The following is a 70,737-nucleotide window of genomic DNA, read 5'->3' on the forward strand; positions in this document are numbered from 1 at the left end:
TCTGTGGGTGGCTCATTTGAATCCTGCTTGGGATTCAGCCCCTGGAGCTGGGGGGGGCAACAGGGGAGGGTGAGCAGGTTGGTGGGGGGATGATGATTAAAAGCTGGAAAAGATGACAAGCAGCCATCACCTTTGAATGTGGTGAGCAGGTCAGTGCTATCCAGGCCCATCAGGAGGAGGAAAGAAAGCATCTGGTGGGACACTCCTCTGCAAAGACTTGACACATGGAGGCCTTCCCACAGCATGTTTGCAACATTCCACCTTCCCTCCCCAGCTTTAGCAGAGGGAAAAAGCACAAGAGGGAAGGGATGGCATATTGCACCGGTGCAGAGAACATCTCAGCAGCTGCTAGCTGGAGGAGGAAAATGTTACCAGAGGCCAGCAGCCCCATCAGCACCCTGCTGTGAATGTTGCAGAGCTGTCTCATTACCTCTCTGCCTCCATTTAGTGTAGCTCCTGGGTGATCACTCTGACCTGGCTTAGACCAACCTGCCCCTGCTCTGCACAGCAAAGGGAACACAACATCAACCTCACTGCACACTACCTATATGGAAGAAAGCTTGGCCATGGCTCCATTAACTCAGGGTGAATCGGGGTGGGGAAGAGGCCTTTATCGAAGAGTCAGTGACACATTTTCTACTTCATAGCCGTGCCAACACTTCCCATTCGGTTCACTAGGAGAAAAGAGTGGGTGTTGGATCCATTTCACCACGGGATAACCAGTGAGATGGAACTGTTCTTCATTTCCTCAGTGCCTTCTTAAAAAGGAGAATACTTTGGGAGTGGGAATTGGCTCCATGTTGCAGGCTGTGGAGTGGCGAGGGGTGGAGGAGGGGGAACAACGACGAAGCAGAAGAAACAAGGAGCAGATCCTCACAGTGCAATCCCATGTGCGGAAGGACCAGCGCCTCAGTCCTGACTGTCAGCGAGCCAGGGCCATGATGAGGCTGGCACACATCTCAAAGAAGTCCATGGTGTGGCTGCCGAGGCGTGGTGGCACCGAGGGGATGCTGCCAACGAAGGAGCCGCTCAGGGAGCCCATCAGAGACTGGCACTCGGCAGCCGCGGCGCCGTCGATGCTCAGCCGCGGCCGGTGCAAGCCAGCGGCGGAGCAGGAGCGCTGAGGAGTGGATGAGCCGGACCTCTGCTCCATCACATCATCTTGGGGATGGAAAAGAAGAGGGGAAAAAACACCCCAAGAAGTAGCATTAGCTTGGCATCTGCAATAGGAGTGCCTTGCTAAACATGCGACATAAATGGAGACAAATGGGTCAAAAGGGAAATCACAGAGTGCTAGTGGTGGGAAGGGACCTCCAGAGATCATCCTGTCCAATCCCCCCGCCAGAGGAGCATCACCCAGGGTAGTCTGCACAGGAATGCATCCAGGTGGGTTGAGTGTCCAGAGAAAAAGATTCCACAACCTCTCTGGGCAGCCTGCTCCAGGGTTCTGTCACCTTCACCATACAGAAGTGTCTCCTCCTGTTGATGTGGCTCTATCTTGTATCCATTGCTCCTTGTCTTATCCCTGGGCACCACCAAAAAGAGCCTGGGACCTTCATCTTGACACCCACCCCTCAGATATTTATAGACATTGATCGGATCCCCTCTCAGCCTTCTCACCAGACTGAACAGCCCCAGGGCTCTCAGTCTCTCTTCAAAGCAGAGATAGTCAAGTCCTACAGTCATCCTCCTAGCTCTCCACTGGACTCTCTCCAGCAGATCCCTGTCTCTCTTGAACTGGGGAGCCCAAAACTGGACACAGTATTCCAGGTATGGTCTCACCAGGGCAGAGCAGAGGGACAGGAGAACCTCCCTAGACCTGCTGGTCTCTTTTCTTGCTGCACCCCAGAACACCATTTGTCTTTCCTGGCCACAAGGGCACGTTGCTCTCCCATGGAGAACTTGCTGTCCACAGGGACCCCCCAGCAGCTGACTTCAAAGCACTTCAAAACACAAAGTATTATTTAAATACCATTTTTAAACTTCCAAAGTCATGACCTTCTGTGGTTTGCATCTCCTTGCAGCCCCATTCCCCACTCACCATCGATGCTTTTGAAGTCCAGGAGATAGCTGCGGTTGTCCACCTGGTAGAGCTGCAGGCTCATCTTGACGTAGTTGCCTGTCACCGGGTTCTTGCGGCGCACTCTCAGGTGGTAGGAGTTCACCACCTACAATGGGAAGCTTGCTTTCAGGAGTAAGACCCAAAGCAGCAAGAAGAACATTTCTTTCCCAACTTCTGAGGAGAACTGTGGCAGTTTCAGGCTGAGGCATAGGAAATTTTCCACAGATCTTGACCGTAAAGCGGTAGAATGTAGAATCATAGAATTGTGAGGGCTGGAAGGGACCTCAAGGATCAGCCAGTTCCAACCCCCCTGCCATGGGCAGGGACACCTCACACTACAGCAGGTTGCTCAGAGCTACATCCAGCCTGGCCTCAAAAACCTCCAGGGATGAGGCTTCCACCACCTCCCTGGGCAACCTGTGCCAGTGTCTCACCACCCTCATGGGGAAGAACTTCCTCCTAACATCCAATCTCAATCTACCCATTTCTATTTCTTTCCATTCCCCCTAGTCCTATCATTAACTGATACTCTATAAAGACCCTCACCAGCTGCATCCCTTACCATAGCATGCAAAAGAAAAATAAAGTCCAACTAATCCCATTGGTCTGATAACTAACATAAAGCTAGTTGTATAAAATAACTCTCAAAGGATCTGGAGGAGCTGGAAGGTGTCCAGAGAAGGGCCCTGAGGATGATCAGAGGGCTAGAGCTCCTCTCCCATGGAGACAGACTGAGAGAGTTGGGGCTGTTCAGTCTGGGAAAGGGAAGGCTCCAAGGAGACCTTCTTGTAGCCTTCCAGTATCTGAAGGGGGCTACAAGGAAGCTGGGGAGGGACTTTGTAGGGAGTCAGGGAGTGATGGGACTTGGGGGAGATGGAGCAATACTAGAAATGGGTAGATTCAGAGTGGATGTAAGGAAGAAGTTCTTCCCCATGAAGGTGGTGAGACACTGGAACAAGTTACCCAGGGAGGTGGTGGAAGGCTCATCCCTGGAGGTTTTTCAGGCCAGGCTGGATGTTGCTGTGAGCAACCTGCTGTAGTGTGAGGTGTCCCTGCCCATGGCAGGAAGGTTGGAACTCCCTGATCCTTGAGGTCTCTTCCAACCCTAATAATTCTATGATTCTGTGGTTGCTTCTGCTGGCTTGCTGACCTTGGCTGTGTTCCTGTTGTGGCTAAGTACTAACAAGCCACTCTCTCCTTTTCTCCTCTCTTCTCTTGTCTCTTGTACAGGGAGGAAGAGGGGGGAAGCTATTGGTAGCCCCCTGGTTTTGTCCAGGCAGTTTCTTGTGTTGTTTATAAATTGTCAATAGATGTAAATATTGTATAGTTTGTACATATTTATTGCATTTCCTATTTCTAGATTGTAGCTCTGCTTGTAAATATAGCTTCATTTGCTTCCAGCTGAGCTGGTCTGCCAATTCTATGTTGGGGGGTAGTTCTCTCAAATTAGCTTGGGAGTAATTTGAACCCACCACAAGATAACAGCTTCTAGGAAGAACACTGCCTATGAGGTTGAGCAAATGGTTTCCCATCCTGTGTCCTCCTAGCTTTAAAAATGCTTCTTAGGGCTTTGATGCACCATATGCCAGCAGAAGCTGCTGCAACCCATCTGCCAGGCACCAAACTGATCTTTGCTCCTCCCTCACCAGCCAAAATCCCTACTCATGGACCCACATATGAGGACCATGAAACCAGGGCAGGCTGGGCAGAGTAACCTCTTCCATCAGCAGGAGCTGAATTCAGTGTCTGTGAGTCAGCCTTGAGCTGTGGATTTTCTCTTGCTGCTTCCCACCCCACAATCTCTCCGCTGCATCTCATTTGCAGCAAGATCTTTTCTCCCTGCTATATTTAGAATCATAGAATTGTTAGGTTTGAAGGCCCAACCTGAAGGATCATCTAGTTCCAACCCCCCTGCCATGGGCAGGGACACCTCACACTGCATTAGGTTGCTCACAGCCACATCCAGCCTGGCCTGAAAAACCTCCAGGGATGAGGCTTCCACCACCACCCTGGGCAGCCTGTTCCAGTGTCTCACCACCCTCACGGGGAAGAACTTCTTCCTAAGATGAAGGACTTCTACCTATGAAGCAACTGGATGGACAGGGAAGTTATTTTGATGAGGAGTCACATCTCAAGTTATTCTTAGGGTGGGAAAGACTATTGTGAAGCCTCCTGGTACAATATAAGCTTCACTGCCTACATGAAGGCATTGGGCTGACTTGGTGTGTGAAGTTGTACCAGAAATACAGCAAGTTTGTTCTCTCTCTGGGAAACCAATGCAGCTAACATATGTCTGGCTGGTGTAGGAGGCAGCCTGCAGACAGCACATCTCCTGGCTGCTGCAATGAAGTCAGGTTTCTGTGTGCTACCTGGCTGGAAACACATACTATCATAAAAAAGAAGGAGGAGCTGGGACACTCTGGAGAAGCAGCACAGTTAAGCTCACCCTGGACAGCCTGCAACAAGGAGGGTTATCTCCTGTGGTGATGAAGATCTGGGCTGAAACTCTCCTTACCTTGCTGCTGCTGCTCCCATGAGGCTGCTGTGAAAGACCATGAGTCAGGAGAGCTCAAGTCAGTGACTGCACCAAGGCTTGGCAGGAAATATTAAAGGGTAACTCGGGGATTTATTACTCTGATGTTGAGAGAGACTGTGACCAAATGCTGCATAGCTCTGAGGAAACAGCTGAGGTGAGCACTGCCAACTGAAATGTCATTTGGGTTTAAATCAAGCTTCAAGAAGCTGGGGCCTAGAACAGGGAAGTGGTGACTGAAAGCACCTCTGATCCACAAGCATCATCTCCATCAAGGAAAGTGCCACCACATCAATCACAGAATCATCATAGAACAGTGGAAGGGACCACAGAGATCATCTGCTCCAAGCTCCCCACCATGGGCAGGGACGCCTCTTGACTAGATTCAAGTGCTCAAGGCCTCATCCAACCTGGCCTTCAACACCCCAGGCAGGAGGCATCCACAAACTCCCTGGGCAGCTTATTCCAGAGTCTCACCACCCTCCTACTGAAGAACTTCTTCCTTCAAACCATTCCCCCTTGTCCTGTCTCTAGAAACCCCCAAGAAAAGTCCCTCTGCAGCCTTCCTGTAGGATCCCTTCAGCTATTGGAAGGCAGCTCTAAGGTTCTCCAGGCTGAACAACCTCAGTTCCCTCAGCCTATCCTAGCAGAGGTGCTCCAGCCCATGAATCATCTTTGTGGCCCTCCTCTGGACTCAATTCAACAGCTCTGTCCTTCTTAAGCTGGGGACACCAGAACTGGAGGCAGTATTGGAGGTGGGGTCTCAGCAGAGCAGAGTCAAGGGGCAGAATCCCCTCTCTAGCCCTGCTGGCCACACTCCCACTTGCTGCAGCCCAGCACACAGCTGCCTTCTGGGCTGCAGGAGGGCACTGCTGGCTCCACACTCCTGCCCATAACACCTCCTACACCTCACTTGTCCATCTTTCAGCATCACCTCAGCACACTGCACTGCTAGGACCTGAGTAGAAAAGAGGAGATCCTTTGCTCAGGAGCACTCTAGATGACCTCTCAAGGAATTAGCCACTAAAATTAGAAATGTGACTGGCCCCTCTTATCCTCACAGCTGAAGGAGGCAGAATCATCTTCCCAGGCAGAGGCTTAGAGCATTTAGAAGGAAAACTCTCATTTCATGCCATAAATAAACACCACAGATACTGAACCCTGGCTAGCATCTTAATTCCCCTGTTTGCACTAGTGAGACATCACAGGGATGCTCACAAGGTGGAGCAATGTATTTGGAAGCAGGTGAGGCTACAACTATAGTTATTAAGCTCCCTGAGCAATTCAGTTCCTAGGACCATAGGATGTTAGGGGTTGGAAGGGACCTCCAAAGATCATCCAGTCCAACCCCCCTGCCTGAGCAGGACCATAGAATCTAGCACAGGTTGCACAGGAACACAACCAGATGGGTCTTGAAAGTCTCCAGAGAAGGAGACTCCACAACCTCTCTGGGCAGTCTGTTCCAGTGCTCTGTGACCCTCCCAGTAAAGAAGTTCCTCCTCATGTTGAGGTGGAACCTCCTATGCTGCAGTTTATATCCATTACCCCTTGTCCTATCACAGGGTGCAACTGAGCAGAGCCTGCCCCTCCCACTTGACCCCCAGCCCTCAGATATTTATAGACATTTATCAAATTCCCCTTCAGTCTTCTCCAGACTAAACATCCGTAGGCCTCTCAGCCTCTCCTCCTAGGGCACATGCTCCAGTCCCATCATAGAATTCTCAGGGCTGGAAGGGACCTCAAGGATCATCTAGTTCCAAACCCCCTGCCATGGGCAGAGGACGCCTCACACTACATCAGGTTGCTCAGAACCACTCATCCTGGTACCCCTCTGCTGGACTCTCTCCAGCAGAGCCCTGTCCTTCTTGAACCGAGAATTCGACCCTTGAAGCACCAGCGCTGCCTACCTTCCACTCAAAGTCCAGCTGCTTCATGGCACGGTACACCTCGGCCATAATGTCATAGGGCTTGCTCTGGCTGCGGATTCCCAGGTGCCACTTGGCCTTTTTGACCGTCAGGGGTTTCGGCTTGGTGGTGTTGAGGGCATCCAGAGGGCACCGCGCCTTGGGGCTGTCCGCCACCAAGGGCGGCATCCTCTCGGGGTGCGGCTTGACCCCGGGCGGGATGTGCAGGGCGCTGTCGTCCATGAAGGAGCCGGTGGGGGGGCTGGAGGCCAGGTAGAACTCGCTGGCCTGGTTCATGATGCGGCGGTTGTCGATGACGAGGTGGTAAGCCACGGCCAGCTGGTCCTGGGGGTCGCCGCTGTACAGGCTGTTCAGCACCTCCGACTCCGTGCACTCGAACTTCTCGCACACCTCCCGCACCGCCTCGTCGTCAACGACTGTGGCGTCATAGGAAGGGTCCTCCGGGAACAGGTAGCTGGGCAGCTCCTCCTTAAACCACTCGTGTTCCCTTGGGGAAGGAAAAGCAGCTCTGAGCAAAGCCATCACCGCCACCAGCCCCTCACTTGGGCGAGCTAAGACTGCTCACAGAATCACACAGGATGTTAGGGGTTGGAAGGGACCTGGAAAGATCATCCAGTCCAACCCACCTGCCAGAGCAGGGGCACCCAGGGCAAAGCACACAGCAATGCAGCCAGGTGGGTTTGGAATGTCTTCAGAGAAGGAGACTCCACAACCTCTCTGGGCAGTCTGTTCCAGGGCTCTGGCACTCTCACAGAGAAAAAGTCTTCCCTTCCGTTTCTGTGTCACCTCCTCTGCTCCAGCTTGCACCCATTGCCCCTTGTCCTATCACTGAACATCCCAGAGCCTCGCTCTGTCCTGACACTGCCCTGCACATCGTCATAAACATGAATGAGGTCACCCCTCAGGCTCCTCTGCTCCAAGTTAAAGAGCCCCAGCTCCCTCAGCCTTTCCTCAGCAGGGAGATGTTCCTCTGCCTTCATCTCCGGGGCTCTGCCCTGGACTCCCCTAAGCAGCTCCCTGAGGTCCCTCCTGAGCTGAGGAGCCCAGAACAGGACACAACACTCCAGATGCAGCCCCACTGGGCCTGCAGACTGGGGAGCTGAACCCAGCCCTGCATGGTCTGCCAGTATTGTAACAGCAATGACAGTTTGTTCAGTGGGCTCTGAAGTAAGACCTCAGCACTCAGAAGATGCTCAAGCTCTTTGATTACTACAGGTCTGGCAGAGGTACAGAGCACCAAAGCTATCCAAGTACCTAATTCCCACAGAATCACAGAATGGTGAGGTCATCTAGTCCAATCCCCTGCAGTTAGCAGGGACATCCTCCACTAGGTCAGGTTGCTCAGAGCCTTGTCAAGCCTGACCTTTAATATATATATTCAGGGATGGGGCCTTGACTGCTTCCCAGGGCAGTATGTTCCAGTGTTTCACCACCCTCGTAGTAAAAAAACTTCTTCCTAGCACCCAATCTGAATCTACCCTGCTCTAGTTTAAAACCACTGCCTCTCATCCTAGTGCTCCAAGCCCTGGTAAACAGTCCCTCCTCAGCTTTCTTGTAGGTTCACTTCAGCTACTGGAAAGCTGCTCTAAGGTCTCCCTGGAGCTTTTTTTTCTCCAGGCTAAAAACTCCAACTCTCTCAGCCTGTTTTCACAGGAGAGGTGCTCCAGCCCTCTGATCATTTTTGTGGCTTCCTCTGGACATGCTCCAACAGGTCCATGTCCTTCTTGCGTTGAGGGCCCCAGAGCTGGACACGGTACTCCAGGTGAAGTCTTACCAGAGGAGAGGGGCAGAATCACCTCTCTTGATCTGCTGGCCATGCTTCTTTTCATGCATATCACTGGTTTTGCCAAACACCATGAAGAGCCTTCAGAGGCTATTTTATAATGCACTTAAATAGCATTTTATATATATATATATATTTAATATGTATATAAAATCATCACCCTGTTCATCATCACCCACTGCCAGCCAGCAGCCCCTCTCCACCCCTCCATCAGCACAGACGGGCTGCAGTAGTGCTCCTTGAATCATCTGGGACAAAATCCAGCTGCAGCAGCTGACTGCTCTTGTGAACCACCCAGCCCAGCTGCCAGCAACTGACCCTCAGGACAGCCACTGATAGGCTGGAACCCCCCACATGCAGCCAGCCAGCCCAGCACATCCCCCTGAGCCTCACCTGATGTCCTTGATAGTGGCTCGCTTGAGGGGGTCGACCTGCAGCATGTGCATGAGGAGAGTGGCAACAGAGCGGTTGAGGTATTCAGGGATGTAGAAGACACCTCCTCGGATCTTCTTGAAGAGGGTGGGCACGTGCTCGTCATCAAAAGGCAGAGTGCCGCACAGAAGGGCATAGAGGATGACACCACAGCTCCAGATGTCCACCTCTGGGCCAGCGTAGAGCCTGTAGGAAGGCAAGAGCAGCAGCAAGGTGTCAGCCCTCCTCGTCTTCCCCCCAGCTCCGTAGCTAGGGTGCAGGTCTCACTGAGCAAGCTGGGGACCACTGGGCTCCACCAGGGCAGGAAGCTGGAGGGCTGCTCACATGAAGGTCCCCAGCCAAACGTGCCTAAGCCAGGATCACTCAGGAGCAAGGAGAATCACAGAATCACAGAAACATTCAGGTTGGAAAAGACCCTCAGGATCACTAAGTCTAACTCAGAACCCTACTCTACAAGGTTTGCCCCTAACCACAGCCCCAAGCACCACATCCAACCCACCTTTAAACACATCCAGGCTTGGGGACTCAACCACCTCCCTGGGCAGCACATTCCCATGCCTGACCACTCTTGCTGGGAAAATTTTTTTCCTAATGTCCAGTCTAAACTTCCCCAGTCACAGCTTGAGGCCATTGCCTCTTGTTCTGTCACTAATTGCCTGTGAGAAGAGACCAGCACCAACCTCTCTACAATGTGCTTCCAGGTAGTTGTGAAGAGCCATGAGGTCTCCCCTCAGCCTCCTCTTTTCCAAACTAAACAGCCCCCAGCTCCTTCAGTCACTCTTCATTAGACTTATTTTCAGGCACTTCCCCAGCTTGGCTGCCCTCCTCTGCACTGGCTCCAGCATGACAGAAATGACATGGCAGAGCTGGCACTGGTTGCCCATGCTCCCCTGGTCAGCCACGTGCATTCCCGCCTCTGCCAGACCCTCCAAGAAGCCAGACCCCACATTTCCAAGAGGTCTACCCCCAAGGTCTCAGCAGCCAGCAATTTCTGTTCATTCAGAGCAGCAGGCTGAACAGCAGCAGACGTCTCTATCTCCAAGTGTTTATTTTTGGTGGAAGTTGGTGTGCTGGCAGTGCCAGCACTCCTGCTTCCGACAAGCTGCTAATGTGCTCCCTGGCATCACCAAGTGGGGACACCCCAAATATACAGGGTTTGCTGATGCTGCTTGCTCCATTTATCTCTTTTTCACAGAATCAAAGAATGTTAGGGGCTGGAAAGGACCTTGAGAGATAGAATAGAATAGAATAGAATAGAATAGAATAGAATAGAATAGAATAGAATAGAATAGAATAGAATAGAATAGAATAGAATAGAATAGAATAGAATAGAATAGAACAGAATAGAATAGAACAGAATAGAACAGAACAGAATAGAACAGAACAGAACAGAACAGACAAAACCCAGCTGCAGTAGCTGACTGCTCTTGTGAACCACCCACCTCTTGTCCTGTCACTCGTTACTTGGGAGAAGAGACCAACCCCTACCTTGCTACAAGCTCCTCTCAGGTAGTTGTACACAGCAGTAAGGTCTCCCCTCAGCCTCCTTTCCTCCAGGCTAAACCATCCCAGTTCCCTCAGCTGCACCTTGTATGACCTGTTCTCTAGCCCCTTCACCAGCATCACTGCTCTACCATGGTCATGCTCCAGCACAAGCCTTCAGCTTCCTGCACGTGCTTCTCCTGAAAAACCATCACCACAGACACACCAGTGTTCAAAAAACACCAGTCAGGCATTCTCTAAACACCAGCAAAACACTCTCTGTGTTTGTCCAAGGGTGAGACCTCCCTTGCAGAGGCCAGGGACAGCACCACAGTAATTTGGGAAATGTAGAGGATTACAGAATCACAGAGTGTTAGGGGCTGGAAGGGTCCTTGAAAGAGCATCCAGTCCAACCCCCCTGACAGAGCAGGATCACCTAGAGCAGGTCACACATGAAGGTATCCAGGCAGGTTCTGAATGTCTCCAGAGAAGGAGACTCCACAACCCTCCATGGCAGCCTGCTCCAGGGCTCTGGCACCCTCACGGTGAAAAAATGTTTCCTCCTGTTTCCATGGAACTTCCTATGCCTCAACTTCCACCATTGCCCCTTGTGCTGTCATTGGGCATCACCCAGCAGAGCCTGGCTCCATCCTCTTGGCACTCACCCTGCACATCTTTATAAACATGAATGAGGTCACCTCTCAGTCTCCTCCCCTCCTACCCAAAGAGCCCTCAGCTGCTTCACTCTCTCATAAGGGAGCTGTTCCACGCCCTTAATCATTTTTGTGGCTAGATTAGCTAGATGTGATCCTGCCTCCATGCCCAATTCCAACAGACAGGAATCATGACTCCTCTGCTGATAACTGCATTGCCTGAGCAGCTGATTGGACTTCTAAGGCCAAATGAGATGCACTTTTATGACTCTGAAACCTGAGCTGTCACAGTCCACTGCTTTCCTGCTCTAGCCAGCAAAGGCAGGAGGAGCTGGGCACCAGCTCAGCCTTGCAGGAACAACAGATCCCCTGCAAATGCAGCTCTGCTACAGCCCTGAGAAGAGGGCAGCTTGCTGTGTTCACTGTGTCCTGTACTACAAAAGTCAAGCATCACTGACACTGTAAGCAGCACTGCTGCAGTGACAGCCAGTGAAAATGGACAACATGTAGGCTTGGGTTTGCTTTCCTCCCTTACTTGTACCCTTGAAACAATCAGACCCTGCATGCAGTGACAAAACAACAGAACCATTTTGGCTGGAAAAGGCCTTTAAGATCACCAGGTCCAAAAACTGCCAAGTCCGCCACTAAACCCTGTCCCTCTGCACCACATCTACACAGCTGACATCCCTCCAGGAATGGAGACTCCACCATTGCCCTGGGCATAGAATCATACAATTGTTAGGGTTGGAAGGGACCTCAAGGATCAGCCAGTTCCAACCCTCCAGGCCATGGGCAGGGTCACCTCACACTACAGCAGGTTGCTCACAGCCACATCCAGCCTGGCTGCAAAAACCTCCAGGGATGAGGCTTCCACCACCTCCCTGGACAGCCTGTGCCAGTGTCTCACCACCCTCATGGGGAAGAACTTCTTCCTGACATCCCATCTCAATCTACCCATATCTAGTTTTGCTCCATCTTCCCCAGTCCTATCACTCCCTGACACCCTACAAAGTCCCTCCCCAGCTTTCTTGTAGCCCCCTTCAGATACTGGAAGGCCACAAGGTCTCCTCGGAGTCTTCTCTTTGGAGTTTTCTCTTCTCCAGACTGAACAGCCCCAACTCTCTCAGTCTGTCTCCATAGGAGAGGATCTCCAGCCCTCTGATCATCCTTATGGCCCCTCTCTGGACACCTTTCAGCACCTCCAGATCCTTCCTGTATTTGGAGCTCCAGAACTGGACACAGTACTCCAGGTGAGGTCTCAGCAGAGCAGAGTAGAGAGAGAGAGAGAATCACGTCCCTTGACCTGCTGGCCACGCTTCTCTTGATGCAGCCCAGAATGTGATTGGCCCAGAATGTTTCTGGGCTGCAAGTGCACACTGTTGTCTCATCCTGAGCTTCTCATCTCCCAGCACCCCCAGGCCCTTTTCTTCAGGGCTGCTCTCAAGCCAGTCCCTGCCCAGCCTATATCCCAGCTGCAGGACCTTGCACTTAGTCTTGCTGAGCCTCATGAGGTTGTCATGGGCTCAGCTCTCCACCTGTCAAGGTCCCTCTGGATGGATCCCTTCCCTCCAGTGTGTCAGCAGCACCACACAGCTTGGTGGTGTCGGCAGACTCGCTGAGGGTGCCTCAATGCCACTGTCCAGGTCACCAACAAAGATGTTAAACAAGACTGGTCCCAGTACTGATCCCTGAGGGACTCCACTTGTGTAGCAGCCTGTTCCAAGGCTTGACAACACTTACAGTGAAGAAATTTTTCCTAATGTCCAACCTAAACCTCCCCTGGTGCAACCTGAGGTCACTTCCTCTCATCCTATCACTTGTTAAGCTGCCATGTGCCTTGTCCCCTATAGGAACTGAAAAAAATGTGGGTCTGGCCTTTACTGGAAAGGATGTGGAAATAACATTACTGGGTTTGGGGGGGATGATGGTAGTGTTTGTGGCTTTGTCCCCCTCTTGCCAATGAGAGCTTACTTGCTTTCACATGTACTGTAGTCACAACAGGGCTCTTGGATGCTGGTCTGATTCCTAGGCTATTCTGCCAATTCTTGCACTGGTGTAAACAGGGATAAACTAATCAGAATGACAGGAAGCACAGACTTTGAACAAAATGCTGCATTCAAAAGCTATAGTTAGAGGCACAAATATGCTGGACTAGAAGAACTGATGCTTGTGCAAAGGAGTCGTCAAAAACACAGGGCAAATAATCATAGAATGGTTTGGGTCCAGAAGGGACCTCCAAAGGTCCTCTAGTCCAACCCCCCCTGCAGACATCCTCCACTAGATCAGGTTGCTCAGAGCACTGTTGAGCCTCACCTTGAGTATCTCCAGGGATGGGGCCTCAACCACCTCCCTGGGCAACCTGTTTCAGTGTTCCACCACCCTCATGGTGCAGAACTTGCTCCTAACATCCAATCTAAATCTGCTCTTCTCTCATTTCAGACCAGTGCCCCTCGTCCTATCCCTGCAGGCCTTTGGAAACAGTCCCTCTGCAGCCTTCTTGTAGCCTCCTTCAGGTACTGGAAGTCTCCTACTAGGGTCTCCCTGGAGCCTTCTCTTCTCTAGGCTGAACAACCCCAGCTCCCTCAGCCTGTCCTCACAGGAGAGGCTATTAAGAAAGACTATTTGAAGGACCATGCAGAGGACTGAAGATCTGGAAGTCTCTCTTTGCAGTCCTTGCTGTGCTAGGGAAAAAAACAAACAACAAAAACCCCCAAACCAAACAAAAAACCCCCAACCAAAAAAAACCAACCCCAAACAACCAAACAAAAAAATTCACAACCAAAAAAACTCCATTCTATGTAACTTAGGCTCATGACATAAAATACAGAAGGTAGCACTTGTGTGCCAACAGGGTTCAGCCTTGCACAGTGCATTCAACAGGCCATGTGTTGTACAGATGCTGCATGCTGAGGGAGGTAACCCCACTGGAGGTTTGTCAATCCAATTTATCCATCCAAAAGCAAATTATGCTGGTTGATCCCACTGTCATGAACAAAACCCCTGCCTGAAGACAAGCAAGCAGCAGACAAACGTTTTCACTACAAGAGTTCAACAGTGTCGGGAAGTGATTGAAGATCTTCCTGGTTCGATGGTTAGTGAAGGGCTCTCCTCATCAACACTGTGTGTTAGGAGAGAAGGGGGTGAGCTGGAAAAGCCCTTCCACCTGAAACTTCCCTATTTGCACCCTCTTTAATTAGCAACATAAACAGGTAACATCTTTTTCTCTTCTTTTCTCCCAGGCAACCAGCACCAGAACAAGAGGACACAGTTTCAGGCTGCACCAGGGGAAGTTTAGGCTGGAGGCTAGGAGGAAGTTTTACACAGAGAGAGTGATTGCCCACTGGAACGGGCTGCCTGAGGAGGTGGTGGAGTCACCATCACTGGAGGTGTTTAGGAAGAGACTGTATGGGGTGCTTGGTTGCATGGTTTAGTTGATTAGGTGGTGTTGGATGATGGGTTAGACACGATGATCTTGAAGGTCTCTTCCAACCTGGTCTGGTCTGGTCTATTCTATTCTATTCCATTCCATCTGCAATTAACAATTCCTCCAAAATAAACATCTGCAGTGAAACACAGTTTGCTACTACAGCTACTGAGAAAGGTCAGAACCAAGTAAAATTCCACATTTTCCCCAGCAGATTCACAGGTCAGGAGGATTCAGCTGCTTCTAACAGATGTGCAGTGTTGCTTCATAGAAGGACAGAATGGCTCAGGTAAGAAGGGACTTCAGAGATTGTCTCCTCCAACCTCCCCACCATGGGCAGGGACACCTCTCAGCTAGACTCAGCTGCACAAGGCCTCATCCAGCTTGGCCTTCAACTCCCCAGGGAGGCTTCCTGTCCCGAGGAGAAATTTAAAGATCACCTGCTCACACAGGCTCTGATCAGAATTGGAATGTCCTACCTTCCAGAGATGACTTCAGGAGCTGCATAATTTGGGGAACCACAGCTGGTGCGCAGAAATTCGCCATCTGACATCATGTTGGACAACCCTAAAAACAAGATGCTTACTGCAGATCATAGCATCACAGAATGGCTCAGGGTGGACGGGACCTCAAAGATCATCTACTCCAACCTCCCCACCATGGGCAGGGACACCTCTCAGCTAGACTCAGCTGCTCAAGCCCCCATCTAACCTGGCCTTGAGCATCCCCAGGCAGGAGGCATCCACAACCTCCCTGGGAAGCCTATCCCAGAGTCTCACCACCCTCATACCCAAGAGCTTCTTCCTAAGATCCAGTCTAACCATGCTCCCCCTCAGCTTCAAGCCAATCCCCCTTGTCCGGTCTCTAGAAACCCTCATGAAAAGTCCCTCTGCAGCCTGCCTGGAGGATCCCTTCAGCTGTTGGAAGGCAGCTCTAAGGTGCCCTGGAGTCTTCTGTTCTCCAGGCTGAACAACCTCAGCTCCCTCAGCCTATCCTCCTAGTAGAGGTACTACAGCCCTTGGATCATCTTTGTGGCCCTCCTCTGGAACTTGCTCCAACAGCTCTGTGTCCTTCTTATGATGGAGAGAGGATATGAAGGTCCAGTCACAGAGGACAGGTCTAAGAAGTGGAGGGAGGAATTTGGAGTGGAATTGTTGACAAAATTTAGACAGATTCCATTGAGCTGATTTACAAATTATTGTTGCTGTCATTTTCACATCCAAACACAGAATATTTACTCCAGGTTAATTTTCCTTCTGTAAATTGCAAATCCCAGAGCACAGAGGAAGAGAGACATAATTCAGCACAGAGCATGCACTTCCTGTGTGAATCCTGTGGGGTTGTTAAATCAGTAAATGTTCCAGTGCTAGAAAGAACTCACCAGGACTGAGCTGGTCTTCCAGAAGTTAGAAAGGAGTGACAGAATCACAGAATTTTAGGGGCTGGAAGGCACCTCAAAAGATCGTCCAGTCCAACCCCCCTGCCAGAGCAGCATCACGCAGGGCAGGTCACACAGGAACACATCTAGGTGGGTCTTGAGTATCTCCAGAGAGGGAGACTCCACAACCCCCCTGGGCAGCCTGTTCCAGGGTTCTGTCACCCTCACAGGGAAAACATTTTACCTCCTGTTTCCATGGAACTTCCTATGCCTCACCTTCCACCATTGCTCCTTGTGCTGTCATTGGGCATCACCCAGCAGAGCCTGGCTCCAGCCTCTTGGCACTCACCCTGCACATCTTTACAAACATGAATGAGGTCACCCCTCGAGCTTCTCTTCTCCAAGCTAAAGAGCCCACAGCTCCCCCAGCCTGTCCTCGTAAGGAAGATGTTCCACTCCTTTAATCATCTTTGTGGCTCTGTGCTGGACTCTTTCAAGCAGTTTCCTGAGGCCCTTCTTGAATTGAGGGCCCAGAACTGGACACAATACTCCAGATGCCACCTCACCAGTCACTGGGACTGAGGTGGCAGCTGAGCCATTTCAATGCATTCCAGTTGGAATCTCCTTTTACTGCTCATTTGTCCAATAAAGTGAGGCCAAGAGCACAAGGCCAGCCACGCAAAGAACATACCAACACAGGCAGCCAGCTCCCTCTGAACTAACTGCACCCTCTCTGTCCTAAACATCAATCGGCTCAACCTTTCTCTCACCTGCTTATTACTAAAAACACAGCAAAGACTTGCAAAGCACTTTGCTGCTCCAGCCTTAATGCCAGCACAGGAGCTGCCTGCAAGGAGTAATCCCTGGCTTTTGCAGGAGGGCTGGTGTTTACAGCTGGGGGGCTTTGCAGGCAAAGCCGCTGCTGGTGGCTAGGAAAAGAGGCTCTGGGTTGCGTACGGCGCTGCCGTACGGCCACGCTCCAGCGAGCGCCCGGGAGCTGGCTGCATGTCTGGAATGCTGCTGGGGTCACATACCAAAATCAGCTATCTTTGCATTCATGTGAGCATCCAGCAGCACGTTCTCTGGTTTCAGGTCTCTGTGGACAACCATGTGCCTGTGGCAGTAATCCACCGCCGAGAGGATCTGCTGGAAAAGGCGGCGAGCTTCTGCCTCTTCGACCTAGGGACATGGAAGGGAAACAGTCCTGAAGGTTGGGTCTGCCTGCAGGGCTGGCAACAAAAGGTTTGACTTAGCAAGGAGCCAGCGTGTTCCAGGGTGCAGAGAGAATCTCACAGTGTGCCTGTGACCAGAAGCAGCAAATAAAGGAAGTTTCCCACCTTGCCTTCTATGACAGAATCATAGAATCAACCAGGTGCGAAAGACCTCAGAGATCATCAAGTCCAACCTATTACCTGACACCTCATGACAACTAAACCATGGCACCAATCCTTTTTTGAACACCTCCAGGGACAGAGACTCTACCACCTCCCTGGGCAGCACATTCCAATGGCCACTTACTCCTTCTGTGAAGAACTCTCTCCTCACCTTGAGCCTAAACCTCCCGTGGCACAGCTTGAGACTGTGTCCTCTTGTTCTGCCACTGGTTGCCTGGCAGAAGAGACCAACACCCACCTGTCTACAACCTCCTTTTGGGAAGCTGTAGAGAGCAATAAGGTCTCTCCTGAGCCTCCTCTTCTCCAGGCTAAACAACCCCAGCTCCCTCAGCCTCTCCTCACAAAGCTTGTGCTCCAGACCCCTCCCCGGCCTCGCTGTCCTTCCATGGACACGTTCAAGTATCTCAATGTCCTTCTTAAATCGAGGAGCCCAGAACTGGACACAGGACTCAAGGTGTGGCCTAACCAGTGCTGAGTCCACGGGCAGCATGACTTCCCTGCTCCTGCTGGCCACACTATTGCTGATGCAGATCAGGATACCATGCCGTGATGCGTTTGCAAATGATGTAGCTCAGTTAGAAGCCTACATTGAGTTGAGCTATCAAGGACAACTCAGTGATGGCACCTATGAGGCATCCCAATGGAACCAGCTTTGCTGTACAACACATGCAGACTGAGGCTGGACAAAGCACTGCAGAGGATGCTGCAGGGAGCAGTTCCTCAGACAGAAAGTTTGGGAAAAGAAAAGCTAAAGAATCATAGGATCACAGAATGGCTCAGGGTGGACGGGACCTCAAAGATCATCTACTCCAACCTCCCCACCATGGGCAGGGACACCTCTCAGCTAGACTCAGCTGCTCAAGCCCCCATCTAACCTGGCCTTGAGCATCCCCAGGCAGGAGGCATCCACAGACTCCCAGGGCAGCCTATGCCAGAGTCTCACCACCCTCCTACTGAAGAACTTCTTCCTAAGATCCAGTCTGAAGCTGCTCTCCCTCAGCTTCAAACCATTCCCCCTTGCCCTGTCTCTAGACACCCTTATGAAATGTCCCTCTTCAGCCTTCCTGTAGGATCCCTTCAGCTATTGGAATGAAGCTCTAAGGTCCCCCTGGAGTCTTCTCTTCTCTGGCTGAACCACCCCAGCTCCCTCAGCCTGTCCTCCTAGCAGAGGTGCTCTAGCCCTTGGATCATCTTTGTGGCCTCCTCTGGATTCAGTTCAACAGCTCTGTGTCCTTATGGTGGGGACACCAGAACTGGAGGCAGTATTGGAGGTGAGGTCTCAGCAGAGCAGAGTCAAGGGGCAGAATCCTCTCTCTTGCCCTGCTGGCCGCACTCCTCTTGCTGCAGCCCAGCACACAGCTGCCTTCTGGGCTGCCTGAGGGCACTGCTGGCTCATAGGGAGCTTCTCAGCAACCAACACCCCCAAGTCTCTTTCTTCACCCAAAAAAAAGGTGGCATATTGTGATAATTTTAATTAGCTATATATATTACTTATAAAATTGTGGAAGCTCTATTTAGAGAAATTACATTTAAAATGATGAAGAAAGTGAGTGTTTTTAGTCATTTCACTCATCCCTCTTCAGGAAAAATCTAATTTCTGAATGCAAAAAGTTGAGAAAGGATCCAAATTAATCATTGAAGAGATCCAGATGGGCAAAAAATGCTGGAAATCAGAACTGCAGGCAGACAAGCAAATGGAATCAGCTCCATTGATCAGTGCACTATTCTAAATAAATCTATTATAAATTGTATTGATGTTTGGAGCACAGACAGGAAACATAAGATGGGCTGATCCTTCACCTGAAGCCCCAGCCTGGATGCCCACCTCAGGCCAGTTTTACTTCCGTGCCCTCCCATTGCCCCCTACCTACGAGAAGGTCCATGGGGGGCACACTGCTGATTTACTTTGTAACCATGGTATCACATTTCATGGGCTCAACCTGTGCCTCAGGTGATTTCACAAAAAACACAAGTGTTAGAGGTTGGAAGGGACCTCCAGAGATCATCCAGTCCAACCCCACTGCCAGAGCAGGATCACCTAGGGCAGGTCGCACACGAACACATCCATGTGGGTTTTGAAAGTCTCCAGAGAAGGAGACTCTGCAACCTCTCTGGGCAGCCTGTTCCAGGGCTCTGGTGCCTTCACCATACAAGAGTGTCTCCTCATATTGAGGTGGCACCTCTTGTGCTCTAGCTTGTTCCCATCATTCCTTGTCTTATCCTTGGGCACCAAAAACAACAACCTGGGACCTTCATCTTGACACCCACCCCTCAGACACTTATAGACATGGGTCAGATCCCCTCTCAGCCTTCTCTGCTCAGGAATACTGGTGTTTGAAAATGTTCTTCAGATAAGCCACATCCTTGAAAAGGTCTTCAAAAAAAACCCCAGCTGGAGCCAAGGGGGAGTCTGGGGAAGGTGACTGGACTACTGGACTGGAATGGAGACCACACCGAGCGGCCTCCCCCTGCAGAACCGTAAATCTGCTGCCGAATCGTGGGGGTTTTGACAGGCAAACCACAGCTAAAAAAAAAAATTATAAAACCAGCTAGTTTTCCAAATATTTGCACTGAGCAAGATGTTAACCATGGATATTTTGGTCTGGGTATCAAAATACATCAAAGAACGCTGCCAAAATAAAAGAAACAACAAACCCAAACTGCGCACGACTTTTGGTGCAAGCCAGGTACGAGACGCTCCAGATGGGATTGCTGGGAAGCAACTTCTATTTTGGGGCCTTAACCCTAACCAACACTGCCTTTAGCAGTCCTTTTCACAGAATAATTGTTGAGACTGGAAAAGACCTCTGAGATCATCAAGTCCAGCCTACGACCAAACACCACCACATCAGCTAAACCAGGCCACCAAGTGCCACATCCGAGCTGGTCTTAAAGACCTCCAGGGATGGCGAGTCCACCACCTCCCTGGGCAGTCCATCCCAGTGCCTACTCAGCTTTTCTGTGAGGAAGTGCTTCTTAATATCTAACCTAAACCTCCCCTGGCTCAGCTTCATACCATGGCCTCTTGTCCTGTCACAAGTTGCCTGGGAGAAGAGCCTGACCCACACCTGACTACGACTTCCCTCAGGTAGTTGTAGAGAGTGATAAGGTCCCCTCCAAGTCTCCTCTTCTCCAGGCTGAACAGCCCCAGCTCTCTCAACCTTTCCTCATAAGACTTTCCCTCCAGTCCCTTCCCCAGTCTGGTTGCTCTCCTCTGGACCTGCTCCAGCACCTCAATATCCTTCCAGAGCTGCACACAGTGCCCAAGATGAGGCCTCACCAGTGCCAAGCACAGGGCAGAATTCCATCCCTAGTCCTCCTGGCCACCCTATTCCTGATCCAGGTCAAGATGCCATTGGCCTTCCATGCCCCCTGGGCACACTGCTGGCTCATGTCCAGCTGCTGTCACCCAGCACTGCCAGATCCCTCTCTGCCAGGCTGCTCTCCAGCCACTCACCCCCCCAGTCTGTAGCACTGCATGGGGTTATTGCGGCCAAAGTGCAGGACCTTGCACTCGGCCTTGTTGAACCTCATACCATTGGCCTCAGCCCATTGACCCAGCCTGTCCAGGTCCCTCTGCAGCATCCGCCTACCCTCCAGGAGATCCACACTCCCTCCCAACTTGGTGTCATCTGCAAATTTTGCCTCTAAACACTGTCCTCCCCCCACACAAGCACTGGGGCTGACAGATGGGGGTAGTGGCACTTACACGTCCGTGCTTGCAGATGTAATCGAACAGTTCACCACCGGACACGTATTCCATGACCATGAAGAAGTCCGTTGGAGTGCTGATGACCTGGTACCTTCAAAAGTGGGTTTGGAAAGGAAAAACAAAAAAAGGAAAGGAAAAAAGTAATTAAGAATGAGGAAAGGCTTTTAAACAGATTGTTTTAGCTTCAAGTCAAGCCTTCAAAGAAGCATCTGTAATTGCTTTCCACTCCTGAAAAGCCGTCTCTTATTTCGAGTATCATCTCTCCCTTGTCTATGAAAGGATCTCTTTGACAGACCTACAGTTTTCCTTCAAGCTTTTAAATAATCCTCTGAAATCTCTGCCAGACAGTTCCACCACATTTCAGGTTGTCCTGCCTTTCAAATTTCCAGCTTGGCTAAGAACTGCAACAACAGTTTTAGAAATGAGGCTTCGATAGCTGGGGGGAAAGCAGTCCTCCAGTACTTGAAGGGGGCTGCAAGAAGGCTGCAGAGGGACTGTTTCCAAAGGTCTGCAGGGATAGGATGAGGGACAATGGCTTGAAATGAGAGGAGATTTCGACTGGATGTTAGGAACAAGTTCTGCAGCATGAGGGTGGTAGAACACTGGAACAGGTACCCCAGGGAGGTAGTTAAGGTCCTGGAGATAATTCAAGGTCCCATCTCTGGAGATAGTTAAGGTGAGGCTTGACAAGGCTCTGAGCAACCTGATCTAGGGGAAGATGTCTCTGCATGGTCCTTCAAACTGCCTACCTCAATAGCCCTCTCCTACAAGGACAGGCTGAGGGAGCTGGGGTTGTTCAGCCTGGAGAAGAGAAGGCTCCAGGGAGACCTAATAGCAACGTTTCAGTACCTGAGGGACTGTTTGCAAAGACCTGCAGTGATAGCATGAGGGGCAATGGTTTGAAATTAGAGCAGAGCAGATTTACATTGGATGTTAGGAACAAGTTCTGCACCATGAGGGTGGTGAAACACTGGAATAGATTGTCCAGGGAGGTAGTTCAGGCCCCATCCCTAGGGATATTCAAGGTCAGGCTTGACATGGCTCTGAGCAACCTGATCTAGTGGAGGATGTCCCTGCTGACTGCAGGGGGTTTGGACTAGAGGACCTTTGGAGGTCCCTTCCAACCCAAACTATTCTATAATTCTCACTGCTTTCCAAGGACAAAGATAAAGAAGTACTCTAGATACTAGAGTGAGCTTCTCTTGGAAAAGTACAGAAACAAAAGCACTCCAAGAAGCTGATGTTCAAATATTTAATCCCTCTATACTTGAGAACAGGCCAAAAAAAGGAAAAAAAGAAAGAAGTATCATCCTTGACTAGAAAATTTATTCTCCATTGTCATTCAAAACCCTCCCTGAATGCTGCAGAGGGATTTCAGTGTCCCAGCTGGTGCAAACCGCCAGTGATCTGCTGAGGTCAATGAAGCTACAAGAGTCCCCAGCAGCACCAGCTGAGCCCCCCTCTCTGTTTTATTTCAGATACATTGGTGTTTGCTCTGGGGTTTTTCACAGCTGAATTCCCAGGGGTTATAATTTGAAACAAACAGATTTCAAACAGCTTTCGGCGATCAGCCAAGTGGAGAGGGGACAGTCCCCACAAAGGTCAAGAGGATCAGCCTCATTCCTCTGAAGTGCTTTGAACCCAGACACATAAGTTATTGCTAATTACTGTGAAATACCCACGACTGCTTTTAGATACATGTAAAAAGCCACTGAGAGAAGAGGTTTGTGTCCCATGCTCTTCCTCCTCACCTCCTTTTTCATCACTGTATTTCATGACTGCAGCGTGCACCAGAGGACACCGACACAGTTAAAGGGGGCAAGTAGTGGCCCTCAGGGGCCCCTACTGGGACCTGTGCTGTTTAATATTGTCATCAATGACACAGACAGTGAGATTGAATGCACCATCAGCAAGTCTGCAGATGACACCAAGCTGATTGGTGTTGACCATACACCAGAGGGACAGGATGGCATCCAGAGGGACCTGGACAAGCTGGAGAGCTGGGCCCAGGTGAACCTCATCAAGTTCAACAAGAGCAAGTGCAGGGCTCTGCACCTGGGCTGGAACAATCCTCACTATCAATACAGCCTGGGGGAGGAGGTGATAGAAAGCAGCCCTCAGGAAAAGGACTTGGGGGTGCTGATGGATGAGAAGCTGGACATGAGCAGGCAGTGTGAGCTTGCAGCACAGAAGGCAAATCACAGCCTGGGCTGCATCAAAAGCAGCATTGCCAGCAGATCCAGAGAGGTGATTCTGACACTTTGCTCTGCTCTGGGGAGACCTCACCTGGAGTACTGTGTGCAGGTCTGGAGCCCTCAACATAGGAAGGACATGGACCTGATGGAGCAGGTCCAGGGGAGGGCCATGAAAATGATCAGGGGGTTGGAGCACCTCTGCTATGAGGACAGGCTGAGGAGGCTGGGGGTATTCAGCCTGGAGAATAAGAGGCTCCAGGAAGACCTAATAGCAGCCTCCCAGTACCCGAAAGGGGCAACAGAAAGGATGGAGAGAGACTGTTTACAAAAGCCTGCAGTGACAGGATAAGGGGCAATGGCGTCAAATGAGAGAAGAAAAGGTTTAGATTGGATGTTAGGAGCAAGTTCTTTACTATGAGGGTGGTGGAACACTGGAACAGGTTGCCCAGGGAGGCGATTGAGGCCCCATCCCTGGAGAGGTGAGGCTCAACAGGGCTCTGGGCAATCTGATCTAGTGGAGGATGTCCCTGCTGACTGCAGAGGAGGTCAGACTGGATGACCTTTGGAGGTCCCTTCCAGCCTGGACCATTCTATGATTCATTTTTAGGCTTTAATACTTTGACAAATGTGTGAACAGGACTTAACTTGCAGGATGCTGGGTACACAGCTGAGGACTCTTGCTGCCTTTTCCATGGAATAATACCAATCTGTTCTCCAATAAATCCAGGGAGCTGCACAGTTACTCTAAAGTCAACAGTTGCTGCATGGTTAGTTATTTAACTGGAGAGAGAATTTGTTTTCTCTTGCCTCTAAGTCCCAGGTATTTGCTGTATCCCCTGCCAGTTTTAAGGCTGACCTAAATGTCAACTTCTCCTTGCAGTTACCATTCAACAGCTTTCTTTTATAGAAATGCCAAAGATATTATCGAGTGCCTCATTAACGTGGACTGCCTGCACAAACTGGGGATTGAGAAGGAATCCCAGAGGCTGGAGTGCAGGTGCTGATTTACAACTCTCAATTCAGCTTCATCTGAGTGGCAACTTTGAAAACTTCTGTCTGAATAATAAATTAAAAATAACGTCCCTTTAAGCTCTGGATAATCACGGCCATTAAAACATAAATCCTGTTGACTTCAGGCCAAGGCTTTGCTCTATGAGCCTGACTGAGCTGCAGCTCCTCAGGCATAACTCTCAGTAGCTTCTGCAGACAGGAAGTTTAAAAAGGGTCATCATAAAAACAAACAAAAAAACAACACACCACCAACCCCAAACTCCTAACAGCAGAAAAGGCCAGACCCTCTCTCCACACCTTTCCAGTGGCCCCTCCATGGAAGAGAGCAAAACTTGCTGCAGGGCTATTGGCCTCTTACAGTAACTTCTACTCTCCATGGAAGAAACACAGAATCATAGAATGGCAGGGGTTGGAAGGGACCTCTGGAGAACATCTTTCATCTTCAACTGTGCTGGAGCAGCTCTCCTATGAGAGCAGACTGAGAGAGCTGGGGCTGTTCAGTCTGAAGAAGAGAAGGCTCTGAGGAGACCTTTTTGTGGCCTTCCAGTATCTGAAGGGGACTACAAGAAAGCTGGGGAGGGACTTTTGAGGGTGTCAGGGAGTGACAGGACTAGGGGGAATGGAAACAAATAGAAATGGGTAGATTCAGATTGGATGTTAGGAAGAAGTTCTTCCCCATGAGGGTGATGAGACACTGGAGCAGGTTGCCCAGGGAGGTGGTGGAAGCCTCATCCCTGGAGGTTTTTCAGGCCAGGCTGGATGTGGCTGTGAGCAACCTGCTGTAGTGTGAGGTGTCCCTGCCCATGGCAGTGGGGTTGGAACTGGATGATCTTTGATGTCCCTTCCAACCCTAACAACTCTATGATTCTGTGTCCTCCCATAAGTTAGTGGGAGACTCTCAAAAAGCAACATTTGCCTCTAACATGCAGGAACTTGACCACATACCTACCACATACAGCCATCTCCTGAAACCAAGTCAACTTCAGTATATGAAGCCTTTGCAAAGGGAGGATTAAGCTGAGCACAAGTATGTGAAGCCACCTCCAGAAGCCAAGACAGTATCAGTATGTGAAGCCTCTGCAAAGGCAGGAGCAAGCTGAGGCCAAGGCAGAAGAGGTACTTACAGTTTGATGATATGAGGGTGCCGGAAGAGTTTAAGGTTTTGAATTTCTCGTTTGATCTTCCCCACCACATCCAGGCTCCTTATTTTCTGTCTGTTGAGGATTTTAACGGCCACTTTGTGCCCTGTCAGCTGGTGTTCCCCAACTATTAGGAAGAGAGAGCATTGCAAAGTCACTAAACACTGTAGCAAGCCTCCCACACCCAATTCAGGCCGCTGTGATTTATCAGCAAAAAGGCAACCTTGAAGCGACGGGGTGGGGGGACAACAATCAGAAGATGAGGGGGTGAAATCTTTGCACTTTATTGTGGAGTCATGGAAGAGAGGGGACTGCAAAAACCACTCAAGTAAATAAACCAGAGGGGTGAGTTATTGGAGGAGCTAATTTGCAAGGATTCATAGCATGTAAAACCGAGACCAATCAGAAACAGACATATGGAAACGGCAGAGGAGAATCTCCACTGGAGCAGGCTGGCTGCTAAAATCCCTAATAAAACTGAAGCCTTAAAACTAAACCATCACACTTCTTCTTCAAAAACACGATACAGGGATTTTCCCCTGCCCAAAAATAGGCCTGCAGGATTTGCATGACTAAAATGAATTTCTATTTATACTCTGCTGAGCGTGCGCTGCTTGGTCGGACGACAAGCTGGCTTCAGGCTCTGGCTTTGGAAAAGATACAAAGTCCAACAGGAGGGTTTTTAGAACATGCACTCAGCTCAGTGCACTGAGATGCTGTTGCTTATCTCCTGTGCACGGTGGGGGGACAAACTAACTAGGAGCAGCACCACTGTCTCTGGGGAGATTGCACTAAATCATGTGGAAGGCGGCGAACAAATTCACAACTTGAGCTGTTTGTTATCATTAAACGGAGTACACAAAGCTCCCAGGAAGCAAGATTTATGCTGAAATTAACAGCAGGAACTGCTTGAAACCTTGTCAGTTAGATGCTGCTGTCTGAAAAGGTTCTCTGGCCTTGAGCTACCCCTTATCAGCATTTTCTAAGGTGATATTTAAAACCGGTGACAGACGGAGATGGGTTTCCTACAGACTGCAGGGAAAACCTGCTTACAGTCAATATTTGTGCTCTCTAATTAGGAGCCTTACCCTGCCAGTTAATAACAGAGAGTGCAAGGAGTTAATAATCACGAGCAAACCTTGTTATTACATTATTAAGACTCTGTAATTTTGGAAGCTCTAATGAGCTGATCAGAAGCGTGAGCAGGCGGCGTGAGAAGGGCAGGGCGGCAGCAGCGGCGCTGCTCAGGGCACACCAGGTCACTATTATTAGCCACCAGATAAGACCTACTGGAGATTCTTTCCTCAGTAAGAGCATTCTAAAAATACAACCACTTTACTGCCCTTGAAAAATTAAAGCACCCACTTTGCATGCCCATTTTCTTCCTCAACAGTACTTAAAACTACTAGATGAAATGGAAATAAACTGAGCATTTGCAGTATAGATGCAATTGAGGGATTAGCTGAGGAGGCAGATAATTCCCTTGTGCAGCACAAGGAGAGTGCTGTAAACAGTCCAAGAAGGCCTTTTCCCTGCAGCATCCTCAGGCAGAGGACAGCAGGGCAGTGCTGGACCTGCCCCATGGCAAGGAAGTTTTGCTGGAGCAAGGGTCTGCAAAGTAGAGTGTGTGCAAGGGGGACAAAAGGATGCTCAAGGTTTACTGTGGGCTGGGGTACAGCCTCTTCAATTCACTGCAAGCAATTCTTCCCCAGGCTGTCATCTTATGAAGGGCACTGATCTCCCATTGCCAAGGCTGTCATGGTGTATGATCTTGAAGGTCTCTTCCAACCTGGTCTATTCTATTCTATTCTATTCTATGTTACACCAAGGAGGCTGGGGAAGGCAGGACAGAGGAGCATAAGACAACTTCAGCAGGTTCCATGAGATCCAGCCCTTTATCAGCAGCATTTGGTCAGCTACAGCACCGTGACACCTCTGCTCCCTCTTTCATGGGAGCACAAGAGGCTCTGCTTTGAAAGATGCCCCTGACTCATTCAGCTCCATTAAAGATTTATAACAGGCTAAGCCACTAATTGGGAAACTGAGGAACAGCAAATCAAAGAGGTTTATCGCTGAGCTAGGAAGAAAACCCCATTTCTGCCATCCTTTCTTGCAAGACAACCCTTTTTTGTTTTTTCCCAGGTACATGCTGTGAAAAAAAAATTATTATACACACTGGGGGGAGGAGGGGGAAATAAAATAGAATAGTCATGCCCAGAATGAGTAATGCTTGGTTTCAATACCATTGCTGAACAGTTATCTCTTTCCCACCCATGACAAACAGTGTGTAACTCTGTGAAGGTTTGCTAGCTCAAACACATTAATAATTAAAAATAAACAGCCTATTTTGTAATCCATCCTTTGCTTACAGTAAGCATTAGATACAGAGATATTATTGTTTCAGTCCCCAGTGGCTTGTTAAGCCTACTTGAAGGCCTTGAGAGACAGAAAAAGGCAGAACAAAATTTGCTATACAGTGAGAGACTTTTAAGCCTTTCACGTCCCTCCAACTGCAGCCTGTAGATGCAGGCATTTTGACATGGGGCAGGATGGACAACCTTCTGCCTGCTCATGGCATCACAGAATCACAGAAATGTCAGGTTTGGAAGGGACCTCAAGGATCACCCAGTTTCAACCTCCCTGCCATTGGCAGGGACACCTCACACTACATCAAGTTGCTCACAGCCACAGCCAGCCTGGCCTGAAAAACCTCCAGGGATGAGGCTTCCACCACCTCCCTGGGCAACCTGTGCCAGTGTCTCACCACCCTCATGCTGAAGAATTTCTTCCTAACATCCAATGTGATCACTGTCTCTGACCCCACATGCTGGAGCATGTCAGTGGGGTGATCCAGCCCAGGGATGAGGAGCTGAGGCTGCTTCTCATGCCTCCCACAGGCATGGAAGGGATGATTGTGCAGCTTGTCTCCAATGGGTTTATCCTCTCCTCACCCCAAGGGTGGTCAGCAGTGGTTTCAGGTGGTGGTGAGGAAGCTTTCTCCTTCCCTCTATCTCCACAGATTAAAAGCCCAGGGGGAGGAAGGAGGGCTGAGCAGCAGCATTAGAAAGGGGATTTGAGCCTATGTCTTCTCTTTTAGCAACAAGTCCTCAGGTAAACTCCACCACAGCTTAAATCGGGCAACTAGGACTCTGCTGGGGCGAGCAGGGGACATGGATTGAAGACTGAGATGAGGAGCAGCACTGCACACTGCATTGTATAAAACCCTTCTGCCATAAGGGTTAGGTGGCAACCCCGACCCTAAACTCCAAAAACCAGGAGCAGAAGAGATGTGATGCGAGTGTCCTTAGCTACTACCCCGTCTGCTCACAGGTGTGACTGCCTGGGCAATGAGAATGATTCAGCATTAGTTACTATTAAGAAGGGAAGAGATACAATAGGATTTGTTTCTGAAAGAAGACCTTTCTAGTCCTAATTTAGGTTTGGGGCTTCTTTTTGTATAAGAGCAAAAGTGAGGAGGATGAGTGTTTATCCTACAGTAAGCTGAAATAATCATTAAAACCCCCTTGACAACATGGATTTTAACAGCAGGTACCAACAAAGCCTACCTCTGGGCACAGGTTTGATGCAGCTGGGGCAGCACAAGCAGTTAATATTGTTGCAACTGCTTCGGGGAAAGGCAAAAGTTTAGGGAGGGGCGAGAAAGCTCCTTTCCCATCAGCTGTGCCAGCCCTTATCTTAGCCCAAAGTTAAAAATGAAATCCATCCAAAGCATACATTTAGCAACACTGCATTAATTCAACCCCAGTGCCACTTATCTTGTATCATCCTTCCTTTCCCTTTCCTTCATCTGTTCCATCTCTTTTCTTCCCACCAACACAAGGGTTTGCCCACCAGGAGCAATGGTACAGCGCCTGGGAAGATGGGATCTGACCCTGGCTCAAGTCCATCATAACCAATACAAACATAACACAAGCACTGCTGGTCCTTGAGGGACCACAAATTGGTCACCTCGGTGGCCAAAAAGCGTGGGTAAGAAACCACAAAGTGGCCATCAGGGACATCATGCATGGCACCACATGGAAAAATATTTGTGTTACTCTGCTGGATTGTGATTGAAGCTCTCCAAGCCGCAACCCCCGTGAACCTCGTTGTGCAAGGGCTGCTGTGGTCTTGGGGTCTTTGGGGGCTCACAGGGTGGGATGTGCCCAGGACAAACACAGCAGCCGTCTGTCTCATCTGTTCTCGCCAACCACCAACGGAGGAGATGCCACCTCCTTCCTTCCTTGCTTCACTCAACTCAAAATCCAAGATCATTTCCCCAGCTCTGTTTTCTGCAAATTAATCTTATCTTTGGCCTGGAGGACAGAGACAAGAACTTAGCACCAGCTCTCCCTGTATTTGGCATCATTCTGTGTACCAATGTAGGCCCTTGCCAGGAGACCTCCTATCCACCCACCACATTCACACTCACCATGTGAACTCCTGCTGCCTTTCTCTCTCTCCTGTATTTCCACCACCATTTCCAGCTAGAATTTCAGCATTACCATCAAAATCCTGCTCTCATCTGCCAACCTATTTTCTCACATCCATGCCCTGTGTGGTCTTCTTGTAAATGAGATCAAGGAACTGACCAGGCTTAAAACTAACAATTTCTTGCAGTGTTAAGCTAGTTTTTAGGAGGATCAATTCCCTGATGACCCAGACAGCCCTGAGCCAGAATGAACATCCCCAATGGGGCAAGAGGGATTTTTTTCCCCCCTATCCTGCCTCTGGTTTCTGGTGTCTCAAAGTGACTGCTCACCTCCAGCCACAAATGCAAGCTTTACTTAGCACCCCATCGTCACTCAATTGCCATTTTTTGTAGTTCTTTCACGATTATAATCCTTAACAATTGGTATTTATGATTTCTTAACCTTGAGGAGTAAGGCAGGGGGGGAAAAGCACCTCTGACAAAGGCTTGTTCAAGGCAGAGTTTGAAGAAAACACATCAGCAACAAGAAAAACATCACTGATGGCACCAGCCTGCTTAGTGAAAAAGCAATTATGACCCACAGCAGAGAACACTTGAACCAATCAGGCAAAAATCTCCTTGCTTTTCTCATGTTTCTCGCTAAACAGGGTGAGAACACAGCTTTTTTCTAAAGCTCATTTGATGAAAACGCTACAGTTCAGTAGCAATAGGAATTCTCCTTTCTTCCTCTCCATTTCCTACCTCTGAGCCCAAATTTCACCCATCAGCTGCAGGCAAAATATCAAGGAATACATAATAAATATTTAATAAATACCTAGCTGTACAGATGAGTACTACTTACCTATTAAGGATTCTGAGCTAGAAAATCTGTCTTTGGAAACTGTCAGGTTTTAACAAAGGTCAGGGTCATACACAGGGAGTGAGGGGTGGGGGTTGTGCTAGTCACTCCTAGAAGGCAGTTAAAGCAAGAAGTCTATTGTTGGCAGGCTGACTTTGGTCTGCAAAGGAAAATGAAAATTGCCTTTGGAGCACTTTTGGAGGTCTGCTGATATACAGGAGTGATTTAAATGGTCCTTGCTGTGAGAAATATTTATTTTGATAATTTCTCAAGGCAGTAAATTTGTGGTTTGGGATTAAACACACCAATATATTTTTAGGGGCCTGATTAATGGTCACAGGTGGATGGAGCTCCAGTGGTTGCGGTGGTTTCTTTCCCCCTGCTGTCAATTTCGATTTATTTTAAAACCCCAATGGCAGGAGTGTGGGGACATCACCCCCTTCACCCAGCCACAGCTCTGTGGGTAAGGTCCCAGCAGGGCAGGGGCACAACTGCTCCCTTGGCTCCATCCAAACTCACTGCCAACCTGGAACCACAGCTACCCGTTTTGCTGGGGGGGGAAGGGGGGCATTTTTAATATCTCGGTTCAAAGATAAAATTCACACCTAATTGCAGAACTCACGGGGGGGGGAGGGGATTATAAATATTTGGCAATCTCACTGACAGGTAAAGCCACACTGCTTTGAAAATGCTCTGGCATGAATGACAGAGGAATCCCCGCGTACAGCCCCAGCCTGACCCGACCCCTCCATCCCGGCTGCCGCAGTGCCAGCCCCGCGGGAACCGCTCCCCGGCTGTCAGGGAGGCTGCGAGGCTCCCGGCGCGATGCGTAAGGAGGGGGCAGAAGAAACCCCCTTGTCTCCCCCGTGCTGAACGGCCACCTGGCCACGAAGGGGAAGGGGCAGCAAAAGGCAGCAGGGCCCGCAGGCAAGGCAGGGAGCGGGAGGGATGCCGGTCGGTGCCCGGCGTGCAATCTCCCCATCGCCTCCCTCCTAGTTCGGGAGGAAAGTTTTGGTGGGTCCTGCTCGGAGCCCCGGGGGGGCTGCTGCAGCAGCAGCGGTGGCAGCAGCTAAACGCCTTGCTTCCGAAAGGCGAGCTCTACATCTCCCAGCACCTGCTCGAGACCCTCCTTGCCATCCCTCTTCCCCCATCGCGACAAGGGGCCGCCTCCCGCCCCGTCCCCCCCGGGGAGGCGCCGAGCACCGCCCGCCGGACCCCCGCTGCCCCCCGGGGGATGCTGCGCGGCGGTGGCGGCGGCAGGGAAACCGCCGAGGGGGAGACGATGGCCGGCGCGGAGGCCCGCGCTAGCGGGGAGGGAAGGAGCGGAGCGGAGCGGGGTGTGCGTAGCCCGGCGAGCCCCGGCCCCCTCCCTGCCTCCCCGCGGCCGCGGTACTCAGCTCTTGACTTTGCCGAAGGTGCCGACCCCCAGCGTGTCTCCCAGCACGTAGTGGCCGATCTTCACCCGCCCGTCGTGCTTCTGCTTCTCGGCCATGTTCGCCCCCCGCCGACGGACCACAATGCACAGGGCCGGCCCGGCTCGGCGCGGCGCGGCTCGGCTCGGCGGGCGGGAACGGCGGCGGCCGCGCTGGGTGCGCGGGAGGCGGCGGCCGCGGAGGCGGGGAGGGGTGCGGCCGGTGCCAGGTGGGGAGGGGGTGGATGGATGGGGGTGTGCACCTGCCTGTTGGGGGGACACAGCTGGAGGGCGGCATAGGAGCGGCGGTGACATCTTCCCCCGGGGTGTGCCCTTCCGCTGCTGCAGCCTGGGGTGGTTTGAACGCGCCTTGGGGTGCGTCTGCCTGCGAGTGACACCTGCCTTGGGTGACGCTGACCTCGAGGGATAAGAATCATAGAGTGGTTATGGTTTGGGCAAGGAGGGACCTTTAAACCTCATCTAGTCGAATCCCCCACCCTGCACTGAGCAGGGACATCCCCAGCTAGGGCGGGTTGCTCGTAGCCCTGTCCAACCTGACCTGGAATCTCTCCAGGGATGGGGCATCTGCCACCTCTCTGGGCAACCTGGGTCAGTGTTTCACCACCCCCATTGTTCAATTTCTTCCTTCTGTTTAATCTAAATCTCCCCTTTTAGTTTAAAACCATCACCCCTTGTCCTGTCCCAACCCCCCCTGCTATGCACATAGCTAAGAGTGACACCTTTGGAGTGACATCATACTGAGAGTACATCTTCCTTGGCATGCACCCATCTTTTGGTGCGCTCTCCTTATGGTGTTCATGGCTCATGAACTGTCAGAAGGTGCATCTGACTGCTGGTGGCACCCTCCTTGGAGTGACAGCTGCCTAGAAGGTGCAGCTGCCAAAAGGTGACACTCCTTGGGATGCACTTTGTGCAGCCGCCAGTGCACTCCACTTGGGTTGAACCTTCCTTATAGCACACCTTCTGGGATGCACCTGCATGGAGGTAGTACCCTCCTTGGAGAGCATGTGCCTGAAAGTGACACCCACCCAAGGGTGACGTTGTCCTTGGGGTATGCCCTCCTTATGGTGCACTCTGCTTGGGATACGCTGTCTGTGAGGAGGTCACACCTGCCTGGGCATGCACCCATTAGAGGGTGGCACCTTGCCACCTCCTTTTGGTGCACCATTTTCAAGATGATCCCTCCTTTTGGTGACACTTTGTTTGGGGGTGGCACCAGCCAGGGAATTTGCATTAGGTCCTTAGAATGCATCCCTGCAGGAGGGATGCTGTGGGGTGGGGAGGCATGGCCCCACAGGAACCCTGTGAGGCTCAGCTGCACCTCAGGCTGGGAGATGAGGTGGGTGGGCAGACGGGGGTTGATGGTAAAGAAGTAGCATGGGCAGACTGGAGAGTGGGGTGGAAGGGGTGTGAATTTGTGTTGGGGTGTTTGGGTAGTGGGCTGGAGGGGGGAGAAAGGGAGCGCCACGGTGATAACTACAGGGTGGATGCCTGGTTGGGTGGTGTCATGCTCTGGGACATGGCACTTACAGTGCTGCCGTTCACCTTGCATTTCAGGCTGGGAGAAGTGGACACCCAGTGTGTGTAAGTGAATTCATGAGTGGCTGGGAAAGGCCTGAGTTCAGGGTGACAGTGGTGCCACCCACTGCCAGCGGCTGCTGGGTGCTGCGTTGGGAGTGTGACATTGGGTGAGCAGTTCTCATTTGGCAAAGCAGCTACTTGTGGGTCAGTAGCTGTGTTAATACAAAGGAGCAAAACAGATGCACAGGAAAGAAAACATCAATAACATCAGTGTTCGGTGCAGCCAGCTGAAACCATCTCCATGTCTTGGCAGGGCTCTCAGCTGCTGTTTCTCATGGGCTAGCAACTCATCCTAATGCTAGCCCTATCCACTGTCAGCCCTGGGACAGCCTGCAGTCTGGGAGGGCAATGCTGTATGCTGAATAAGAATAGGGCTGCTCAAAGTGGGCTACTTCTGGCTAGAACTTCTCACTAGAAGTGTGGTTTGGGGAGGAAAAAAAATCTTTATCCTGAAAGGAACTGCTGTTTATGGATCCCATCTCTTTCCTGTCAGGAACTTTCTGGTTTTACTCATTAAGAAGACAGCTGCAACCCCAAAGAGGAAGACTTTGCCTTGCTGCACAGTAACTGAGGCTGGCAAGCAGCTGATGTGGGTATAGGGATGAATTGATGTGGGTATAGGGATGATTTGATGTGGGTCTCCCTGCTTTGGAATCCCATGGCCTCTTGCCTGGGTGATGGGACTCCTGCAAATGCCACCCTGGGACCTCTGTGTATCCAGACCAGAGCTCAGGCAAAGCAGGAGGTGCTCCTCAGCTGACAGACCTGTGCTAGGTGAAGGTTTGTTGTTTCTGCAGAGGCTCAGGTCCAATTCTCTTTCAAGCAGTCATCTGATGGAGAGTTTGTCTGAAAGTCCAAAATGTTTCCTAGGGAAAGCAGGATATTTCCCCTCCTCTCCTAAACATGACATGAACTTTGTCTGGACCAGATGAATAGTTCAATTAAACAAACAAACAAACAAACAACTATGCATGAGATTGTGAGTAAGCAGCCCAGCTGAACACTGCCACTGGTCAGGCATACCTGAAGAGCAGCCCTGCAGTGTTTTAACAGTGTTCATTCTGACCTCTCCATTTCTTGTTCACCTGTGTGAAGTAGCAGGAAGAATCACAAACAATCCACGCTCTGGAGCAGTAAAAGAGCTCTTTGGAAAGTTGGAACAGGAGTGTGTGTGTACATGAAGGATACCTGATAATGGCCAGACTAAGCAGCTGGATTGTCATAAATAGTAACATGGCAACTTAATTTAACTAAGTAGAATCATAGAATTGTTAGGGTTGGAAGGGACCTGAAGGATCAGCCAGTTCCAACCCCCTGCCATGGGCAGGGACACCTCAGTCTATATCAGGTTGCTCACAGCCACATCCAGCCTGGACTGAAAAACCTCCAGGAATGAGGCTTCTACCCCCTTCCTGGGCAGCCTGTTCCACTGTCTCACCTCCCTCATGGTGAAGAACTTCTTCCTAATATCCAATCTGAATCTACCCATTTCTATTTTTCTTTCCATTGCCCCCAGCCCTATCACTCCCTGACACCCTAAAACAACTAAAACAGCAAGCTCAAGGGGGGACAGAGGAACGTTGCTGTGAGACAAACCCAAATGTGGTGTAATGAAACCCTGTCTGTTCCACCTACCTGAAGGCGGAAGAGCAATAGTACTTACAAATAATAAACCTTAGGTAGATTGTAAGAACATTATCTCCTGGCAAGCCTGAGAAAATTCTGTCTTCTCCAGGCAGCTGCAAAACTGTCAGTCCATGCAGGTCTTCACCTTTGCAAGGCTTTGCTCATAAGAGTTTGTAGGTTTTGTTTGATCTCCGCTTCCAGTCTTGGCAAGCCCTGCCTCTACCTGAATGAAGCACCACAACAAATAGGTGAGATGTCAAATGCTTGTGGGGTTGTTTTGTTTTGGGGTGGGTTTTTGTGTGGTTTGGTTTTGTTATTGTTTTTGTTTCTTGTTTAATGGCTGAATTGATATGTTTAACAGGAGCACAGGAAGCAGATGCACTGTTTTGCCATCTTGCTTGTTTCCTAAAAGCTGGTAACTAAAGCTCGGCGCAATCTGATGCATCACGACGTTATTCCCACAGCCTGTCACACACACAGAAGCTGTTTACTACAAATATTGAATGAATAGGGATCAGATTTTTAATTTCCAGGAGATATTGGGTGGGGGGAGGGCTTGAGGCTTACAGGAGACAATAGAAAGCCTTTTACTCGGCGGCAAGGTGCCACGAGGTGGGTGGGCACCTTCCACCTGCATCAGCGCTGGTGAGAGCTGAGAGCAGGCATTCTGCAGTGTGCTCCTGGAGAGCTCAGGCTTGGGGATGTTTGCTTATTTTTTTTTTCCTCTCTGCCTTTTAAATAAACACACAAATGTGAGCGTGCTTATATGTTTGTGTATCTACACAGCTCATTTACACACACTAAGGAAGGGAGCTGTGCTCATAGGAAGGGGCTGGAGGGTCTGAAGTGAAATGCTGGGTGGGGAAGCGTTGCTAGGAGATGGAGACTCCAGCGTCTGGCGAAGTCGCCTCTTTATTTTTGGTGTATATCACACAAAATGGTATTTGACTGTGAAGCAAGGCTAGAAATCTCTTCCCTCAGCTTACATTTTCATCTCTGAATTATCTGTCTGTGCCTAGTAGCATTGCAGCTGATTTAGAATGGAAATCAAATGTAGACAGGGTGCTGCTGTTGAGTGCAGCTGGAGGCTGAGTGGTTTGCAGTCTCCAGGCTGGTTAAATTTATTTTCCTTTTTTTCCCTTTTCCCCCACTCGTTGAGAAATCCCTTGTTTGAACAGCAGGATATGCTCTCTTTGGGGGTGGGGAGCATCCTTACATGCCTTTGGTTGGTTTGTGGCCAGTTATCTCTGCTTTTGCAGAGGCTGTGTGCTAGCAATCTTTTTTTCTTCTAGGTTTGGGGTTACTAAAGGCATCCTGCTAGGGCTTGCTTGCTCTTGCTTTGCTGCTTGTGCCCCTTATTGCACCCCAGTGCCACCCGGGAGTCAGCCTTCCCCATGCAAACACCTCCACCCTCCTTGCAGCCAGGGACTGTGCAACAGCATAGGGAAAGCTGCTGGGGGGCACTCACCTCTCCCTGGTGTGCTACCAGGGCTGGATTCACAGTAGATACTAGGTCTGAATGCAGAAATTGAAGGATTTTTTGCATTCTTTTGTGGAGTGCTGGAGTCTTCTTCTCTGGAGATACTCAAAACCTGCCTGGATGCAATCCTATGCAACCCGCTCTAGGTGACCCTGCTTTAGCAGGGGGGTTGGACTAGAAACTCCCCAGGGGTTCCTTCCAACCCCCACCACCCTGTGATTCTGAGTCCTGGACAGAAACATAGAGGCCCCTCACAGCTTGCAGAGATTCATGCCATATGCTCAGATTTTGATGATGCTCCCTTCAGGCACAGAACTCTGTTCACTCAGCACACAAAGGGCTGTAATGCAGGGCTGAACAGCAGGATGCTGAAGGGTTGGGAGGGCCTCAAGCCAACCTGGCTGCTGCCCTCTTGCAGCACTGCCTTCAGTCACTCTTGTGAACCTGTAGGTGGGCTCATAGCTGAACATCTCCAGACACATCTGACCTGTCAAAGGAGTTCAGTTCATCATGATGAACCTCTCAACCTGTCTTGGAAAGAGGTTAGGATTCTGTGTTTTCTCAGTTCAGTGCAACCAAAAAAGACCATCAGCTCTTTGCATCTGTTTATACAAAAGCTCAGGTTCTGGGGCATGCCATCTGACCCTTGTAAATGCCCTAAATCTGTGGATTTTCAGCAGGATTTACTTCCCCAGTCTGTGCTTGGAGGAGATAGTTAATGAGATAATGCAGCAGTGGGTAAACTGTGACATGTGAAATGAGTTGGTTGGGGTTTTGTTTGTTTGTTTGGGGTGGGGTTGGGTGTTACAGAAATTACATAGATCAGAGGCTTATGAACATTAGTTTTGTAACCAAGCAATTCCCATTTCTATTATGTAAAGTGATGTTATTTATCAAACCCCATGCACTGGGCATGGGCAGATGCTGAACTGGTCAGGCTGCTGTGTTGGAAATGTAACTTTTTCAGGAGTTAGTTACTCAGACACAATATCTTCTGCTATCATTGCAATATAATGCCACAACGTGCAGTATTAGAAGTATGCCCAAGGACAGGACAAGGGGCAATGGTGGAAGTTGAGTCATAGGAAGTCCCATGGAAACAGAAGGAGGAATTAGTTCACTGTGAGGGTGACAGAACACTGGAACAGGCTGCCCAGGGGGGTTGTCGAGTCTCCCTCTCTGGAGGTATTCAAAGCCTGAATGGATGTGTTCCTGTGTGATGTGGTATAGGTGATCCTGCTCTGGCAGGGGGGTTGGACTGGATGATCTTTTGAGGTCACTTCCAGCCCCTAACATTCTGTGATTCAGTGAAGTATTAGTCCCCAAATGTGGTGCTTACAGGTCCAAAATCTCTTATGGTCTGGTTTTGGCACTGAGTGAAAATCTGAACTGCATGGCAACTTGTGATGCTCTGGTGGGAGTGTGTGCTGGAAGCCCTTCCTGAGTCAGAGCGGGGAAGGAGTGTGGTGTTTCTTACATCCAAAATAAAACACTTTCAGCATGCAGTGTTCTAAACATTCCTCTAATGTGCAGGCTGCTGAAAAGAGACTGCTTGCATATGCAAGCACTTGGGTGCGTGCACACTCTAACCAGCAGTTAGGGAAGGATATGTTTGCTGAGTAGTTTACTCCTTCTGCATGAGAATGAGACTTCTGGGTGAGGTTTTTTAAGGGCATGAATCACAGAATGTTAGGGGTTGGAAGGGACCTCTAGAGATGATCAAGTCCAACCCTCCTGCCAGAGAAGGATGACCTGGGGCAGGTCACACAGGAATGCATCCAGTTGGGCTTTGAATGTGTCCAGAGAAGGAGACTCCACAGCCTCTCTGGGCAGCCTGCTCCAGTGTTCCATCGTGCTCACTGTAAAGAAATGAGTAACTCCACAGCCTCTCTGGGCAGCCTGCTCCAGTGTTCCATCACTCTCGCTCTAAAGAAATGAGTAACTGGGTTCTTCATCCCATTAGAAGTCAATAGCAATGAATTCCTGTGATTGTTTTATATGCTCTATGGTTAGGGCTATGGTTTACTTGGGGGATCATTGTTAATGCAGATATGTACACTAGTCCTTTTTCTGCAATCATAGAAGCAATCTTTTAGGCTGTATCCACAATATGGATGCAAGGTGAGCTATGTGGGGAGGTGGGAGTTGTTTGGGGGGTTTCTTTGTCTCCATGCAGTCTTACCCTCTGTGATGGTTTGGCCCTGGCCTGGAGGCCAGATGCCCACCAAAGCCACTCTATCACTCTCCCTCTTAAGTGAACAGGGGAAGAAAGGGGGAAAAAATGTAACAGAAGCCAGTAATAGGATAGGAGTAATTTTAATAACACTAATAAGCAAACAGCAATAGACAGCGTGGAAGCAAAAAGCAGAGAGGGAGAGGTCAGCCTCTACTGCCCAGCAGTGGGACAATGGTCAGTCTCAGGAAGCAGGGCTCCCTAAGCTTGGTGGTTACTTGGGAGGATAGATGCCATGAACAAATCCCCACACTTCCTTCTCTCACTTCATTCTTATACCTGAGCTGACCTCATATGGTATGGAATACCTCTTTGGCCAGTCTGGGTCAGCTGGCTCAGCCATGTCCCCTCCCAAGATTTTGCCCACCCCTCAATGCACTCTTGGGGCAGGGAAATGTTGACAGGACACAGCCTGGATACCGGATTCAACAGTAGCCAAAATACTGTTGTGTTATCAGCTACTGCTGCAAAAAAAACCCCACAGCACTACAAAGATGCTGTGAGGAGAATTAATTCCAGCTCAGTCCAGCCCAATACACCCTCCTTTTCTTTTCAAGTTGTGGGCAATACAATTCCTACAGAAGCTTCCTAGCCTGCAGCCCGGCAGCCAATCCTGAGAGATAACTTCTAGCAGTGTGGAGGGAAAAGCAGTGACCATGTGAGCTGCTCATAGCATTTCTTCACTGGCTTGCCAAGTATGCTTTCTTTTAGGGCATAATCCAGGAGGGCTGGCAAACTTCCTCTTGGGTTCACCTAATTAGCTCAGTCTGGGGAAACACTTGCTGGTGAGGAGGAGTTTGAAGTTTATCTTCACCCTTTGGTTTGGACCCTCGAGCATCTATTCCAGGATCAGGCTGAGGAAGAGTTCAGGGTTTGGTCTGCTGCCTATACAGTAGCTCCAGCCTGTTTTCTTTTTTTGTTTAACCCTGCTGTGAAATGCTGTTTAAGGATCCACAACCTTGCAGAATCAGTCCATGTTTTCCTTGCCCTGTCTTGTTTTGGCTGCCCTGTATCAGAGCATTACAGTAAACAGGGTGGAACAGCATGTTCTTCACGTCCACAGTGGCCAGGGCAAGAATAGGGCTAAAATTAAACCACACGCAGATGGTATGCAACAGAGAAATCCTTCAAGGGAAGGCTTGCTGAAGCATCAGGAGCTGTTCTTTGGACAGGACTGTGGAGGGCAGATGCTCCTGCCTGAGGTGGAGGGATGCTGCCATGTCAGTCTCTGCACATCAAGTGCCTGGTTCACATCCCTACCAGCACCTCAGGATTTGATTTCAGGCCCTTCAGGATGCCGGGCGAGCTGTCAAAGGGTTACACGCAATTGAAGTGCCCGAAGCAGGAGAAGTGGAGCTGAGCTGAAGTCCAAAAATCCTCATACAAACCCTCCACTTGGCTGCTGCCAAGCCCTGATGTTTAAGTGGCTTTTGTTTTAGTTTTACTTTTAAGCTTTCCACCTGGGAATCTGCCCAAAGTTAGACCTCTCTTATTAACCCAGACTGCTCCATTTTCAGCAGTGCTGAGCTGTGGGCTCACAGGTGTCTCCCAGCACTTCAGTGGCTGCATCTTAGGAGCATCCCACAGAGGGAGAGGGGTTCTAGGAAGGGAGTTGGCAGGACTCATTGACAGGGCTTTAAACGAGATTTGAAGGGGGAAGGGGCTGAAACCAGTTCCCCCAGACAGGAGCCTGAGGGTGGTAAGCTGGAGTCAGGGGTGAAACCAGCAGCCCAGCTGAAGTGCATGCACACTAATGCACGAAGCATGGGCAACAAACAAGAGGAGCTGGAAGCCTCGTTACAGCAGGAAAGTTATGATGTAGTTGCCATCAGAGAAACCTGGTGGCATGATTCACATGACTGGAGCACTGTAATTGATGGCTACAGGCTCTTCAGGAGAGACAGGTGAGGGAGAAGGGGTGCAGGGGTGGCCCTGTACAATAGGGAGGCTCTGATGCCATGGAACTAGAGATTAAGGATGATCAAGTTGAGTGCCTGTGGGTGGGGGAAGGCCAACAAGGCTGACATCCTGGTTGGAGTCTGCTATAGACCACCCAACCAGGATGAAGAAGTTGATGAATTATTCTGTAGGCAGCTAGAGGCTGTCTCAAGATCACCAGACCTTGTTCTTATGGGTGACTTTAACCTGCCAGGTATCTGCTGGGAACTTGACACAGAAGAGAGGAGGCAGTCTAGAAGGTTCTTAGAGTGTATGGAGGATAGCTTCTTATCCCAGCTGCTGCGTGAGCCTACCAGGGGTAAGGCTTTGCGTGACCTCCTTTTTACCAATAGAGAAGGGCTGGTGGAAGATGTGGTGGTTGGAGGCTGTCTGGGGTGCAGTGACCATGAGATAATTGAATGTTCAATATGCAGTCAAGCTAAGAGGGGCAGCGACAAAACCTCCACTCTGGACTTCCAGAGGGCAGACTTCAGGTTACTCAAGGAACTAACTCAGAAGGTACCTTGGGAAACAGCCCTTAAAAACAAAGAGGTCCAGGAGGGCTGGACCTGCTTCATGAAAGAATTCTTGAAGGTGCAGGAACAGGCTGTGCCAATGTGCCGGAAGATGAGCCCTGGGGCAGACGGCCGGGGAGGGACTTTTTAGGGTGTCAGGTAGGATAGCACTAGGGGGGGTGGAAAAATAATAGAAATAGGTAGATTCAGATTAGGAAGAAGTTCTTCCCCATGAGGGTGGTGAGACACTGGCACAGGTTGCCCAGGGAGGTGGTGGAAGCCTCATCCCTGGAGGTTTTTCAGGCCAGGCTGGATGTGGCTGTGAGCAACCTGCTTTAGTGTGAGGTGTCCCTGCCCATGGCAGCGGGGTTGGAACTGGCTGATCCTTGAGGTCCCTTCCAACCCTAACAATTCTATGATTCCCAGTTGTACCTACATATCATCTTCCATCACCAGTTTTAAATTAAAGCTAGGTTATTACTTCTATTTAGCCCTCAATCTTCCTTTGTTTCCATTCCCCATCCTCATAACTCATTCCATCTTCCCACCTGTGTCTGAATTGGGTTTTTAGACTGGAAAACTCCCTGAGAAAAATGCCTGTATTTTGTGGCAGGATGTTACACTTCATGGCAGGCTGCTAATATGATGGGTTGGCTGCACCTCTGAGAGATGTGTCCCCTGTGTTGTCTGGGCCAGGTCTGAGCATCCCTCAGCTGGACCACAGCACATAGTCCTTTTTGTGTCCATGGGTTTTTTTTTTAATAGGCATGTTGCCTCAGGCTGCCCAGGGAGGTGGTGGAGTCTCCAGCCCTGGAGGTATTTAAAAGATGTGTGGATGTAGTGCTGAGGGACGTGGTTTAGTGGCAGGGGCTTCGAGGTAGTGGTGGCGTTGCAAGTTTAAGGCAAGCAGCTGGACTTGGTGATCTAAAAGGTGTCTTCCAACCCCAACAGTTCTGTGATTCAGCTGAAATGCCTCTCTCCTGGGGCTGGCCCGCTCAGAGAATCACTTTCATCCTCTCTCATGTTGGTGGCAAACTGAGACAAGTTTCCTTTAGTCAGCTGGGGGAGAGGGGGAGGATTTATGAATCGGAGAAATACATTCCTGATGTGGAATAAGCATATTCCCCATCCCCCCCCCCCCCCCATTTTTATGGCAAATAGCCAAGGGTTTTATGAATACAGCTCTTACTTTCTCCAGCTGCTAGAAACCTTTCCCCAAATATGTATTAAAATGAAAAGCCTTGCTGGACACTTTTAGTGCTCATAAGTCTGCTATTTTTGGTCTGTGGCGTGGAGCTATTGCATCAGAAACCTTGGTTGGAGAGGCCTGAGTGGCTTCTTTCAAATGGTATGAAGTGGGGGGGAGAGGGGGAATGAATAGACCAGGGAGATGTATGACTTTAAATAAGTTCCCACATGATGAGGATCATCAGGAAAATGATGTGATTATGTGCCTAGATTTAATGCTTCCCTAGCTGTTGTGGTTGTGAGACCCTCTCTCTGATCTTCTGTAGGGGCTTGTCCTTCCTCAAACACTGCCTCCAGATCTGGTGTCCCCAGCATAAGAAGGACACACAGCTGTTGGAGAGAGTCCAGAGGAGGGCCACAGAGGTGATCCAAGAGCTGGAGCACCTCTACTATGAGGATAGACTGAGGGAGCTGGGGTTGTTCAGCCTACAGAAGAGAAGATTTTGGGGAGATCGTAGAGCTGCCTGCCAACAGCTGAAGGGATCCTCTGGGAAGGCTGCAGAAGGACTTTTCATAAGGGCGTCTGGAGACAGGACAAGGGGGAATGGTTTGAAGCTGAGGAAGAGCAGCTTCAGAGTGCATCTTAGGAAGAAGTTCTTCAGTAGGAGGGTGGTGAGACTCTGGCATAGGCTTCCCGGGGAGGCTGTGGCTGCCTCCTGCCTGGGGATGCTCAAAGCCAGGTTGGATGAAGCCTTGAGCAGCTGAGTCTAGCTGAGAGGTGTCCCTGCCCATGGTGAGGAGGTTGGAGTAGATGATCTCTGAGGTCCCTTCCAACCTGAGCCATTCTATCATTCTTTGTGTGATCTGTGGTTTATCTTCTGATGAGTAAAACATGAGCAATGGCCTTTTGGTGAGGCTTGAATTCATTAAGATCTTTTACACATCAATAAGACATGCAGGTTGGAGAGGAGTAAGACTTAGAGTGCTTCCAAAGTCAGTTCACACTTCTGAACTGTGGACTCTATGATCTTAAAGCTCTTTTTCCAGCCTAAACAATTCTGGTTTAAGGTCTTTGGCTGACAGTCAGGTTGCTGCACTGTAAAGCCTTACCCCACTTTGGCTGATGGGTATTTACTGCCCATGTGAGATGTCCTGCTCTTGGTTGGAAGCAAGAACTCCGGGTAGCCTGCTCCATCAATGCAAGGGTGAGCCTGGGGAGATGAAGCTCCTGCAGAGCAGCTGAGGGGCAACAGCTTCTTTGACAATGGCAACTTGTATTAAAGCCTTCAGCAGCTGAGTCTAGCTGAGAGGTGTCCCTGCCTATGGTGGGGAGGTTGGAGCAGATGATCTCTGAGGCCCCTTCCAACCTGAGCCATTGTAGAGTTGCTCAGAAGCCATTGAGGTGTGTTGAGAAACTGGCACAGCTGGGATTAGGTGTTTCTAATAAATCAGCTACTTGTGCAAAAGAGAAGATTGGAACTGTCATCCATCTATAGGAATCCCTTCTAGGCTTTGAGAAAAGCATTCTAGGTTACACTGCAGGAAGGAGCTTTGCTAAGAGCCCTGGGAAACCATGGTAACGTGAGGAAGACGGCTGAACTGTGAGGTTGTGAGCAGGGAAAGTCATCTCAGGGGCTTGCCAGGAAGGCAGGTAATGGGCTGGGAGATGCTCTCAGGGTTCATGGAGGAAAGGGAATGTTTTTTTCCAGGGGAGGTGTGAATTTGGACAGTTTGCAGTTGTTAGTGGTTTCCTGTAAGTATCAACCTTGTGCTACCTGTGCATTTGTGCAGGGATTTTTGGATGGTTCCCTTTTAATCAGGACTTGTGCCTTGTTTGGAATCATTCAGGAGGGTTATCTTAAGCAGAAAACACAGGGTGGCACCTCCTGAGCAGTAACATGAGACATCTTGTGTCCAGTTGTGAGCCCCTCAGTTCGAGAAGGACCCCAGGGAACTGCTTGAAAGAGTCCAGCACAGAGCCACAATGATGATGAAGGGAGTGGAACATCTTCCTTATGAGGAGAGACTGAGGGAGCTGAGGGCTCTTTGGCTTGGTGAGGAGGAGCCTGAGAGGTGACCTCATTCATGCTTATAAAGATGTGCAGGGTGAGTGCCAAGAGGATGGAGCCAGGCTCTGCTCAGTGATGCCCAATGACAGCACAAGGGGCAGTGGTGGAAGGTGAGGCACAGGAAGTTCCATGGAAACAAGAGGAACAATTATTACCCTGTGAGGGTGACAGAACACTGGAACAGGCTGCCCAGGGGAGTTGTTTCCTTCTCTGGAGATATTAAAGACCTGCCTGGATGTGTGCCTGTGTGGTCTACTCTAGGTGATGCTGCTCTAGCAGGGGGTTGGATTGGATGCTCTTTTGAGGTCCCTTCCAGCCCTGAACTTTCTGTGATTCTGTGATCTTTCTCCCTGCTATGTTTATAGGACAGCTGTTCCTATATAAACCTCACCTATCTCTCTGAACCAAAACTGGGTGAATTAGGAGTTTGTAAGCAAAACAAGCAGGCTGCTTGGCTGGTCTCAGATTGCATCTAGATGTAGAGTATAAAACTAATAGCAAAATAGATATTATTTAAAATTACATTTCTGTATCATTCCAATTCTAACAAAGCACAAATTGTGCTCTTTTTTTTTTCCCCTTCCCAAATTGCAAGCATCCTTTCAAGAGCCCAACCAGAGTCATTTTGGATGTCCACAGTCAGCAGTGATGAAGGCATTATTTCCCTGGTGAACGGGACTGACATAATGCCACCATCATGTGGCCATCAGGACACTCAGAGCCATGTCTTTGTTGGTGACATGGACAAGCTGTATGGTGCTGCTGACAGGCTGGAGGGAAGGGATCCATCCAGAGGGACCCTGACAGGCTGGAGAGGTGAACCCGTGACAACCTCAGGAGGTTCACAAGACCAAGTGCAAGGTCCTGCAGCTGGGTCAGGGCAATCCCAGGCACTGATATAGGCTGGGCAGGGACTGGCTTGAGAGCAGCCCTGAAGAAAAGGACTTGGGGGTGCTGGGGGAGGAGAAGCTCAACATGAGCTAGCAGTGTGCACTTGCAGCCCAGAGAGCCAACCAGAGCCTGGGCTGCATCAAGAGAAGTGTGGTCAGCAGATTGAGAGAGGTGATTCTCCCCCTCTGCTCTGCTCTGCTGAGACCCCACCTGGAGTCTCAGTCCAGTTCTGGCGCCCCTAGTACAGGAAGGATCTGGAGGTGCTGGAAAGTGTCCAGAGAAGGGCCATGAGGATGATCAGAGGGCTGGAGCTCCTCTACTATGAGGACAAGCTGAGAGAATTGTGGCTGTTCAATCTGGAGAAGAGAAGGCTCTGAGGAGACCTTATTGTGGCCTTCCAGTATCTGAAGGGAGCTACAAGAAAGCTGGGGAGGGATGTTTTAGGGTGTCAGGGAGTGGGGGAGGTGGAGCAAGACTAGAAGTGGGTAGATTCAGATTGGATGTTAGGAAGAAGTTCTTCCCCATGAGGGTGGTGAGACACTGGCACAGCTTGCCCAGGGAGGTGGTGGAAGCCTCATCCCTGGAGGTTTTTGCAGCCAGGCTGGCAGTGGCTGTGAGCAACCTGCTGTAGTGTGAGGTGTCCCTGCCTGTGGCAGGGGAGTTGGAACTAGACGATCCTTGAGGTTCTTTCCAACCCTAACAATTCCATGATTCTATGATTTTGTGCACCTGTGTTCAAGCAATGTGGCAGCCAGTGGTGGGAGGAAAAAAAATCTGGCTACATGTAAAACCTCACCCACGTAGATTTTTGGAAGTGAATCAAGAAAATATGTCTGGAGGTGGAGAAAAAATGTTCTATGTAGGTTGTGGTGCCATTAAGGTGGAGTGGATATGAGTTGCAGGCATTCATTGAATGAGCTCTCTCCTATCTTCCTAGACCTCTGCAGAGCAAGGAGAGGTGAAGCTGAGAGCAAATCTCATAAACTTGTATGCTGTAGCAACACAGTGGCTCCATTTATTTGCAAAAGCAAGAGAGATGTTTCACTTCTGTTGCTTTAACTTGAATCCCAGTCGGGTGAGAGAGAAACAGCAGAGCCTCCTAGGGATGGGAAATAGCTAAAGGGCCATCAGTGCCATTGCATCTGGATCTACACTCAGAAATTCAGCTTGTTGCTGGTTCGTAGAGTCATAGAATCAATAAGGTTGGAAAAGACCTCAGAGATCATCAAGTCCAACCGTGTGCATTGGTGTACATGCACTGCAGCCGGGCTGCCGAGTTCTCATCTAACTGTAGTCTCTCTCTCTCCTCTCCAGAGACACTGGTTTCACCACCAACTCCCTTCAAACCTAGTTTAAAGCCCTCCCAATGAGCCCTGCCAACTCTAGTGCTAGAGCCCTCTTACCCTTTCTAGATAGATTCATCTAGGTCCAGCAGGTCAGGTGCAGTAAAAGTTGCCCCTTGATCAAAGGACCCAAAACTCTGCTGCCGGCACCATCCCTTGAGCCATTTATTGATGGCATGGGTTCTCCTGCTCCTTTCAGTGTACACCCCTGCCTCTGAGGGAACTGAGCAGGACACCACTTGAGCTCCTGCCCCATCAATCAATTGTCTTGAATTCCTTTTTGATTGTCCTGGTGACCTTCTTATCAATCTCATTGCTTCCATCTTGGATTACCAGCAATGGGTAAGAGTCAGAGGGCTGGATTAGCTTTGGTTGGTAGGAAAAAGTAAGCATTCCCTCCATCAGTCCTGGTAGGATCATATTTGAAGGATGAAAAGTTGAGTGGCTGTGCCAAGGCTGCCACAAGATGGCTGCTGAGGGCTGATTACAGCACTGACATTCTTGTGTGGCTGGTCCAGGGCTGCAGCAATGTTGGTCACGTACGGTCACCAAGCTTAACAAGGCAGCAAAAGGAACTGTGTGTGAACTGCTGCACTCCTTTGGAGAGGGGACTTCATTATCTACAGCACTGATGAGAAATAATTGCTGAAGGCTTTAATACAAGTTGCCATTGTCAAAGAAGCTGTTGTCCTTCAGCTGCTCTGCTGGAGCTTCATCTGCCCAGGCTCACCCTTGCATTGTACTGATAGGACTGGGGGGAATGGCAAAAACCTGGAAATGGGTACATTGAGATTGGATGTTAGGAAGAAGTTCTTCCCCATGAGGGTGGTGAGACACTGGAACAGGTTGCCCAGGAAGGTGGTAGAAGCTTCATGCCTGGAGATTTTTCAGGCCAGGATGGATGTGGCTGTGAGCAACCTGATATAGACTGAGGTGTCCCTGCCCATGGCAGGGGGTTGGAGATGGATGATCCTTGAGGTCCCTCCCAACCCTGACAATTCTATGATTGATAGAGCAGGCTGCCCGGAGTTCTTGCTTCCAACCAAGAGCAGCACATCTCACATGGGCAGTAAATACCCATCAGCCAAAGTGGGGTAAGGCTTTACAGTGCAGCAACCTGACTGTCAGCCGAAGACCTTAAACCAGAATTGTTTAGGCTGGAAAAAGAGCTTTAAGATCATAGAGTCCACAGTTCAGAAGTGTGAACTGACTTTGGAAGCACTCTAAGTCTTACTCCTCTCCAACCTGCATGTCTTATTGATGTGTAAAAGATCTTAATGAATTCAAGCCTCACCAAAAGGCCATTGCTCATGTTTTACTCATCAGAAGATAAACCACAGATCACACAAAGAATGATAGAATGGCTCAGGTTGGAAGGGACCTCAGAGATCATCTCCTCCAACCTCCTCACCATGGGCAGGGACACCTCTCAGCTAGACTCAGCTGCTCAAGGCTTCATCCAACCTGGCTTTGAGCATCCCCAGGCAGGAGGCATCTGCAGCCTCCCCGGGAAGCCTATGCCAGAGTCTCACCACCCTCCTACTGAAGAACTTCTTCCTAAGATGCACTCTGAAGCTGCTCTTCCTCAGCTTCAAACCATTCCCCCTTGTCCTGTCTCTAGACACCCTTATGAAAAGTCCTTCTGCAGCCTTCCCAGAGGATCCCTTCAGCTGTTGGCAGGCAGATCGAAGATTTCCCCAAAATCTTCTCTTCTGTAGGCTGAACAACCCCAGCTCCCTCAGTCTATCCTCGTAGTAGAGTTGCTCCAGCCCTTGGATCGCCTCTGTTGCCCTCCTCTGGACTCTCTCCAACAGCTCTGTGTCCTTCTTATGCTGGGGACACCAGAACTGGAGGCAGTATTGGAGGTGAGGTCTCAGCAGAGCAGAGTCAAGGGGCAGAATCCCCTCTCTTGCCCTGCTGGCCACACTCCTCTTGCTGCAGCCTGGTAGGCAGCAGTGCTACTAGACAGATTAGGCTGTCAGAGGATCGGTTTAGTTTCACTGCCTGCTTTCAGAAGCAGGGATACCATTCTCCTTGTGTCCTCTGGCAGCTTTGTGTATGGAGATAACTTTAGAATCATAGAATTGTTAGGGTTGGAGGGGACCTCAAGGATCATCTAGTTCCAACCCCCCTGCCATGGGCAAGGACACCTCACACTTTCCAGTTTCTTCCGACACATGCCACAAGCAGTTGGCTTTCCCCCATGAGCTTCAGTCTATGTTGTATCAGAAATGTACTGATTAGTTGTAGAAATGGTATCTTGCAATAATCCTGCTAATGTTTTCTGACCAAACCACGTGTCAGGACTTCATCCTACTGTAGCATTTTTGGGGCCCCTTCTTGTGCCTTGTGTAAACGAAAAGCCGTTTTCCACAGCTGGCCTTCCCATCAGTTCTTCCTGCTGCTTAGAGACCAGCTCTCCTGATCTGGTTTTATCATTGCTGTGACCAAACCTCACTGGTTTAAACCATTCAGCTCTGCTAAGGCTGAAAGCCTGAAGGTGCCCTCTTGGATGTGAGCCTTGGGGCCAGCCTGACCGTGGGAGCTGTTCTTTGCATCCTCTGCAGAAATCTTTGGAGGCCCTGTTCTCAGATGAGAACATTCCTTTTTGGTTGGGTTTGGGTGGGTTTTTTTCCACAACCCTCTTAAGTAGAAATCAAAATGTTTTTGCCAGGCTGAGAGGAGAAATCTGGAATGTGCAGATGTAGGTGGAATCTCATGAGCTTCCCTGCAGAGCCCTACACCACCACGCATCACTCTGCAACCCAGTGATTTGTGGAATCACCCTAGAATCATAGCATGGCTTAGGGTGGAAGGGACCTCAGAGATCATCTACTCCAGCCTCCCCACCATGGGCATCCCTTCGCTGCTGCTCAAGGCCTCATCCAACCTGGCCTTGAACACCCCCAGGGAGGTGGCTTCCACAGCCTCCCTGGGCAACCTGCTCCAGGGTCTCACCACACTTATACTGAAGAACTTAATCCTAAGATCCAGTCTAAACCTGCTCTCCCTCAGCTTCAAACCAGTCCTCTTGCAGTGGCAAAGCTTAATCTTAAGTCCATCATTGTCATATGTGGAGTAGACTGGGGTGGTGCTGGTGGGGGGGTGGTCTAGAAAGAGGAAAACAAGAAATGGCTTTGGGTCTTGTAAGCTGGAGCCCTGCTACATTTCACAGCCATCTGAGTCACAGATGTTTGTGATTTGGCTGTTATCTGTGGAAGGGCAGAGGAGGGGGGAAGTGGAAAGAGAAATCTGAAGGTTTTTTGCAGACGAAAGGAACTTATTGAGTGATGCTGGAAACAGACGGCGTGGAGCCAGGCTTGCCTTTGGCCCTGATTTTGAGATGAGTAGGAAGGAACTGTGGCTGAGGATCAGCTGGAAAACCATTTAATCCTCTTTGAGATTGAGCAGCAGCTAATTTGGAATAGAAGCATGAGAAAGTAACCATGTACACAGTGATTGACAGAATGTCATGCAGGACAAGTTGCAGACTCACCTCCTGGAGCTTATACTGAGACCAGCTCTGGGCTTCCCAGTTCAGGAGGGACAGGGATCTACTTGAGACAGTCCAACAGAGGGCTACAAGGATGCTGAAGGGACTGGAGCACTGCCCTATAAAGAGAGGCTGAGAGACCTGGGGATGATTAGTCTGGAGAGGAGAAGACTAGAGGGGATCTAATCAATGTCTATATTATCTGAAGGCTGAGTGTCAAGAGGGAGGGGACAGGCTCTGCTCAGTTGTGCCCTGTGATAGGACAAGGGGCAATGGATATAAACTATAGCTCAGGTGGTTCCACCTCAACATGAGGAGGAACTTCTTCACTGGGAGGGTCCCAGGGCACTGGAACAGGCTGCCCAGAGAGGTTGTGGAGTCTCCTTCTCTGGAGACTTTCCAGACCCATCAGGATGTGTTCCTGTGTGACCTGTGCTAGATTCTCTGGTCCTGCTCTGGCAGGGGGCTTGCACTGGATGATCTTTGGAGGCCTCTTCCAACCAAGAGGACACAGTCTCAAGCTGTGCCAGGGAAAGTTTAGACTCGAGGTGAGGAGAAAGTTCTTCACAGAGAGAGTCATTCGCCATTGGAATGTGCTGCCCAGGGAGGTGGTGGAGTCACCATCCCTGGAAGTGTTCAAGAGGGGATTAGACGTGGCACTTGGTGCCATGGTCTAGTCATGAGGTCTGTGGTGACAGGTTGGACTCAATGATCTTTGAGGTCTCTTCCAACCTTGGTGATTCTGTGATACTGTGACCACTAACATCCTGTGATCCTGTGTGATCCTGTGGTGCCATGTATGATCTGATGAAGTGGAACTGTAACATATGAAAGGTTACAGAGGAAAAAACGCTGCCTCTGATCCTTTTACATCTTCTGATGTCCCTTTCCCTTCCCTTGCCTGTGTCTCTAGTTCTGTTTCAGGTACTAACTCTGTTAGGGCATGTGGAAGGGGAAGGGATTAGCACAAGAAATTCCTGCATCCTGGCATTGAGGGATTTTTATCTGGTGAATCCCTCATTGTTTGTTGTATTTTGCTTCTCTGACCTCCATCTCATGCTCTCTGTTCCTTTACTTGTCCATAATTTCTGTGTGTCTTTCTTCTGTATTCTAATAGAATGACTACTCTGATTTGGTAATAATTACTTTTTTTAACCTGGCTCTCTTCTCTGATCCCCTTGCTCCTCTCACCTCCCTTTCCCTTATTCTTAGAATAGAATAGAATAGAATAGAATAGAATAGAATAGAATAGAATAGACCAGGTTGGAAGAGACCTTCAAGATCATCGCGTCCAACCCATCAACCAATCCAACACCACCTAAACAACTAACCCATGGCACCAAGCACCCCATCAAGTCTTCTCCTGAAAACCTCCAGTGATGGTGACTTCACCACCTCCCTGGGCAGCACATTCCAATGGCCAATCTCTCTTTCTGGGAAGAATTTCTTCCTAACCTCCAGCCTAAACCTCCCCTGGCACAGCTTGAGACTGTGTCCTCTTGTTTTGCCATTGGTTGCCTGGGAGAAGAGACCAACCCCCACCTGGCTACAACCTCCCTTCAGGGAGTTGTAGAGAGCAATAAGGTCATCCCTGAGTATCCTCCTCTCCAGGCTAAGCAACCCCAGCTCCCTCAGCCTCTCCTCACAGGGCTGTGTTCCAAACCCCTCACCAACTTCGTTGCCCTTTTCTGGACACGCTCCAGCAAGTCAACCTCCTTCCTAAACTGAGGGGCCCAGAACTGGACACAGGACTCGAGGTGTGGCCTAACCAGTGCAGTGTACAGGGGCAGAATGACCTCCCTGCTCCTGCTGGCCACACTGTTCCTGATGTAGGCCAGGATGCCATTGGCCCTCCTGGCTGCCTGGGCACACTGCAGGCTCATGTTCAGCCTACCATCAACCAGCACCCCCAGGTCCCTCTCTGCCTGGCCGCTCTCCATCCACTCTGACCCCAGCCTGTAGCTCTGCATGGGGTTGCTGTGGCCAATGTGCAGAACCCGGCACTTGGATGTGTTAAATCTCATGCCCTTGGACTCTGCCCATCTGCCCAGCCTGTCGAGGTCCCTCTGCAGAGCCTCTCTACCCTCCAGCAGATCAACTCCTGCCCCCAGCTTGGTGTCGTCAGCAAATTTACTGATGATGGACTCGATGCCCTCATCCAGATCATCAATAAAGATGTTAAAGAGCATGGGGCCCAGCACTGATCCCTGGGGCACACCACTAGTGACTGGCCGCCAGCTGGATGTGGCACATCTCCCTTCTTGCTCCCTTACTTTCCCTTTCCTCTTCCCTTTCTGCCTGTTCCTCTGGAGGATAGCCCCAAACTCTCCCTGTGCCTTGCCATTATCTCTCTAATTTGTGTGGGTTTTTTTCCCCTCCCAATGTATTTCCTTCTTTTGACCTCTCAAACCCAGGAGGGGGAAAAATAATTATTCTTACAAGCAGTCTTGACTTTCAGCTTCTGTTCCTTTTTTTTTGAGATCATGAAGTCTTAGGTGGATTCCTTTCATTTCCAAGGAGCTTTCTGCTGAGTGGCCTCCTACCCTGGTCTGTATCCTCAGTTCCTTTCAGGAATTGGGACAGTCTGAGATCTTTTGGGGAGCATGAGTGTAAGAAGTGTAGCCATAAGTGCCTCTCAAGGACGTGTTGGGGACAGGATGGAAAGGACAGGCTGGGGCCTGCCCTGCTGGAAAGCAGCTCCAAGAAGAAAGACCTTGGAGTCCGGGTGGACAGCAAGTTCTGCATGGGACAGCAACGTGCTCTTGTGCTCAAGAGAGCCAATGGCATCCTGGGGGACATCAAGAAAAGTCTGTCCAGCAGGTCTAGGAAAGTTCTTCTCCCCCTCTGCTCTGCCCTGGTGAGACCACACCTGGAATACTGTGTCCAGCCCCGGGCTCCCCAGTTCAAGAGAGACAGAGACCTGATGGAGAGAATCCAACAGAGAGCTATGAGGATGGTTAGGGGACTTGAGCATCTCCGCTATGAAGAGAGACTGAGAGCCCTGGGGCTGTTTAGTATGGAGAAGAGAAGGCTGAGAGGGCATCTGATCAATGTCTATCAATATCTGAGGGTGGGTGTCAAGTGGAGGCGGCCAAGCTCTTTTTGGTGGTGCACAGTAATAACATAAGGAACAATGGATACAAACTTGAACATAGATTTCACCTCAACATGAGGAGAAACTTCTTTACAGTGAGGGTGACAGAGCCCTAGAACAGGCTGCCCAGAGAGGTTGTGGAGTCTCCTTCTCTGGACACATTCAAAAACCCACCTGGATGCATTCCTGTGCAGACTACCCTGGGTGATCCTGCTTTGGCAAGGAGAGTTAGACTCAATCTCTGGAGGTCCCTTCCAACCTCTAATGTATTGTGATACTGTGTGAACAAGGAAAAAGTAATTTGAAGCTTGGAGAAACCTTCTGGGCCATTGGGCCATCACCCTTTTCTTAATCCTGTTCTTGTATGTAAAGATGTGAGATGAACATAGCTTCACTGCTGAGCTAGGAAGGCTTCATTGGATATTGCAGGATGTCTGTGATGACTTTTTGATTAATGGAGGAACGATATTTATTCCAGTTGTGTTCTCCCCATACATGATGGATGCTTCTTTTGCTCCTTTCTAAAGGGGTCAGAGCTCTGGAGGTGAGAAACGGCAGATGGAATTATTGGCTGATGGCTCTTTTAGCAACATAAGGCTTATTGGGGCTCCCCTCCCATGGTTGAAGTGAACTGCTTTTGCTGCACTCTGGCTAAAAGGAAGCAATAGAGATTAGATAGAATCATAGAATTGTCAGGGTTGGAAGGGACCTCAAGGATCAGCCAGTTCCAACCCCCCTGCCATGGGCAGGGACACCTCACACTACAGCAGGTTGCTCACAGCCACTGCCAGCCTGGCTGCAAAAACCTCCAGGGATGAGGCTTCCACCACCTCCCTGGGCAACCTGTTCTGGTGTCTCACCACCCTCACAGGGAAGAACTTCTTCCTAACATCCAATCTGAATCTACCCACTTCTAGTTTTGCTCCATTCCCTCCAGTCCTATCACTGCCTGACACCCTAAAAAGTCCCTCCCCAGCTTTCTTGTAGCCCCCTTCAGATACTGGAAGGCCACAATGAAGTCTCCTCAGAGCCTTTTCTTCTCCAGACTGAATAACCCCAACTCTCTCAGTCTGTCTCCCTAGGACAGGAGCTCCAGCCCGCTGATCATCCTCATGGCCCTTCCCTGGACATGGTCCAGCACCTCCAGATCCTTCTTGTGATAGGGGCTCCAGAACTGGACACAATACTCCAGGTGAGGTCTCACCAGAGCAGAGTAGAGGGGGAGAATCACCTCCCTCAACCTTCTGGCTATGCTCTGATCCATCTCATGCTCAGCTGTGCAGTGAAACGACTCTGGCTGGGCAGAGCTTTATGATGAAGTGCACATGAAGCCACCCATTTCTCTTGGTTTGCAGAGCAGAGCCATGATAGGAAGGTTGGTTTTGAATTCCACCTCTCTCCATAGTAACCATCACAATGAAGGAAGCACTTGGATCTCATTAAGGATGCACTTGGACCTTTAAGGATCCCTTCCAACACAAACCATTCTATGATTTTAGGAGTAAAAGCATGTGCTGGAAGGGATCCTTAAAGGTCCAACCCTGCTGCAGTGAGCATGGAGATCTTTAACTAGATCAGGCTGCTTAGAGTTCTGTCCAATTTGACACCACCTTTCTGGGAAACCTGTGCCAGTGTTTTGCCACCCTCAGATTCTTCACTTCTTCAGCCCTAGTGAAGAAGGCATGAGGGGTTTTAGGTGGTACTTGTAGCTAGAAGTCCTGAGTCCTAGATGTTTTGCTCTTTATTTGAAGCCCAATGCCAGCCCTTCTATTTTTATGAAGGACAAAGCTGGTGGCTGTAGGTTTGCTACAAGGTTGTTATGGAACTTCTGGGGTAAAAAAAAACCAGAGGAACTCACCACAAATCCCATTCCACTGCAGCTGCAAAGCAGAGGTCTTCATTATCACAAGCACTGAGCAATGTCTGTTAGGAGAGCTTTGCAAAATAACCTCCCTCCCTAAACAGAAGGCATTGCAAAACAGAAGGCTATTTCCAGGGGCAAAATTGAGGCTCATCACTTAATGCATGATTGGGAGGCATTGCAGTATTCAAGATATGCAAACCTGTGGGACAGGTACTTCTGATTGCTCAATATTTCCCAGTTATTTTTAACTGCTGGATCATCTGATGCACACCTCTTCATATAAATTGCAAAGCAGCTTGAACAATAGAGCTCCAAAAATCTTGGTTCAGGCAGCTTTAGAATCACAGAATCATTAAGGCTGGAAAAGACCTCACCAAGCCCAACTGTCAACCCCTATGACCACTAAACCATGTCCTGAAGTGCCATGCTTGCATGCTGTTTTTTAACACACCCAGGGATGGTGACTCCACCACCTCCCTGGGCAGCCTGTTCCAATGTTTGACCATTCTTTCAGTAAAGAAATTTTTCCTACCTAATTTTTCCATCCTAATGTTTCCTGGGAGAAGAGACTGGCTACAACCTCCCTTCAGGGAGTTGTAGACAGCAGTCTCCCCTGAGCCTCCTCTTCTCCAGGCTAAGCAACCCCAGCTCCCTCAGCCTCTCCTCATGGGGCTGTGCTCCAGACCCCTCCCCAGCTTTGTTGCCCTTCTCTGGACACCTTCCAGCATCTCAACATCTTTCTTGAACTGAGGAGCCCAGAACTGGACACAAGACTTGGTGGCCTAACCAGTGCTGAGCACAGGGCAGAATGAATTCCCTGCTCCTGCTGGCCACACTATTCCTGACCCTGGCCAGGATGCCATTGGCCTTCTTGGCCACCTGGGCACACTGCTGGCTAAATCAGCCACACATAAATCAAACGGCGTTGTGCACAACAAATGTACTTACAGCTCTTCATGGGAAAGGATCCCCTGTTCAATGAGGTGTTTCTGCTGCATGTGAGAGAACACACACACACACACCATTTTTGTTGTTGTTATTTTAAAAGGGGAATGGTGGAGTAGGTCTGTGAGAAAAAGATTCACCTCATTTCCAATTCAAGGGAAGTGAGTTTGCTCCTGATTCACAGTGATTCATGAGCTGTCCTGCCTCAGAGGCAATTCCAGCCCAGCTCTGACAACCTGCATGACCAGAGCAGTCTTCTAATACAGCAGGGCCACCAGGCAGGGTGACACACAGAGAGCTAGGAGGGGAGGCTGGACAGCAGCTCCAGGAGGAGGCAACTTGTTGCCTTGCTGTGTGATACCAGCAGCAAAGTGTTTGTCTTGGGAAAATCAAAAGAAGAAGTAACCGAGGCTGTTGGCATGGGGGTTATCCAATGCCTGATCCAGCATGGCTTCAGCCAGCACCCAAGGGTGCTTAGGGTCTGCAGGCTGCCTTGGATTCATATTCACAGGCTCAGGAGTTGGAAGGGACCTCTAGAGATCATCAAGTCCAACCCCCCTGCCAGAGCAGGACCAGAGAATCTAGTGCAGGTCGCACAGGAACACATCCAGATGGGGCTTGAAAGTCTCCAGAGAAGGAGACTCCACAACCTCTCTGGGCAGCCTGTTCCAGTGCTCTGGGACCCTCCTCCCAGTGAAGAAGTTCCTCCTCATGTTGAGGTGGAAGTTCCTGTGTAGTTCAAAGGGGGAGCTAAGTCTGGAGAGCAGGTAAAGTTAGAATAACCTCAAGCTCTTCTCCTGTACCATCAAGCTGGGGATTTCAACCATGCCCTGTAGAGCCCATGATGACATTCTGATACAGCTGGTGAGACAGGCTCTGTCCATGTCCTGTTATTTTCCTGCCCAGCATAGCTGTACAGACCCACTGCTCAGAGGACAGAGGAAGTTGAGTGTAGGAAGCATGCTCAGAGGCATAGGAAGTTCCATGGAAACAGGAGGAAGAATTACTTCATTGTGAGGGTGACAGAACACTGGAACAAGCTGCCCAGGGGTCTTGTGGAGTCTCCCTCTCTGGAGATATTCAAGACCTGCCTGGATGAGGTCCTGTGTGATGTGGTATAGGTGATCCTGCTCTGGCAGGGGGGTTGGATTGGATGATCTCTTGAGGTCCCTTCCAGCTCCTAACATTCTGTGATTCTGTGATTCTGAGACAGCAAGCTGGGATGTTTCTTCCTGGCAGATCTTGCTTCATTTTCAGTTTCAGCCAAGTTTTGATATAACAATTCTAAGCCAATATCAAGTCCCTCTCTCCTTTTGCATGGCTTCACCTTATGCTAAACTTTGGCAGTTGTCCCAAGTGCAGGCTCTCCTGTTGCTGATGCATTGCAAGGTATTGGGTAGGATCTACCAACATCTCCAGCAGTGCAGGAGCCCTGTTCTCCCCCAGACCTGTCTAGCAGCGCATTTTGGGCCCCATTTAACTTCTTTCTGTCCTGCAGAGTAGCAGTGTTGAAGCAGAGGTGTATAAGTTAGCATGTTGAAGGAACCCAGTTAGAGTATAAAGGGCATTACGATCAAACTTTGAGCTGAGTGTTGCTGAGGAAGCCCAATGTAAACATAACTCTTCCAGGCACAAGGATGTAGCAGTCCCCTGCCTTGCGTCCTGCTGACTGTTTGTCCATGCAGCACACTCTCCAGCTACTCTGTCTTGCCTCAGGCCAGGGATAATTGCAGTTATTTCCCAGGCAGCACCATCCAATGAGTTTTCTTGAACAGGCAGGAGGGATGAGGCTGATCTGACTAAGATCAGTTGAGTGGGTACTGTTCTTCCCACATTAAAACCAATTAACTGTGGATGGGTATGAGTGAGAGCAAAGTTTAGCTCTGTTTGTCTTCTCTGTGAATTGGTTCATGTTGGCTGAGATTGAGTCTCCTGTCTTTCCTCGAGGCAGGGGCTCCTGTCTCTATGAAGGTTAGGCTTATATGGAGCCATTAGAGCTCCACATAAGAGGAGCTCTAGAGGGTGAGGACTTTCATCTCAAAATTGCACCATTTGAAATTGCAGATGCAAGAGGAAAAAAAAAAATGAAGAAAGCAAAAGAAATTAACAAAATGTCAAGCAAGACTGCAAATGAATCATTGTAGTTTCTCCCAGAGCAGGCTTGGGTACCAGTGCCTCTGAAATGGGAGCACAGCTCCAGCAGGAGCCATGCACTACCCCAAAGTTGCCAAGATGCTCCTGATGGCCTTGTTGCAGCAGGGGCAAAGACATAGAAGCAGAGAATCATAGAATGGTCCAGGCTGGAAGGGACCTCCAGAGGTCGTCCAGTCTGATCCCCCTGCAGTCAGCAAGGACATCCCCAGCTAGATCAGGCTGCCCAGAGCCTTGTCAAGCCTCACCTTGAATACCCCCTGGAAAGGGACCTCAACCACCTCCCTGGGCAACCTGTTCCAATGTTTCACCACCCTCATAGTAAAGAACTCATTCCTAACATCCCATCTAAATCTGCTCTTCTCCAACTTAAAGCCATTGCCCCTCATCCTGTCACTGCAGGCTTTTACAAAGTCTCTCTTCATCCTCCCTGTAGCCCCTTCAGGTACTGGAAGGCTGCCATTAGGTATCCCTGGAGCCTCCTCTTCTCCAGGCCGAACAACCCCAGCTCCCTCAGCCTGACCTTGTAGTAGGCATGCTGCCTTGGAAGGGGATGTAGGTGGGAGTGCAGATCTCCTGGAGAGCTGGGAGCCAGAGCAGGAGGCTTTGGAGGAGCAGGTTTGCACAGCCTCCACGGCTTTTGCCCCTCAGGAGCTGGGTGCATGCCATAGAGCCACTCCAGTGTGGCACAGTGCCCAGGCAAATCCAGCTCGCTCTGCACCTTCCAGCTGCTCTGCAGCTTCCAGACCAGACCTGACTTGCACCCTGCCAGCTCCCAGCAGGAGCAGAGCAGCCTGAGCCTGGTGAATAGACATGCCCTGAGGATACGTCTGCATTGCAGTGGAGAGGTGAGACCTGGGCTTGGTGAGCCAGACCAGAGCTAGCTCTTGGGAGCTGCCAGCTGGGGTTGTTCAGCCTGGAGAAGAGAAGTCTCCAGGGAGACTTAATAGCAGCCTGCCAGTGTCTGAAAGGAGCTACAAGAAGGTTACAGAGGGACTGTTTGCAAAAGTTTGTAGTGACAGGACAAGGGGCAATGGCTTCAAACTAGAGAAGAGCAAATTCATATTGGATGTTAGGAACAAGTTCTTTACTGTGAGGCTGGTGGAACACTGGAACAGGTTGTCCAGGGAGGTAGTTGAGACCTTATCCCTGAAGATATTCAAGGTGAGCCTCAATAGGGTTCTGGTCAACCTGATCTAATGGAGGGTGCCCCTGCCTACCGGATGAGATGACCTTTGGAGGTCCTTTCCAACCCAGACCATTCTATGGTTCCATTACTCACCAAGGGTATGTGAGATGTGAGCTCCTGAGCTCTGGGAGAGGTGTTGAGGAGGTAGGGGCAGAAAAGAAGGGAGCTTCCCATTCTCATTGAGTCTTTTGACAATTCTGGGGACTGAGGCTGGGTGATGAAAGGACCTATGGCCTAGAGATCATGCAGGCAAAACACAGGAAGTGGACAAAGTGGTGGTGCTGGAGCAAAATATGTTGCCATACACCTTATAGTACATGAATCTTGGACTTTGACCAAGGATGCTCAGCCCTGTGCCCTGGCACTGGGGCAAGCCACAACCCTTCAATTAGATGGTTCATCTCCTGGAGATCAAAACCTGCAGAGCCTGAGAGGAGACAAGGGTGTGGCACTCACTGGGTGCCCACCTCTGGGGCAGGGATGCGTTAGATGTGTGGCGGACCAAGGCAAGCTGCTGTGGCTGCAGGTTGAGCTAATGCTCTAAGCTCTGTATGCATGAGCACATATGAAAAGAAAAGAATAAAAATAGCAGAAAGAGGTCAAAGTAGCTTCTGGTGAGAAGAATACCAGGAGGTTGGTTGGAAGAAGTTGGAATGGGTATGAAATGTTAAGGTTATTTTTCCTTCTCCCTGTATTCTGGTTGCAAGTTGTACCTCTTAAGTGCCAGGGTATTGTCTGCATGTTTTCCCTCTACCCTGCCTGTGCCTCATGTCATCCAGGAACAAAGTTCTCATGTTTGACCTCACCATGCCAGCTCATGAAAATCTACCCAAGCTTTCTCTCAAAAGCAGGAGACCAGTCCCAGGTGGTATCCATGCTGCCCCCTGAAGAAGTGGCTGTTGCCATATGAGCCACTTTCACAGGATGACAGGGTGTTAGGGGTTGGAAGGGACCTCAAGGGATTGAGTACAACTCCCCCCTGCCAGAGCAGGATCATAGAATCTAGTGCAGGTTGCACAGGAACACATCCAGATGGGTCTTGAAAGTTTCCAGAGAAGGAGACTCCACAACCTCTCTGGGGAGCCTGTTCCAGTGCTCTGTGACCCTCCAAGTGAAGAAGTTCCTCCTCATGTTGAGGTGGAACCTCCTGTGCTGTAGTCTACTCCGTTACACTTTGTCCTATCACAGGGCACAAGTGAGCAGAGGCTGTCCCTTCCTTCCTGACACTCATCCCTCAGATATTTATAGATATTGATTAGATCCTCTCTCAGTCTTCTCCAGACTAAACACCCCCAGGTGTCTCAGACTCTCCTCATAGGGCAGTGCCCCAGCCCCTTCATCATCCTCATAGCCCTCCCTTGGACTCTCTCCAATAGATCCCTGTCCCTCTTGAACTGGGGAGCCCAGAACTGGACAGAATATTCCAGGTGGGACCTCACCAGGGCAGGATAGAACCTCCCTGGATCTGCTGGACACACTCCTCTTAGTGCATCCCAGGATCCCATTGGCCTTCTTGGCCACCAGGGCACATTGCTGACCCATGCAGAACTTGGTTCACTTTCCAGTCAAATGAAGGGAAGCGGGCACTTCCCACCCTATGGCATCCCTCTCTTACAAACCTGATAGATCAGTATGTCGAGGAAAACAATTCTTTCTGCTGATTTGAACCAGATTTTAGATGACCCCAGCAGAAGGTACCTTCTGAAGGAGTCCCATCTGCCAGTCTGTGCTGCTGGATCTTTGCTTATTCCTGCAATGATACAAGAGAATCCTAGAATCCTTTTGGGTGGAAAAGACCTTGAAGATCATCAGGTCCAAAATTAGCTAACTCTACTAAGTCTGCTGCTAAGCCATGGGCCTAAGCACCACATCTCTGTGTCTTCTAAACACTTCCATGGATGGGCATTCAACAGGGGAGCTTGGTCCAGTGTTTGAGAACTCTTTCAGTGAAGAAGTTTCTTCTAATATCTGATCTAAACCTCCCGTGGTGCAACTTGAAGCCATTTCCTCTCGTCCTATCACTTGTTAACAGGGAGAAGAGGTAGACACACACACACACACACACCTGCCACTCCAACCTCCTTTCAGGGAGTTGTAGAGAGTGAATATTCCAGAGAAGCAAATGGTAGGGACAGGATTTATCCAGCCTAAATCCCAGGTGATTTTCAGTGAGGTCTTGGGAAATAAAGTCTGGTGTGACCACTTAAAGCCAGAAGGTTGGTGGCAGCCCCTCGAAGAGGAGCAGAGGAGATCTTCATCCCCAGCAGCTCCCGGCATCTGTGATACTCCTTCACTCTCAGCACCAAGCACTAGGTGGCATCCAAGGGGAGACTGACCTGGGGTTCCTGAAAACAGCCCTGAGCTCTGAAATGATTGCAGCTGGATCCAAAAATGTCCCAGGGTTCCCACTGGGATGGGATAAAACTCCAAAAGGGCCAAAGCTGTCCCTTGGGGTGTCCCCTGAGGTGTGCAGCCTGGGGAGAGCTGCAGGTGACTGGCAGTCCAGCAGCTCTGAGCTGGGAAGTCTTTTCTGATGAGGAAATTGTCTCTGCTTCATCCACCTGGTTTTCTAAATTAGCCAAAATATCACTAGACCATTAATAGGCTTTGGAAGAAAGCAGAAGCACCACAAGAGATGACTCTTGCCTGGGTGATATTCCCTCCTCTTTATCTTGAAGGTGTCCTTTTCTGCTGGCATGGGATGAGGAGGTGAAATGTTCAGCATCTCCCGCTTCCACATCTGTGTGCACCTAGGACCACTGGTGAGGCCATACCAGGATAGGGGAGTGATTGTCCCCTTGTACTTAGCACTGGTGAGGCCACACCTTGAGTGCTGGTTTCAGTTTTGGGGCCCTCACTCCAAGAAGGACATTGAGGGGCTGGAGCAGGTCCAGAGAAGGGCAACAAAGCTGGGGAAGGGTCTGGAGAACAGGGCTGGGGAGGAGCAGCTGAGGGACCTGGGGAAAAGAAGGTAGATGGGAAACCTCATTGCTCTCTACAGCACCTTGAAAGGAGGTTGGAGTGAGGTGAGGTTGGAGTGAGGTGAGGTTGGAGTGAGGTGAGGTTGGCCTCTTCTCCCAGGTAACAAGGGACAGGATGAGAGGCAATGGCCTCAAGCTGCCCCAGGGGTGGTTTAGGTTGGTTATTAGGAAAAATTTCTTCAGTGGGCACTGGAACAGGCTGCCCAGGAAGGTGGTGGAGTCAGCATCATTGGAGGTGTTTAATAACTGTTTGGGTGAGGAGTGTTGGGACATGGTGTAACAGTTGTGTTGGGGTAGAAGTTAGGCTATGGTTGGATCTGATGATTTTTTTCCAACCAGGCTATTCTGTGATTCTAAGGTACCGGAAATTTGGGGAAAAGTTGAAGAGCATAAACTGCCCTGAATGTCTTCAGCATTCCTCACTCATCTCATGATATAACAGAAGGCATTTCTGGGGTTGGAACAGGTTAGCCAGGGAGGTGGTGTAGTCACCAGCCCTGGAGCTGTTCAAGAAATGTGTGCCCATGGAATCTGGGGACATGGTTTAGTGGCCATGGTGGTGTTGGGTTGATGGTTGGACTCTTTGAGTGAGGTCTTTTCCAACCAAAGCAATTCTATGGTTCTGTGGAGCATTCAGCTCCAAGCAGGATTACACTCCCAGCTTGAGTGTCAAAATTGCTTTCATCATCTCCCAAGGAAGCTGTGGCCACCAATAAGCTCCTCAGGAGAGGTAGCCATGCTTGGCCCCACGGCTCAGCCCTGGTTTGGTATGTGGGCTGGGGCTCGAAGGTGCTGATGTGTACAGCACAGAGGTGCACGCAAAGGTGTGAGGAGCCAGGTGAGATGCTAAAATGAGTGGCTGTGGGTGGCTGCCTGGAGGTGCAGGAGCCACAGGAGGAACATGATGCTCCCTTCCTGTCTTGTTTGCTTGCTGCAGGTGACCTTGAGTTTAACAACTGAATGGGTGCTGTGCAATCACCAGCACCATTTGCATGTGCTCTGTCACTGGTGAGGAGCATACTGAGCTAGAGGTCCCAGCCACTGCTGGAGGTGACTCCGTGGCCATCTCATCCAAGCCTTTCCACTCTAGGGGTGCAAAGGGGTCTCCAGGCTGCAGAGTCCAGCATCATTTGCAAGTGCTCTGCCTGTCGCTGGTGAGGAGCACACTGAGATACAGGTCCCAGAGCATGCTGGAGGTGACTTTATGGCCATGTCTCCAAAGCCTTTCCACTCTAGGGGCACAAAGGGGTCTCCAGGCTGCAGCATCCCATCCAGCCCTGCAGAGTCCAGCACCATTTGCATGTGCCCTGTCACCAGTGAGAAGCATGCTAAGCTACAGATCCTAATGCATGCTGAAGGTGACTTTATGGCCATCTCTCCTGGGCCTTTCCATTCTAGGGGAGCAAAGGCTGCAGCATCTCATCCAGCCCTGCAGAGTCCAGCATCATCTCAGAATCACAGAAACATTCAGGTTGGAAAAGACCCTCAGGATCACCAAGTCCAACCCAGAACCCTATTCTACAAGGTGCACCCCTAAACCACAGCCCCAAGCACCACATCCCAACCACCTTTGAACACATCCAGGCTTGGGGAGTCAGCCACCTCCCTGGGCAACACATTCCAATGCCTGGCCACTCTTGCTGGGAAAAGTTCTTCCTAATGTCCAGTCTAAACCTACTCAGTCACAGCTTGAGGCCATTCCCTCCTGTTCTATCACTACAAGCTCCTTTCAGGTAGTTGTAGAGAGCCATGAGGTCTCCCCTCAGCCTCCTCTTTTCCAAACCATCCCCAGCTCCTTCAGCCTCTCTTCATCAGATTTCTTCTCCAGGCCCTTCCCCAGCTTCCTTGCCCTCCTCTGCACTGGCCCCAGCACCTCCACATCTCTGTTGGATTGAGGTACTCAAAACTGAACACAGTACTCAAGGTATGGCCTTGCCAGAGCCGAGTACATCATTTGCATGTGCTCTGCCACTGCTGAGGAGCAGGCTGAGCTACAGGTCCCAGCGCATGCTGGAGGTGACTTTATGGCCATCTCTCCTGAGCCTTTCCACTCTAGGGGAGCAAAGGCGTCTCCAGGCTGCAGCGTCCCACCCAGCCCTGCAGAGCCCTGCGCAGGCAGCAGTAGGCAAAGAGCTGCCCTGACCTTATCGCAGGGCCGATAACTGCTGTCTGCAGCACTCCACCCGGCCACTCCCGCAGCCCTGCGAGGGAAAAGGATGGGCGCAAGGCTCTTGATTTCCTCACCTGCTTAATCACAGCCGCTCACTCCCGGGCTTAAAGAGTTCCTGACGCTCCCGGGTCGGGCGGCGAAGGAGTCGCGGAGGTTTCACTGTTGCTTCACTGCCTGGAAGTCCAGCATCAAACGGAGCTGGGTTTCATCACCATCCAGAAAACACTTTTCCACCTGAAACACTTTGTGCTCAGAGGACTTGGGGGTGGGTTGGCTGGGTTGGGGTGGGGTGTTGGGGTTTTTTTTGTGTGTCTTCCTTTCTTTTTGATCTGTTTTGGGGTTTATTTTTTAAATTTTATTTTTAAATGGTTTTTATAGTTCAAAATTTTTTTTCCCTTATTTTAAACAATTATTTTAAAATTATTTGTATTTTTTAAAGGTTTGTTCTTATTTTTTTTAAATGGTTTAAAAATTATGTTAATATTTTTATTTCTTTCTTTTTAAAACAAAAAGTTTCCTATTATTTTTGCCCTTTCCCCCCCCCCTTTTATTTTAAATAAAAAAAAATTGTTTTAAAACTATTTGTACACTTTTTATTTTGAAAAATTTGGGTTTTTTTTAAAAAAAATCTTTTAAAAACTATTTTAATTTTTTATTTTAAGGTTTAAAGTTATTTCTGTATTTACATTTGTTTCTTGTTTAAAAGAATTACTTTTACATTATCTGCATATGTTTATTTTTAAAAATTGGGCTTATAGTTAAAAATAATTGTTAAACTATTTACATTTTTTATTTTCAGTTTGTTTCCTTTGGTAATGGTTTAAAATTATTTTTGTTTTTTTTTTTTCTTATTTAAAAGAATAGTTTTAAAATTGTTTATATTTTTAATTTGTTTTTATTTTTCAAAATGAATTTTTAACTATTTTAATTTTTTGTTTTAATATTTTTCTTTTTAAAAAATTGGTTTTAAATTATTTTTGTATTTAAATTTTCTTCTTATTTAAAAGAATTGTTTAAAATTATTTTTTAAAATTTGTTCTTATTTTTTAAAAATATTTTTAAACTATTTTAATTTTTTTCTTTTAAAAAATTAATTATTTGTTCATTTTTTTCCTTATTTTAAAAATAGATTTGAAATTATTTGTATATTTTTAAAAATATTTTTTTAACTATTTTAATTTTTATTTTTAATTTTTAATTTTCAAAAATTAATTATTAGTGTTTTTTCTTATTTTTAAAAGGGTTTTAAAATTATTTGTATATTTTTATTTTTAATTTTTTAAAAATAATTTTTAACTATTTTAATTTTTGTTTTTTATTTTTTCTTTTAAAAAATTAATTATTTGTTAATTTTTTCTTATTTTAAAAATGGTCTTTAAATTATTTGTATATTTTTGTTTTTTAAATGTTTTTAAAGAATAATTTTAAAACTATTTTAAATTTTTATTTTAAATTTTTTCCTTTTTTAAAAAAAAAAACTTTGTTAATTTTTTTCTTATTTTTATGTTTAAAAATTTGGTTTTATTTTTAAAAATAATTTTTAAACTATTTAATTTTTTTATTTCAAATTTTTTTTTTAAGAAGTGGCTTTAAATTGTTTTTGTATGTACATTTTTTTTCTTATTTTTAAGAATTGTCTTTAAATTATTTGTAGGTTTTATTTTTTAAATGGTTTTAATTTTCTTTTTGTCTTTTTAACTTTCTTTTTGTCTTTAAAAATGGCATAGAAATTATTTTTATATTGCTACAGTCTTCATTTTTTTCCTATTTTAAAAAGGATTTTTAAAGCATTTTTATTTTATGAAATGAAAACCTTCTTATTTTAAATATGATTTAAAAGTCATTTTTATATTTTTAAAATCCAGTATTTTTGAAATGCTGGAGACCAGGATGTCCTGCAGGACAGCGTTGAAGGCAGCAGGCTGGATGAAGGCTTTAGCCTTTGGTATTATTAGTGCTAAATGGCTACTGGGAATGGCACCTGGGGGGGAGCACTGGGAGGGACTGGAGGGCAATGTGTGGAGTGCAGAGGAGGGATGTGGGAGCTACTGGGTAGGACTGCGATGACACTGTCACAGTATCACATTATCACCAAGGTTGGAAGAGACCTCAAAGATCATCAAGACCAATCTGTCACCACAGACCCCACGACTAGACCATGGCACCAAGTGCCACATCCAATCCCCTCCTGAACACCTCCAGGGATGGTGACTCCACCACCTTCCTGGGCAGCACATTCCAATGGCTAACAACTCTCTCCGTAAAGAACTTTCTCCTCACCTCCAGCCTAAACCTCCCCTGGCCCAGCTTGTGACTGTGTCCTCTTGTTCTGGTGCTGGTTGCTAGAAAGAAGAGACCAACCTCTTCCTGTCTACAACCACCTTTCAGGTAGTTGTAGAGGGCAATAAGGTCTCCCCTGAGCCTCCTCTTCTCCAGGCTAAACAATCCCAGCTCCCTCAGCCTCTCCTCACAGGGCTGTGCTTGAGACCTCTCCCCAGCCTTGTTGCCCTTCTCTGGACACATTCGAGTGTCTCAATGTCCTTCTTAAACTGAGGGGCCCAGAACTGGACAGAGTACTCAAGGTGCGGCTTAACCAGTGCTGGGTACAGGGGCACAATGACTTCCCTGCTCTTGCTGGCCACACTATTCCCAATACAGGCCAGGATGCCATTGGCCCTCTTGGTCACCTGGGCACACTGCTGGCTCATGTTTAGGTGGGTGTCAATCAGCACCCCCAGGTCCCTCTCTGTTTGGCAGCTCTCCAGCCACTCTGACCCCAGCCTGTAGCTCTGCATGGGGTTGCCGTGGCCAAAGTGCAGCACCCGGTACTTGGACTTGTTAAATGCCATCCCATTGGACTCTGCCCATCTGTCCAGTCGGTCAATCCCTCTGCAGAGCCCTTCTGCCCTCTAACTGACCAACATCTGCTCCTAACTTGGTGTCATCTGCAAATTTGCTGATGATGGACTCAATCCCCTCAAGCAGATCATCAATGAAGATACTAAAGAGGATGAGGCTCAGCACTGATCCCTGGGGGACGCCACTGGCCGCCAGCTGGATGTGGCACCATTCACCACCACTCTCTGGGCTCGGCCCTCCAGCCAGTTCCTAACCCAGCACAGAGTGTTGCGGTCCAAGCTACGAGCTGACAGCTTAGCCAGCTGGGGACATACTGGGAGGGCATTTCATGTTACTGGGAGCACTTGGATGGGATTTTGCGAATACTGGGAGCACTAGGGGAGACTGCAAAGGCACTGGGAGCTCTGGGAGGATTGGAAAGGGGATTTGCTGTTCATTGGGAGTGCTGTGAGGGAGTGGGAAGTCACTGGGTATTACTGGGAAAGGATTTGGGATTACTGGGAGTGCTGTGAGGGAGTGGGGAAGTCATTGGGTATTACTGGGAAGGGATTTTGGATTACTGGGAGTGCTGTGAGGGAGTGGGGAAGTCACTGGGTATTACTGGGAAGGGATTTTGGATTACTGGGAGTGCTGTGAGGGAGTGGAAAGTCACTGCATATTACTGGGAGCACTGGGAAGGGGATCTGGGGTTTACTGGGAGCACTGGGAAGGACTGAGAGGGCACTGGCATCACTGGGAGATCATATCTGCACAAGAAGGCACAGCAATAACAGCGTTTAGGACTGGCTACATTTAATCTCCACAGACTCAGAGCGCCCACATGTAATTTCTGTGTGAAAGTTTTGAAGCCAGGTGCTGTTGGGTGATTTTCTGTTTTAAATCAGTGGTATCAAGCAGACAGTCACAGCAGAGGGACCTCTGCATTGGCCAGGCTGAGTTCTTGTGAGGGCAGGTGGTCGTGTTGTGCTCACTCTTCTCAGCTGGCACCAGCAAAAGAGTCTCTTGTTACATCTTGGTGCCAGGATATTTTTAGGAAGGCCTCAAATCAGGAAGGACATGGACCTGATGGAGAGGGTCCAGAGGAGAGCCATGAAAATGATCAGGGATTTGGAGCACCTCTACTGCAAGGACAGGCTGAGGGAGCTGGGGTTGTTCAGCCTGGAGAAGAGAAGGCTCTAGGGAGACCTAAAAGCAGCCTGCCAGTACCTGATGGGGGATACAGGAGAGATTGCTTACAAAAGCCTGCAGTGACAGGACAAGGGGCAATGGTTTGAAACTAGAGAAGAGCAGTCTTGGGTTAGAAGTTAGGAACAATTTCTGCACCATGAGGGTGGTGGAACACTGGAACAGGTTGCCCAGGGAGGTGGTTGAGGCCCCAGCCCTGGAGATATTCAAGGTGAGGCTCGACAGGGCTCTGGGCAACTTGATCTAGTGGAGGATGTCCCTGCTGACTGCAGTGGGGGTTGAGCTAGATGAGCTTTGGAGGTCCCTTCCAATCCAGACCATTCTGTCATTCTGTGGGTCACAACAACCCCATGGCAAGCTACAAACTTGAGGATGTGTGGCTGGAAAGCTGCAACTTAGAGAGGGACCTGGGGGTATTAACTGACAATTAACTGAACAGTCATTAGTGCCCAGGTGGCCAAGAAATCAAATGGCAACCTAGGAGGTGATGATCCCCCTGTGCTCAGCACTGGTGAAGCCACACCTTGAGTCTGTGTTCAGTTCTGGGCACTGCATACACTGGGGGGCTGGAGGGTGTCCAGAGAAGGGCAAGGAGGCTGGAGAAGGGCCTGGAGCCCCTGGGCTATGAAGAGCAGCTGAGGGAATTGGGGTTGTTCAATCTAGAGAAGAGGAGGCTGAAGGGAGACCTCATCGCTCTCTACAACCACCTCAAGGAAGGTTGGGTGTGAGGAGGGGTCCAGCCTCTTCTCCCTGCTGACAAGAGACAGGACCAGAATGAATGGTTCCAAGTTTCACCAGGGGAGGTTCAGGCTGGATGTTAGGAAATATTTCTTCACCGGAAGGGTTCTCAAACATTGGAATGGCCTCCCCAGGGTAGTGCTGGAGTCACCATCCCTGGGGGTGTTCAAGCAGTGTGTGGACCTGGCACTTAAGGATTTGGTTTAGTGTTGACATGGTTTAGGTCTCTTCCACCCAGATATATTCTGTGATTCCCCCTTTTTTGAATTATTCTTTATGTGAGCTTAAATATTGTGTTCAGTTGCACTCCTCTCTGGTTTGTTGTGTGTGTTACACAGGGAGAAGCAGCTTCTCACCTTCTAACATCAAGGTGCTATCTGAAAATGGAAAAGATGACCAAGAATGGGTCAGGAAATAGGGGGAAATCATATTTGCTCTGTGAGGAGCATTATCAAAGTCCAGTAGGAAAGAGGAAAACTAAGGATGGGTTCTTTGTGCACATCGTGACCTAGCAGGAGCTTTGGAGCTAATCACCAGGTGCCTTGTTGGACTTAGTGTTGAGTTTGTTACCTCAAATTGACCTCATGGGCAGCATATTGCTCCCCTTTCTGAGCAGCTGGTGGGAGGAAGCTTCACTACAAGCAACAGGTCTGCAAACATGGGTGTGTGGCAGGAGAGAGGCAGGCAGCTGAGGACAGGTAAAAGGAGAACTCAAAATTCATCGCTTTGAGGTTGGTTTGGTTTTGTTCTTTGAAGGTTTTGTTTTGGTTTTATCCCTTAATTTTTTGAATCTCAGTATTTCCAAGCACCTTTGGGGTTTGGAAACAGAAGGGTTTTGATGTCAGTGCTTGGTGTTGGCAGGACTGGATGAAGGAGATAAAGGGGCTGGTGATAGAGCAAAGAAGCTATTTGTGATCTGTTGGACAACACCTGGGAGTGAACCTGGGTCTTGGTGTGATTAAAGTGCATTTGCTGGCATTTGCTGGCAGTTTTGAAGGGATTTACTCTCTGTGACTTCATAATCCCTGTTTCAGAGGAAATGTACAGATTTTTGCAGATCAGTATCTTAAGGGGTCCTACAAGAAAGACAGACTGAGAGAGTCGGGGTTGTTCCGTCTGGAGAAGAGAAGGCTCCAGGGAGACCTTATTGTGGCCTTCCAGTATCTGAAGGGGGCTACAGGAAAGCTGGGGAGGGACTTTTGAGGGTGTCAGGGAGTGATAGGATTGGGAGGGAATGGAGCAAAACTAGAAATGGATAGACTGAGATTGGATGTTAGGAAGAAGTTCTTCCCCATGAGGGTGGTGAGACACTGGAACACTTTGCCCAGGGAGGTGGTGGAAGCCTCATCCCTGGAGGTTTTGAAGGCCAGGATAGATGT

The 70,737-nt window shown here is 49.4% G+C and overlaps 1 protein-coding gene across 2 annotated transcripts; it reads right to left on the bottom strand.

The window, feature by feature from the left end:
• Positions 1–338: 338 nt before the first annotated feature.
• On the bottom strand, positions 339–31,891 carry PRKAA2 (protein kinase AMP-activated catalytic subunit alpha 2). Of its 2 annotated transcripts, none has more exons than XM_054165710.1 (9): positions 31,817–31,891; positions 25,109–25,250; positions 20,776–20,869; positions 16,707–16,851; positions 14,774–14,861; positions 8,697–8,921; positions 6,503–7,007; positions 2,042–2,168; positions 339–1,161 (listed from the first exon to the last, which is right to left on the bottom strand). In XM_054165710.1, the coding sequence occupies exons 3-9, from the start codon at positions 20,833–20,835 to the stop codon at positions 923–925; spliced, it is 1,389 nt and encodes a 462-aa protein (XP_054021685.1). In that variant the 5' UTR covers positions 20,836–20,869; positions 25,109–25,250; positions 31,817–31,891; the 3' UTR covers positions 339–922. The 2 variants fall into 2 exon arrangements, with proteins under 2 accessions (XP_054021685.1, XP_054021684.1); XM_054165709.1 differs by having other exon boundaries at positions 31,792–31,891.
• Positions 31,892–70,737: the final 38,846 nt, after the last annotated feature.

The sequence above is a fragment of the Dryobates pubescens genome, chromosome 11, assembly GCF_014839835.1.
Source record: "Dryobates pubescens isolate bDryPub1 chromosome 11, bDryPub1.pri, whole genome shotgun sequence".
NCBI classification, from domain to species: domain Eukaryota; kingdom Metazoa; phylum Chordata; class Aves; order Piciformes; family Picidae; genus Dryobates; species Dryobates pubescens.

What these genes read in the sequence shown, in the direction of transcription:
- PRKAA2 (XM_054165709.1), bottom strand. Translation starts at nt 31,885, where the DNA reads ATGGCCGAGAAGCAGAAGCACGACGGGCGGGTGAAGATCGGCCACTAC. An exon ending in CACCTTCGGCAAAGTCAAGA is followed by an intron (nt 25,251 to 31,791) that starts GCTGAGTACCGC and finishes TCTTCCTAATAG; the next exon opens with TTGGGGAACACCAGCTGACA. An exon ending in GGACTTCAAAAGCATCGATG is followed by an intron (nt 1,162 to 2,041) that starts GTGAGTGGGGAA and finishes TCCATCCCCAAG; the next exon opens with ATGATGTGATGGAGCAGAGG.